The following is a 71,942-nucleotide window of genomic DNA, read 5'->3' on the forward strand; positions in this document are numbered from 1 at the left end:
AATAAAACCACATTGCTGAGCTAGCACAAAAGGAAGAGAATCTACAAAGGCCAAAATGAAGTGAAAGCAAGAACTCGAAGTAAGCAGGCACCAAAGCCACCTTTTGCCCTGGGTTTCTGTTTTGACTGCTGCAACGGCTTGGGATTTGTGAAGTAAAGCCTCAAATGCCATTAATATAGACAGTGTATTAGAAGACCCCACCCAAACCTGGTACCTCCTCCCAAAGGATACACCCTCAAGGGAAGAGTAGACAAGAAATAAACCCATCATGCAAAAGAGGAAAAAGAAATGTATATGTTTTGGACTTGGTGTTGGAGTGGGGAAAATCTCCCCTGAGACCTTGTAACCACAAGCCAGCCTTCAAATGGATTTTGAAGTCTGAATCAACACTGTGGTACTGCCTTGAGATGATTTGCAGAAGGCAAAGAAAATCCTCTCTGGAGGAATAAAGTCTCAACTAAGGACTCAAAGAATTCCCACAAATTTCCAAGGAAAATAAGCAGTTTACAGCTTTAAAAAAAAAAAACACACATAATACACAAGGAACAAGACACTAAAATCAGTACATAGAAAAGTCCACAGGCAGCAAAGTCTGATCACAGAGAGTTCAGATACTAGGGTTATGAGACATATAATACAAAATGGTACTACAACTCCACCCTTGCTTATTTTCCCTGTTTCCAAATGCAAGCCCCCATCAGTGTCTGGTTCTCAGTCCCATTCTATTTCTTCAGAAACACTGCTCTCGCTTTTCTTCTCCTTCAACCTCTCTCTCCCCAGGCACCTTCCCCCAGGACTATGAACACATTTAAATCTTCCCCATTAAGAAAGGAAGGAACAAAAGGAAAAAGAAAAGAAGCTTGCTCCCACTCATCTTGCTGCACCACTCACAACTAAGACTCTTGAAAGAGCAATTGTTCAGAATGGTATTGCCTAGGTTGTCTTCCAGGGTTTCTATAGTTTGGGGTTTTACATTTAAGTATTTAATCCATCTTGAGTTGATTTTTGTATATGTTGTAAGGAAGGGATCCAGTTTTAATCTTCTGCATATGGCTAGCCAGTTCTCCCAGCATCATTTATTGAATAGGGAGTCTTTTCCCTATGGCTTGTTTTTGTCAGGTTTGTCAAAGATCAGATAATTGCAGGTGTACAGCCTTATTTCTGGGTTCTCTATTCTGTTCCATTTGTCTATGTGTCTACTTTTGTACCAATACTGTGCTGCTTTGGTTACTGTAGCCCTATAGTATAGTTGGAAGTCCAGTAATGTGATGCCTCCAGCTTTGTTATTTTTGCTTAGGATTGTCTTGACTATTTGGGCTCTTTTTTGATTCCATACGAATTTTAAAATAATTTTTATAGTCCTGTGGAGAATGTCAATGGTAGTTTAATAGGAATAGCATTGAACCTATAAATTGTTTTGGGCAGTATGGCCATTTTAACAATGTTGACTCTTCCCGTCCATGAGCACGGAATGTTTTTTATTCGTTTGTGTCATCTCTGATTTCTTTGAGCAGTGTTTTACAGTTCTCCTTGTAGAGCTCTTTCACCTCCTTTGTTAGCTGTATTCCTAGGTATTTTATTTTTTGTGTGTGGCAATTGTGAACAGGATTGCATTTCTGATTTGGCTCTCAGCTTGACTGTTGTCAGTTTATAGAAAAGTTAGTGATTTTTGCCCGGATGTGGTGGCTCATGCCTGTAGTCCCAGCACTTTGGGAAGCCAAGGTGGGCGAATCACGAGGTCAGGAGTGTGAGACCAGCCTGACCAACATGGCGAAACCCCATCTCTACTAAAAATACAAACAAACAAAAAAAAATTAGCCATGTGTGGTGGTGCGTGCCTGTAATCCCAGCTGCTTGGGATCCTGAGGGAGGAGAATTGCTTGAATCTGGGAGGTGGAGGTTGCAGTGAGCCGAGGTCCTGCCATTGCACTCCAGCCTGGGTGACAGAGTGAGACTCCATCTAAAAAATAATAATAATAAGGAAAAGAAAAGTCAGTGATTTCTGCATATTGATTTTGTATCCTGAGACTTGGCTGAAGTTGTTTATCAGCTTAAGGAGCTTTTGGGCCGAGACAATGGGATTTTGTATATATAGGATAATGTTGTCTGCAAACAGGAATAGTTTGACTTCCTCTCTTCCTATCTAGATGCCCTTTATTTTTTTCCTCTTGCCTGATTGCTCTGGCCAGGCCTTCCAATATTATGTTGAATAGAAGTGGTGAGAGAGGGCATCCTTGTCTTGTACTAGTTTTCAAGAGGAATGCTTCCAGCTTTTCCCCATTCAGTATGATGTTGGCTGTGGGTCTGTCATAGATGGCTCTTATTATTTGGAGGTATGTTCCTACAAAACCCAGTTTCAATACCTACAGAGTGGGAGAAAATGTTTGCAAACTATGTATCTGACAAAGGTCTCATATCCAGCATCTATAAAGAACTTAAACAAATTTACAAGAAAAAAACAAACAACCCCATTAAAAAGTGAGTAAAGGACACGAACAGACAGTTTTCAAAAGAAGACATACATGCAGCCAACAAGCATATGAAAAAATACTTAACATCACTGATCATGAGAGAAGTGCAAATCAAAACCGCAATGACATATCATCTCACACCAGTCAGAATGGTTATTATTAAGAAGTCAAAAAATAACACATGCTGGCAAGGCTGCAGAGAAAAAAGAACATTTATATACTGTCGGTGGGAGTGTAAATTAGTTCAACCATTGTGGAAGGCAATGTGGTGACTCTTCAAAGAACTAAAAACAGAAATATCATTTGACCCAGCAATCTCATTACTGAGTATACCCCGAGGGAATATAAATCATTCTATTATAAAGACACAAGCAAGCGTATGTTCACTGTAGCACTCTTCACAATAGCAAAGACATGGAATCAACCTAAATGTCCATCAATGGTGGAATGGATAAAGAAAATGTGGTACATACACACCATTGAATACTATGCAGCCATAAAAAAGAACAAGATTATGTCCTTTGCAGGGACATGGGTGGAGCTGGAGGGCATTATCCTTAGCAAACTAACGCAGGAACAGGAAACCAAATACCGCATGTTCTCAATTATAAGCTAAATGATGAGAACACACGGACACATAGGGGAGAACAACACACTCTGGGGCCTGTAGGAAGGTGGAAGGTGGGAGGAGGGAGAGGATCAGGAAAAATAACTAATGGATACTGGGCTTAATACCTGGGTGACAAAACAATCTGCACAAATAAACCCAAGGCACAAGTTTACCTGTATCACAAACCTGCACATGTACCCCTGAACTTAAAATAAAAGTTAAAAAAAGCACATTTCTCACTTTAAAAAGAGAGCAATTGTTATGACTTCCTCACCGCTCATTGCCTCCTAAGTGGCCCAGCTTACCCAGTCCACCCCCACTCTTCTGCAGCGGCTGTTACTGAGGTTGTCAGTGTCCTAAGGTACCAGGTCACCACATGCAATGCTCTCTTCTCTCACCTCCCACTGCTGAGGCATTTTGCACTGTGGACACTGTCTCCATCGAGAAACTCCTCACTCAGCTTCTGTGACGCCACTTCTTTCTGATTTTTCTCCTATGTCTCTGGTCATTTCTTACCAGTCTCCTTTAAGTGTCACATCTCTTCTACCCACATCTTAAAATGTTGTTGCTCTAAAGTTTCTGTTCTCAACCCTTTTCACACTCTTCCCGGGCATATCATCCATTCTCATGGCTTAAGACAGCCATATATCTCTGAGGCATGCATGTCCTGGGGATACAAGAACTCTTTCCAGAGGTGCTCCAACATGAACAGTGTTAAGAGAATCAGTTTCCCACTCATTAATTTCCAGGTATATTCCTCCTTAGAATCAATCTGCCTGGGAATATGCCTACAATCAAGATATCTTTCACAAGCTACCGCTCACCCATTCTGAATCGGGTATATTTCCCCAGGTTGTAGAAATCTCTTGGGCACCAATTTGCAAACTTGCTGTAGGTGCTGAGAAAGTAGATAACTATAATATGGGTAATAAATGCCTTTGTAAGTTAGAAGGGTTCCAACTCTATGCTTTCAATAAAATCGAAGAACGGGCCAGATGAGGTGGCTCATACCTGTAATCTCAGCACTTTGGGAGGCCAAGGTAGGGGGATCACTTGAAACCAGCCTAGGACAACATGGTGAGACCCCATCTCTACCAAAAAAATACAAAAATTAGCCGGGTGTGGTGGTACATGGCTCCCAGCTACTTGGGAGGCTGAGGTGGGAGGAACACTTAAGCCTGGGAGGCAGAGAGGTTGCAGTGAGTTTTGTCATGCCACTGCACTCCAGCCTGGGTAACAGAGTGAGACTCTTTCTCAAAAAAAAAAATAATAATAATAATTAAAAAAACATAACATTGGAGAAAGGCCAAATGGAATTTTCAGCTGATTTAATCATTAAAAATAGTTTAATAGCAAGAGTGGGAGCAAGGGCGGGAGGTGCCATGTTCTTTTAAACAACCGGATCTCACACATGAACTCAGAGCAAGAACTCACTCATTATAGGGAGAATGCCATCCAGCCATTCATGAGGGATCCACTCCCATGATCCAATACCTCCCACTAGGTCCCTCCTCCAACACTGGGAATTACCATATCAGCATGTATCAGTGTGTGAATTGGGGCACATAATTCAGAAGGGTTTAAAGAATTGATTGGCATTGCTATAAAAACATCTTCCATCTTTATCTACTTATTTGTCTAAACAGAGTTTTTCAACATTAATATCAAAACAATGAAAAATATTAAGGGAATTTATGGTCAGCTTTGTGTTTCTAGCAATAATATTCATTCACGGATATATGAACTAGTAGAAAAAAAAATACCAACCCCATCAATGTCATTAAGAGATGCATTTCCAGCAATATTTTACCTTTAAGTTTAGTGATTATTTATTTAAAACTATATTTTAAATTTAGTATACAATTTTAACCACTTGTATACCAAAAATAATTTTAACAGTAACTTAATCTAGAACAAGTTTGTCCAACCCATGGCCCACGGGCTGCACACGGCCCAGGATGGTTTTGAATGCTGCCCAACTCAAATGCATAAACTTTCTTAAAATATTATGAGTATTTTGTGATTTTTTAATCTCATCAGCTATCATTACTGTTAGTGTATTTTATGTGTGTCCCAAGACAATTATTCTTCTTCTAATGTGGCCCAAGGAAGCCAAAAGATTGGACACCCCTGATCTAGAAGAAATTAGTTAACATTTACAGCCTTACGGTCTCAGGGGAAGAGTTTAATTTCTTTTAATAAACACAGTAAATTTTGTTCAGACAAGTATAAAAGGACATTCAAGAAAAATCTTTCAAGCATAGACATGCATTAATTTAGGATGACATTTTGTAAAATGGAAATACAAGTTCAAGCAGCAAAAGGAAAGATTAAAATTTTCACCCTATTAAAGAGGAGCTTGCTCATGTATTTTTTTTTTTATTTTTTTAAGACATGATCTCATTCTGCCACCTAGGATGGAGTACAATGGTGCAATCTCAGCTCACAGCAGCCTAGACCTCCCAAGCTCAAGTGATCCTCCCACTTCAGCCTCTGGAGTAGCTGGGACTACAGCGAGCACCACCACACCCGGCTAATTATTTTCATTTGTTTTGTAGAGATAGAGTCTCACTGTGTTGCTCAGGCTGGTCTCAAACTCCTGGACTCAAGTGATCCTCCTGCCTTAGCCTCTCAAAGTGCTGAGATTACAGGCATGAGCCACCATTCCTGGCCTTGTTCATGTATTTTTTTAATGGATGATAACAGGTAGCAGATCATACTGGCATTCAGTTTCTATTGGATGTATTAAAATGAGTAATGTGGCCATTTGATTTGAAAGGTCAATATTTAAGACACACCAGAAATGACATCTCTGAAAATATTCAAACTTATAATAAATAATTTTATCTGTAACTTAAAAATATGTGAGGGTAATACTATACAATGCCATTTATATGAAGGTTTAAAACAGGCAAATTTAACCTATAGTGAAAGAAAATCAGAACAGTGTTTGCCTTTAGGAGGGATGTGGGCATAGATTGACTGGGAAGGGTTATCTGAAAGCTTCCTGGGGTGACAGTAATATTCTATATCTTAATAGGATTTGGGGTTAGAAAGGCAAAAGCATTTGTCAAGAATTATTAAATAATATACTTAAAATGTGTACATTTCATTGAGGTAAATTTTAGAAAAACAGTAAATAGATATTTGAACTCTAGGTAATGTTATGCGTGCTCAAGAGTTTAGGGGTGAAACATATTGCCTACAATTTATTTGGAAATGAATAAAAAAAAGATAGATTGAGAAATGGACAGATGTGTAGATAAGTAATGCAACCAAAGCAAAATATTTATTGTAGAATCTAGATGGTGAGTATATGGTGCTCCTTGCCCAACTATTTCAAATTTTTTGTATGTTTGAAAATATTCATAATAAAATATTGGGAAGAAAATGCAAAAGAAAATATTTTTGTAACTATTTTAGGGCATGTGTGGGCAAAAATTTAAAGACCACTGGCTTCTATTTATCACCATTTGCTGAAGAATCTTTACCCTAAACTTACCATCCAAACCTTTCTCCAGAATCCAATCATATTTCCACATCATCTGGATTTCCCACCATATCTAAAACTCCGCAGATCCAAAAACGAATGTATTGTCTTCCCTCTACCAATCAGGAATATCTTTAGCTACATGTAACAACAGAAAGTCAAACAAAAAGAGGGTTATTTCTCCTATATAATAAGAAATCTGGAGTTAGGTGGCTGCTGGTATTGGTTCAGCAGTTCCACAATGTCCTAGCTGGAAGGTCTGCAATTGTCTTGCCCTTTCTTCATAGTCACAAAATGTTCTAGCACTTCAAGCATCATGTCTGAGTTCAAGACAGGAAAAAAAGAAAAGGGAGCAATGCCAGTGACAGTTTAAAGGCTAACTTTCTTATTATGTCATTTAATGTAGCCCTGTACTTTCTTATAGTAATACACCCTTGAAAATGTATGGGATGCCTTTCAGGCACAATACATACATATATGTCGATAGTGGCAATTCCTAATGTTGGAAGTGGGACCTAGTGTGAAGTATTGGATTGGAGTGGATCCCTTATGAATGGCTGGATGCCATCCTCCCTATAATGAGTGAGTTCTTGCTCTGAGTTCACATGTGATATCTAGTTGTTTAAAGAGTGTGGAACTCCCCACTTCTTTTGCTCCCACTCTCGCTATGTACACACTGGCTCCCTGTGACCTTCCACCACAACCGAAAGCTTCCTGAGGCCTCACCAGAAGCAGATGTCAGCACTATGCTTCCTGTACAGCCTGCATAACTGTGAGCCAATTAAATCTCTTTTCTTTAGAGATGACCCAGTCTCAGGTACTTCTTTATAGCAACACAAGAATGGACTAACACACATGCGTCCACACACATACACATACATGTACACAAAAACCTAAACCTCAATTGGCTTCAGTAATGGCCAACTCAGTTATGGGGTAATATCACCTATGACTCTGGTTTTTTCAACTTCCTGCTTTGCTGTTTTCAATGTTGGATCTGTCCTCAGGCTGGTATGAAGATGGATATAGCAACTCTATGTATACCATCCAGATCCAACAGCTTCAAGAGGAAGAAGACCATCTGGCCCCTCAGTAGACACCACTCCCATCCCATTAGTCAGAATGCTTGTCAGTTTGTTTCCTGAACTAACTACAAGGGAAATGGGATTACCTTAGCCTACTCCTGTCAAGGGTCAGCTTCCCTTAAGACATACAACTTTGTGAAAGGGCGACTGGGCAAGTCTATACTAAAGATCTGAAACTGTTATGTTGGACAGGCAGCCACCATCTGTCTCTAATACACGTGTGCTAAAATCGTAGCATGAAAAAAACAAACAATAGATGTATATGTTACAATAGGGGTTCTCTTCCCTCTATATAATCTTTAGACATATTTTGTCTTAGAGATGTAAAATTCAACGATATATTTAAAGTATAATATCATTGTTCATTCAGTTGATTTATTGAACGCCTTCTATGTACCAGATACTACTCTTTAACTTAGTTCTTTTCCTTTATACTAAAACAGAGGTGACAGATATAGAACTATAAGTGTTTGATGGAAGCTAATGATTCACTTCTCTCTGCATACCTAATGACTTCCATCTTTGTCTTTATTTCATTGTTGGAGACATGTTTATTACTAGAATCAGCACTTTCATTTTTCTGTCTTTGACTCGTTTTTATAAATGAGTCGATATTCGAACAAATGTCCAAAGACACAGAGGTAGGCAAAGATGGCAACATGGTAGAAACTGAATGGTTGACTGATAAGAGTGTGATACAATAATACTAAGCCCTTATGCAGTACTTAATCTGTGCCAGGCACTGTTCTAGGCACTTCACAAATACTAACTTATTTATCTTCACAACTCTATGAGGGGAGTACTGTTATCTCCATGTTGCACGTGGGGACACTCGGGGCCAAGGACAGTTTGGCACATTGGTCAGCCGACTGAAAGCTGTGATTTGGCCTCCTGCCTTCCTGACTCACTCCGCCCCCACCAGGCTTCACTCGGGCTAACTGCGGTTCTCAGAACTCCCTTGGAGGCCTTGTTCTCTCCAGCCCTGTGCTTTTGCACATGTTGTCTTCCTGGACTGATCTTTTCCGCCTGGGCTCCCTCTTCTAGACCGGATCAGGCCCCTCTCCTTAGCAACGCCTTCTCTGGTTAAGGCAGTCCGGCCAGGCACACCTGTCTAGCACCCAGCACTTCTCTCCTCACCTTATTTGCTTACAGATCTGTCTCCACCACCAGAGACTGTGGTTCTGGGCCTCGCTGTCTCCTCATTGTTGAGTCCCTGGGGCTTGCTACTATGTCTGGCCTTTAATAGGCACTCAAAATTTTGCTGAATTTATGCATAAGCTCTCCGAATTTTACTTTCTTGTCTCCCCCATACTGTCTGACACCACATATTGTAGACACTTAGTCAATGGAAGTGGGAGTCTGATTTTCCTGCCAACAGCCTAACTTAATAAAAACAAAGCAAAACAAAAACCGCCCCCTTCCCCTTTCTCCCATCTCCACATTATAATTAAGATCCCGAAAATTTGGGATCCTTCCAAGCCGTCCGATCAGTGGAACCCGGCAGGACGTGAGAAGTCAGACTCCCTCCACTGGCCGGCCGGGTTGAGGGCAGCCCTCAGGACTCAGGGCGCCGCCTCCCGCACCCTCTCCCAGTTCTTGCCTATTAAGGTAAGAGTCCCCCGAGGAGGGGGGAGGGGCCGGAGGGAGGGTCCCCTAGAAGCGGCCTGTGCGCTTGCTCCCCGCCACGGAGCCTCAGCCCTGGACACTCAGCCGGGTGCCCCGCGACGGGTCCTGCCAGCTTCGGAGCAACCTCGGACCCCACTTAGCTCTTCTACCCGAGGTCACCTTCCTAGATTTCCATAGCCACGAGACCAAGTGCTTATCCCTCAAGCATAGCCCGGGCCTCAAACCGGTCTCCGCACAGGGCGCTGATTAAATGGGTCCCCAGTCCCCGGTGGGCGCTCCCACCCTGCAGGTGCTCGGATATCCGCTGGCGGCGGTGCGCCCACCGGAGGGAAGGAAGGTGGTCCCTGGGTCCGGGAGAAGAGCGAACGTGCTCCCTCGGGCCGCTCGATCTCCACCCCCTGGCACCCCCACCCGTCGCCAGCCACGCCGCTTGGGGTCCACGCGCCCCTCCCCGCCGCGCCCCGCCCCGCCCCCCGGAGGCCCCGCCCCGGTCCTCCCCGCTCCGCCCCCTCCCCGCCGGAGCCTGCCGCTCCCCGCGCTCGCAGCGCGGGCCTGGGGACTGGGGATCCCGCCGCCGGGCCGCAGCATGGGGCGCTTCCGCGGGGGCCTGCGGTGCATCAAGTACCTGCTGCTTGGCTTCAACCTGCTCTTCTGGGTGAGACCAGGAGCCGGGAGGGCCGGGCAGGGCAGGGGGCCGGGTGGCGGACGCGGGGCCGGGGTCCCCGGGCTGCTGACTGCGGCGTCCGAGTCGCGCTTGTGGGGAGGGCAGGGTGCTCAAACGCGGAGGCGAGGAGAAGGCAAACAAAGAGGGAGGGGAGGGATGGAAGGGAGAGAACGGGAAGGCAGAAGGTTGATCAATGAGAAATGGTGAGAAGGGGAGAGACACTGTGTGGCTCTTTCCTGGAAGGAACCCCCACCTGCCTTGGTTTTTATCTCCCAGCTGGTGACCCCAGGTGCGGGGACCCAGCCTCTCCTCACCTCCGGAGGACTTGGGGCCCTGGCGGTCCCTGTTCCCCTCCAGCCTCCCGTGCACACACCCCCTTTTCACTCTGCCTACCAGCTGGAACCAGGGCCTGGCCAAGGTGTTGGGAGAGAAACCCCTGCCCTGGGGCTGCCTGGAGTGGTGCTCCATTCGAGTGTGTGGACAGTGTACCTGGCTGTGATGGTTTTGTTTAGGAAATTGGAGATAGAAGTGAAAATTGTGGTGGGGGGGGGGTCGTCCTTTTTCTGGGCATCAGGATAAGGGTACCCCTGGGTGAAAGGAGGTGATGGGTTCTCTTCTGAGAAGGGGATGGGGAATGGAAGGGCTTCTAAAGGGCAGCAGCATCTCTCCACAACCCCCAGCCGCAGCCTCTGCTAAATACTAATTCTCCCAGAGATGATCTCATTCAACTTTGCAGGGTTTGATTGAACTGACAGCATTCCCAGGATTCATGGGTCACAGAGAGATAGGATCTTGACCCTTGTCTCCTATATTATCGAGACAGGGTTACAGCTAGACCAAACCTACATCCCTGGATACCCTGTCCCAGGCCCTGGAGGACTGTGAGACAAGGTCTGAAAATTGTCTTTTCTGCACATTTCCTCTTGGGCTTTCTTAAGAGAATGTCAGCCAGTGTAACTGCTCAGCTAGACCCTGAGGGAAAACATTGGATAAAGAGGTTTGAGAGCAGCCAGGGCCTGGGTGCTTTGAAACTACCAGGCTGGAGGAGGTGGCTGTCCTATCTGCTCTGGGGGAAGTTGTCTTCCCATGATTGCAACTAATTAATTATTGAATGATGGGCTCCTCTTTTGTCTGTCAATCCATTAGCCCAGATGCCTGGGTGACTTCAGCAACTCCAAGCTCTTCAGTATCCTTCAGCAGTGGAAGGTGTGAAGGAGGTACCTCCCCGACATCTCCTGAACTTTAAAGATACACACGGCCTTTGTACACATGGGGATTTACATCAAGCATACTATAGGGAGAGGCCTTTCTGAAGACCCTTTATGTTGTATTTTTTAGGAATCTGGCTTAATTTCAGAAGCTGTTAATTACAGATGTCACGCCTCAGTGACAACCTTCATTCTCACTGCTTATGAATTCAAAAGAAGTTTTAAGCCTGAGGAGGAATTCTTAAGCTGGGTTCAGTGCTTATTTAGTGCCTGATATTGTACCAGCCTTTCCAGTGATAGTTGGAAGGATTCACTGAATGTTTTCAATGCGTCAGGGACAGTACTAAGCATATTACATTCATTATTACACGTAATCCTCACAAGAGTCCTGATGTACATATACTATTATTATCCCCATTTTTTACAGATGAGGAAACAGAGGCTCAAATTGGTTAAGTCACCTAAGATCACACAGCTAGTGAGTGGCAGGGATGGTACTCAAACTCAGCCTACCTTCTCTTTTTTATTTATTTATTTTTTTGAGACGGAGTCTCACTCTGTGGCCCAGGCTGGAGTGCAGTGGCCAGATCTTCGCTCACTGCAAGCTCCACCTCCCAGATTCACACCATTCTCCTGCCTCAGCCTCCCAAATAGCTGGGACTACAAGCACCTTCTACCACGCCCGGCTAATTTTTTTGTATCTTTAGTACAGACGGGGTTTTACCGTGTTAGCCAGGATGGTCTCGATCTTCTGACCTCGTGATCTGCCCACCTCAGCCTCCCAAAGTGCTGAGATTACAGACGTAAGCCACCGCGCCCGGCCGCCCACCTTCTCTTAAGCACTGTGGTACATTCAATTAACCAGTGGTTCTCAAAAGTGGTTCCTGGGCCAGCAGCATCAGCATATCCTGGGAATTTGTCAGAAATACACATTCTCAGGCTGGGCACAGTGGCTCATGCCTGTAATCCCAGCACTATAGGAGGCCAAGGCAGGCGGATCACCTGAGGTCAGGAGTTCAAGACCAGCCTGGCCAACATGATGAAACCTCATCTCTACTAAAGTACAAAAATTAGCCGGGCATGGTGGTGGGTGCCTGTAATCCCAGCTACTTGTGAGGCTGAAGCAGAAGAATCTCTTGAACCTGGGAGGCAGAGGTTGCAGTGAGCTGAGATGGTGCCACATTGCACTCCAGCCTGGGCAGCAAGAGCGAAACTCCATCTCAAAAACAAACAAACAAACAAACAAAATTCTCAGCTCATCCCAGACTTGCTGAATCAGAAACTCTGGGGGAAGGACCCAGCAATCTAATTTAACAAGCCATTCACATAATTCTGATCCATGCTCAAATTTGAGACCCATTCTGTTAAACAATGATTAAACAAATAATAATTTATAAATATAAACACAGTTCCCTAAACTGCTCATCTCATTGAGGAAACGAGACCAGTGGATATGGAACAACACAAAAATAAGACAGTGTGGAATCAAGTGACAAGTTTCACACTGTTGACCATAAGCACAGTAAGGAAAGGAAGTAGGAGCAGTGCAGTTTTGAGTGCCTCAATGTGTTAACCAGTGAGGTTAGATCTGACCTTCTCTATATGTGATCTAAGTAAGGAGTTTGGAGAAAGGATCACAGTCATGATGAGGAGCCAGAAAAGTTCTCCTTAAGAAGGAGCTATTTAAGCTAAACCTGGAAGGACTGGTAGAATAGAGCTGGGCAAAGCGAGGGGGTGACGCACCATCCACCAGCAGAGGAGCAGAGCAAGGGGGAGTGTGCGCCACCATCTGACTGTGGAAGCCATCAGTCTGGAGTGCAGAGATCCCAAGCAGGGCGTGCCTGCACAAACAGGGTGTACTTGAGCAAGTTATTGTTACTTCTAGGCTTGTTTTCTCATCTGTACAATTGGAGTAACAGAAATATTGAGAGGATTAAGAGGGAATATATAAAGTATGTGACCTCAACTTCCTATTAGCCTAGGACATAGTAAATGCTCAAAAATGTTAATTATTATTTTTGTTATCGGCACATAGGAAGCATTCAATAAATGTTAGCTCTCTTTCTCCTGATTCCTTTCTTGGTGGGGAATAGTATATAAGTTTGCCCAGTGACTTGCAATTTGTCTTCATTTGAGGATAACTACACCTTATCTTGTCAATTTGTGCTTGTGGATTTTCCCCACTAGAACTTAAAACACTCTGAGAGCAGGAATTTTGTTTTTTCTGATTTGCTCATAGCTGTATCCCCAGTGCTAGAATAGTGCTTAGCATATAGAAGGCATGCAGTAGGACATGAAGGACCTTCCTCTCCCCCACTTTCATGGGGGTGGGGTGGAGGCAGCAGCTAGAGCAAAGAGACAACTGAAACAGGCACCTCATGACTTAAGGGAAGGTGTGGGATAAAGTATCTAGATATCTTCCTTCACTGTAACTGAGGGAACCTGATTCCAGAAAAGCCCCACTCAAGTTTCTGAAGTTTTTTTTGTGGTTGGAGGGCTTTGTGAGAAGTTTGGGAAAGGGGTGGGGGATAGTTTTCCTAGAAGGCCAGACTTTAGCTGTGACTAAAGTATAAATTTACACACACCCTTAGAAGCTCACATGCCTGCCCCTCGGAGTTACAGGGTTCCCTGGGTGACAGCACTTCCTTCCAGTCAGAACCTCGCCAGAGGTAAGCATAGAGGCGGGGCAGGGTCTGTTTGGTGATCTGCGATTTAACAGATAAATTTGCAGTCTCCTCTGGCAGCTTGCTTTAAGTTTCCCTAGGCTGTGCTCCTGGTTTCATAAATATACAACCAGACCCTGCCAGAGCCAGCACAGTATTCCCTGGCCCAGGGCCGCTGACTGTACTCACCACTGAATTTTTAAAAACAAAGTAAAGCCTAGCCATTAACCCCACTACGTTAATTTCTCTTATCGTGGTTGATGTCAAATGTGAAACCCCTCCCAACATCTGTCATGTCTATATTCAGACCTGCGATCAGATAGCACAGCATATTCCTGTGCCTTTCATTGAAATCACCTTTATTTTTTTCCTACGTTGCATAGCAATATAAATAAAACACTACACCCCCACCAAGCCGCATATGTTGGCTTAAAGGAAAACCTGGGCGCTGTTTATTCCTTGGTTTATTGTTGTATGGTCAGCGTTTTCCTATCATTGTGCTGCACTAGCTGCTCAGCGTTACTGACCCACAGGAAGCAGAGCTGTTCATTGTTGAAAAGCAGATTCCATATATGGCAAGTCTGAAGTTGCCCTCCTTTCCTTCTCACCATTATTAATACAGCTTTGGGTTTTCACTTGGGGATGCCTAACAGGTACATTTAACAAAGACAGTGTCTTGCAGGCTTGGGAGTCAAAGAAGTTTGACTCACATGAATCTTATAGAGGTCACCTTCCACTCTTTCCCAAACTTATTTCAAACAGTAACTTCAGAGCAATCACCTGTCAGAGACATTGGTTTAGGAAAAAATACCTAAAGAAAGTATTCTTTGGAGACCAGCCCATAAGGCAGATAGGAATGTTCTCAGCCTCGCTGGAGGAGAATCTTCATTTCTGATTTTTGTCAAGGCGGAAGGAGAGTAACAGGGGCCAGTGTCCCCTAGTGTGGACCTAGAATTGCTAGGAGGAACAGAGAGCTTACCAGAGAGGACAGTCTGAAGAAGTCACAGCTATGGTCCCAGGGTTCCGGTAGACCTTGGACAGACCTATGCAGTGTGGCAGTTCAAATCCAGGAATCCAAAACCTGGGCAGTGGATACTGACATCACACTGCCTGACTTTATTCCTGCCTCCACTCTTTACTACCTAGGGGACTTTGGGCAAGTTGTTTAACCTCTTTGAGCCTCCATTTTCTCATCGGTATAATGGACATAATAAACTACTAATATCTATGAACTTTGTGCAGATAAAATGAGTTAATATATGTAAGGTTATAAGTATGGTTCATGCATACAGTAAATAATAACATATTAGTAATAGTTGTTTTTAAATACTAGAAGTACAAATGGGAAAGTAGAATCTATAATCCAAGAAGTTCATAAAGGCACAACAAAGCAGGCAGGTATTTTACATCCAGCTAAGCAAGCAAGGTGGCAAGAGGCTTGGAGTTTATCAAGGGCATGGAGTCAAAAGGAGAGATCACTTCCTCTACCGTTCCCTGCCAAGTGCTGGGAATTCAAAGATGATTAAGACACAGCCCTTGATCTTGAGGCACTCATGCCTTTATTTAGCCTCCATTTTGCCTTTGATTAGAATTTATTCCCTGTTTAGTCTTTGCTCCTTGAGGGCAGGGACTGTGTCCTTTTGGCATCCCCTTTCTCCCAATCCCTCAGCACCTAATAGAGTTAAGCATGGCTCCAGCTAAGGGAGTTGTGTGCACTGACCCTGGAGCAGGATCTGTTTATTTCCTTTCCCACTTCTGTGCTACTAAGTGGAGGCCAAGGAAAAGCAACGGGAAAACCTTTGGTGATCAGTGCCTCTCAAACTTTAACGTGCGTACAGATCACATAGGGAGCTTATTCAGCTCTATTCGGATTCAGTGGGTCTGCATTTCTAACAAGCTCCCAGGTGATGCTCGTATTGCTGGTCTGGGAACATGCTTTAAGAACCCCTGTTTTAGATGTGGCCTGAAGAGGTCAGAGATTCAGCAGTGGCACTGTTTCTGACTGAAGCAGGGTGTGCCCTGCTTCTTGGCTTACTCACTTGGCTTGTTTTTGGCAGTTCTTTTAATTTCAGTTACCACTTTACCTTTATTAAGTCTCTTTTTTACGCTAATACTTGATGCTTTCTGGAATTATCGGGAGGCCACCTGTCCATTGTTCATTGAATTTCACCATGTTGTTCTAGAACATCAGCCATGAAGTGTCTTTGGGTCTCCAACCATGTGTGACAAAAGAGAACGTAACCTCTATCCCCCAACCTTGACAGTTAATATCGCGAAGCTGCTCCCTTAAAACAAGTGATGCTATACTGAGCACTGAAACAAATCATGTCATGGTTGCTAAGGAATTAAAGAGAGAATGCTGCCAGTAAGATGGAAATACCAGATGGGCTGGGAGCACATCTTACAGATGAATTACCTCGGGTTACCTTGGCCTGCCTTTTTCATCCCCTTTGAATTTGATTGGGAACAAAAATAACAATGCTGATTAACATCCATACGATGTTTCAGTTTACAAAGTGCTTTCATATGCATTATCCCACCTGATCATGAATCACAACAATCTCATGAAATAGTGTAATTATTTCCATTTTACAGTTGTGAAAGCTGAAAGTCAGGCACAGTAGGTGGTATGTCCCAGGTCTTCTGACTTTAAACCCCATGCTCTTTTCATTGTTTTAATTTATTGGAACATGTAGAATATAAGGTATAAGAAATGCTACTAACTTGGAAAATCTGAAGCCTGTGATCAGGGAGATTATATTCAGCGTCAGATTTAGTCTTGATGCATTCCAGAAACAGGTACAAAGAGATGCCTAAAAATACTAAGGCATATGGGAGAAGAAGCAGGAGAGAGGTTGGGAACACTGCTGATCAGTTTCAGGCAGAGGAAAAGTAACATGGAAATTGAGAAAGGGTATATATCAAGAGACAATTTAAAAAATTAATTTCAGGAGCAAAAACTTGAAGAATAGTAAGCACTATATAAATGTACACTATGTGCCAGCTGCTTTCCTAAGCACATTTATTAACTAATTTAATCCTCACAACAACCCTATGAAATAGTAGCAGTTATCATCCCCGGTTTACATATGAGAAAACAGAGGTCTGAAGCATTGAAGAGACTTGCCCAGGTCTCAGAGCTGGCCAGTGGCAGAGCTGTGTCTCTATGTGTGTCCCCAGAGTCTGTACTCATAACCACTCCAAGTCTACAGACTATCGGAGAGGAAGATTGAAACTCTGACAAGCTTGTGAATTCTAGACCTGTACTGTCCAATGTGGGGACTATGCTACTGATCACATGTAGCTATTTAAATTAATTAAAACTAAATGAAATGTAACCTTCATTTTCTCAGTCCTACTAGCTACATTTCAGAGCTCCATAGCCATAGGTGCCTAGTGGCCACAATGCTGGACAGCACAGATATAGGACATTTACATCATTGGGAAAGGTCTTCTTGACAGCCCTAGCCTAAATATAGTTATTCTTTCACCCATAAATACATCTATTCATATTTTTCTCTTATGGAGTCTTAAATACATTAAAGAGAGGAGACATAGTTTCCACAAAAGGCCACTGACTTTCTAGTATAGAAGATTTAGAAAACCGAAAGGAATTCCAGCTGTCATGGAAAAAGGGAGTGTGGATCTAAAATAAAAATTAGTAGAGGACGGCTACAGCAAACCACATTATTGGAACCATGGGAGCAATGTTTCCTATCTTGAAGATTAAGCTTTCGGTTTGAAGGTAACATTAGCAAGTCTACCAACATAATAGCACAAAGTGTGAGGCACTCACTGTTCTCAGTGTGTAACATGAACTCATTTAGTCTCTTCAGGAGGCACTATTATTACCTTCACTTTGCAGATGAGGAAGCTGGGGTTAGAGAGGTTAAGTGGCTTGCCCAAGATTATAGGACCAGTAAGTGCCAGAGTCTGATTCAAACCCAAATGCCTAGAAACCCCATTTTTATCCACTACAACTCCTTTACACCTATGTACTGTAGGCACGCATGTGTTTATTACCCTAAGGGCATCATTATGTATTCTGAACACCCAGAAGAGGTGAATTTCTAGAAGAACAGTTGGCAGATATTCCAGGATGTGTACCAAGCTCTGTCCTCCACATCATAATGGTGATTGGGAAAGAGTCAGCTTATTAACAGGGGTGGCAGAGCAAGGCTGAGCAGTGCCAGGGGTGCATTGGAAGCTGCTGTCACTCATCCAGGAAGCCGACTTTGTCTCCCTGCTCATGCCAGAGTCTATCTAACCTTCTGTAAACAGACCAGTGCTGCACCTTCCTGACCTCAAATAGGTCCTGGTAAAATGGCTTTTAAGAAAAATCTCTATAGAGCACCAAGCTAGACTTTCACAATTTCTGCTAGATTCCACCCATGCTAACTTCTTTCTAAACAAATTGTTTTGGCTTTTCTAATCTAGCCTTAGTTCCATTTGAAATTTTTTTTAACCACTGTCATGCTGTAACAACTAAAACTGGATGAAGGTCATTATTGATTGATCAATAATTAAGAATTGTTTATCTGCTCCAAAGTAGTTGTCCCAACCACTATAAATAAATATTGTTTAATGTGTTGTCTTTGCTTATGTAAAGCTCTGTATAGATGAGATGTCACAGTAGTCATTGAGGCCTCCAGGATAAGTGATTATATATGCAGAGGGAAGACCTAGGATGAGAGCCAGCTGGGTGTTCCAAGGAGGAGGTCCACTGAACCTAGAAAAGACCACTTTTTTCCTCTCTGGGCTTATCCCCTTGATGAGGTAAGTAAGGCAGACATTGAGTTCAGTTCACTTCTGTGACTTGGTAGACTGGATTTTAGTTCTGTACATATTTGATCTTCATTTAAGAAAGCCATCTGCTCCCTGGAATCCTTAGCCAGTAGTCTATGACATTCATTTTGCTGTATAAAGGAGACTACATAGGCTGGGCATGGTGGCTCACACCTGTAATCCCAGCACTTTGGGAGGCTGAGGCAAGAGGATCACTTGTGCCTGGGAGTTCAAGACCAGTCTGGACAACAAAGTAAGGCCCCATCTCTACAAAAAAATAGAAAAAATTATCTGGGTATGGTTGCACATGCCTGTAGCGGGAGGAGGAGGTGGGAGGATCGCTTGAGCCTGGGAGGTCAAGACTGCAGTGAGCTGTGATCAGGCCACTGCACTCCAGCCTGGGCAACAGAGTAAGACCCTGTCTCAAAGAAATAAAAAGCAAGAAAACTACACAGCCATCGTCTTTCTCCTAATTCTTGATGTTCCTTAATCTCCTTCTCCTCCCTATATTTTTAAGAGAAAAGACATTATGTATAATCGCTGAATAAACAACACACTTTCCACTGTCTATATGTAAATTATCTGCTCTATCATTTGCAGCAAGCTTTTCATCCCAAGTTAGTTTCCTTCCCCTGAGCTCATATTTCTCCAGCACTTCTAAACTGCCCCCAGCAATGTTGGTTGACCCATGCAAGTTAACTTTATAACAATTTAAACAAACTGAAGGTGCATCTGGCGCAAATGTATAGCCCAGTGTTCTTTGCAGAGATGAATGGAACACTCCTGATTTTATTGTGGCCTGAATCGCAGCACCCTTCCATCAGTGCAGAGAATTAAGCATTGGTTGATTATAAAATATACTCTTACCTGAAGGAAGTCTTTCTTACTGTGAGCTTTTTCTTAGGAAATGGTATGAGGAAAATAATGGGGAGATCAGAAACACTGGTAACTAAAGGAGCTGCCATGCATTTCCAGACTAACACAGCCTTCTCATCTCCACATGCTGCCACAGTCCTGCCTCTCAGTTCCCACTCACCTGGTCCTGATGAAGGCCAAGGTAGCGAGGTCCCTCAGAGACCATTTGACATGGATGTCGTATGGCATTCAATTCTTGTTTTTTTTTCTGATAAAACCCTTGATTTTGAAGAAATGCCATCTGAATACTTGCCTTGCTTTTACTGCATAACAGAATCAAAATCTTGGGAGCTGGCTTTCCTCTTTGAGAAAATTCAGATCATCTTCCAGAGCAAATGTGCTTCTGACTTTTGCCTGCTAAGAGGGTGAGACTCCATTACCCTTATGGTATCACAATGGGGTTTACAATCAGATCAAGAATCATAAGTGCTCATTATGTGATTCCAACGGGGATGAGAATTGCCACCAAGAGCAAGTATTAGCTTAAAAGCATTTAATGAAAATTCTAGGGTTGAAGCATCATTTCCGATTTTGTGACTTCATCCCAAAGAAGAGAATTGCAAATGAGTTGGTATTCACCCTGGAGAAGCAAGAATACAGAATTGATTTTGTTCATTCTTTCATGTAAGTGCAGCATGCACGTGTGTGTGTGTGTGTGTGTGTGTGTGTGTGTGTGTGTGTGTGGTGCTATAATTGTATTGTGTTCATATGCCCCTGCCAGTGGAAGGCATGTATACATTGTGTAGGTTTACTTTGTGTAGATTTATTCTTTGTATCCGTGGATGGTGCACAACACACATTCCTGCAGGCTTAGGAAAACACAGAACTGATACTATGTGCTCTAGTTTTGTTTTCTGTTTCTGGGGCATGTGTTTTGCTGAGCATATGCAACAGTGTGTTCACACAGTGCCTTCCAAGGTATCTGCAGTGTCCCCAGGTGCAGATGAGTTTGAAAATAGCACTTTGTGAACTATTCCCTTGGAGGCTTGTGAAGGAGGTTTTTCACAATTGCTCCTGTCAGCCTGTCTTAATCAGCTCAAGCTGACATTTTAAAAAAATAATACCACAGAATGAGGTGGCTGAAGCAGAAATTTATTTTTCACAGTTCTGGAGACTAGAAGTCAGAGGGCAGGTGCTAGAAGTTGGAGGTCAGGTTGGATTCTGGTGAGGGCTCCCTGGTGAGGGCTTGTGGACAGCTACCTTCTTGCCATGTCCTCATATGGTGGACAGACAGAAAGCAAGCTCTCTGGTGTCTCTTCTTATAAGGGCACTAGTCCCTCATGATGGCCCCACCCTCATGACCTCATTTAAACCTAGTTACCTCCCAAAGCCCCAACCCCACATATCCTCACACTGGAGATTAGGCCTCAACCTATGAATTTTGCAGGTTGGAGGGATACAATTCAGTCTATAGCATCTTTGTGAAGGTCCTCCATTCACTCATTTAGCAAATGTCTATTGGGAGCCCACTCTGCAGGGCAGAGGGTATTATGTTTGGGAAACAGCAATATAGACCCTGTCCCTGCCCTCACAGAGCTTAGGCCTTAATTTACAAAATATGGACATATTTAAGTAGAAAACATTATGTGAGATATAAAAGAAGGTACCTATCTAGGTCATGGTAGGCTTCCCTGAGGAATTAATGTTAGAGCTGTGAATGGGTGTCAGCTAGGGGGAGGGGGAGGAGGGAACAGCAAGAACAGAGACCTCCACAGGGGCAGGAAGGATCTGAAACTGTAGCTGGAGCATCTGAGGGCCAGGACCTGTGGTTCCCACTTAGGTATAAGTGCACATGCTGTCTAGAACTTCCCTAAATGATGCTTTTTACCCCAAAAGGGGGCTTTTTTGCTGGACTTAGTCACTAGAAAGTGGATAGCAGGTATTTGCTCTTGGTGATCTGGTTGGCTAACCTCCAGGAAAAGGAAGACAGCTGGGCAAACTGGGGAGGCCAGAATGGGGAATGATCTCTGCATTCTTGCATCTCAGCACCACCCCACTCCAACCGCAGCACCTGCCTAGGAACCATGTTTGCAATTTGTGAAACCTGTCTTTTTTTAAAATGAAAAAATATGTCCTCAAGATAGGACATCTCATCAGCAATCCCAGGAAAATGGAAGTAAGTACAGTAAAATAAAATTGAAATCTATTAGCAAGCTCTTCTTCATGCACGATGACTTGTTTTTGGCAGATAGCCATCATTAAAGAAAACTTTTTGTCCATCCACTTTGCTTTAAATGCTTTCTAATCAAGTTTTCAGCCCTTCTTCTGTTTCTTGAGTTTTAGAACACACATTGTTTTCACTAAAGACATATGCTTACAATTTGCAATTTCATGTCCTCCAAACTCTCTGGAATATGGTTAGCTACTGAAAGAACTTACCCATGACAATACATACTATAACCATATGTCATGATCCCCTATTTAATGACTTGGAATTATTGTCACTATCTATTCCTTTCCCTGCATTCCTATCTCTTTTTTTTTTTTAAGTATTTTTCTTGTCCTCTTTTTAACGGTTGGTACACTCTTGCCCTTAAATACTATTTTATCACATTCTCTGAGTACCTCACATACAACCGGTACTCAGAAAATGAATGATGAGGCTGGGCATGGTGGCTCATACCTGTAATCCTAGTACTTTGAGAGGCTGAGGTGGGCAGATCACTTGAGTCCAGGAGTTCGAGACTAGCTTAGGCAACATGGTGAAACCCCATCTCTACAAAAAATACAAAAATTAGCTGGTGTGATGGTGTGTGCCTGTATTCCCAGCTACTTGGAGGGCTGAGGTGGTGGATCACTAGACCCCAGGAAGTTGACGCTGCAGTGAGCTGTGATGGCACCACTGTACTCCAGCCTAGGTGACACAGTGAGACCTTGTCAAAAAAAAAAAAGGGAGGGAGGACTCAAAAAAATGGTGCTTTCTGGCAATTTCTCACATGCATTCTGGTGGGCTGCCTCTGGATTGACTTCCCACCTGCAGGATTGGATTCCCTCCTGGGCCACCCAGTGGGGATTAGCGTCTCCTTGAGCCCCAGAAGAAGGACTGGACTTTCCTCATCTCTGAAACCTTGGCTTCTGACTCATAATAGTTGCTCAATAAGTGTATTTTAAAGGATTCACATCAAAGTCCAACTTTTGCTTCTGTATGAAAAAGTCCATTTCCGGAAAAACAACAACGTTTCTAGTTGTAATTGTTCCAAAGGCACGGGGATTGGCGCTGGTCCTGGAAGCAGGGCAGCCCTCAGCAAAGTTCTTCAATGAGTACAGTGACTTCGTAGTTCTCATAGCTCTCCACGTCCACTCCCCTGGTGTCCTGTCTCCGGTCCTCAGCCATTCAAGCCTTTCCCTTTGGCTCCTTGCTATGTCTGACCTCCAGGTGACATTCATGCTCCTGATGGTTTCCATCAAAGTGTGGGCTGCTGTCCCTCCTCCCCTCAGACAGACCTTGCTATGGGCTTTCCAAGATGGTAGCAAGCAAAGTAGAAGCCGAGTCATAGTCTGTCCCACACCCTCTCAAGCCCCAACCTCCGACCTCCCCCAGACTCTCCTTAACAAACACCGCATCGAGGTAAGGAAATGAACCTCTGTACTGCCATTTCTGCCTGGAATTCGCCTCTGCTGCCAGTCCTTCCTTGCCCAGTGACTTCTCACTCATTCTTCAAGATGTAAATCAAAATTTAATGATTCTTCCTGCATGCCAGTGGCTACAGTTTGCTCCAATCCCTTGGCAGTGTGCACGCTGTTCCTCTGCAGCACACTTCCTGCATTATAGTGCACTTAGTACTTTATGTGACTATCTACCACATTAGACTATGAACCATGCCTTTTTCATCATCGTTTCCCTGACACTGAGCACACAGTACCTGGCCTGGACCGTAGTTTATTCTTAATAAACATGCAAGGAAGAAAGACAGGGAAGGGAGATGTGGCTGGGGGCAGAAGAAGGAAAGGTTAAAAAAAAATGGTAGCCTCCCATTTCTTATTTGTTTTAACATTGGCTGAGGTGCAATGTTATATCTGAATGCAAAAGATGGGTTGAGATTAAAGGGAGAAGAGAGAATGTGGGCATGAGGCAGTTTTGGCCTCATTGGGTTAACATTTAGGATTAGAGAGTTTGAAGACTTCCTTCAGGTCTTTGGGGAGACCATTTCCTCCAGCTCTATGGAATACAGGGAATGTTGAGAACTTAGTGACACTGACATGCTCACTTTGTTCCTGACTGGACTGGAACTGGTGTGAATTTTTTTCAAGCAATTTCTAGTGTGTGATAGACCAACCAAAGCTCAGTGAACACAGAGCATTCCATGAATCTTACAGGAATGGTGAGTTAAAAAGGACCAAAGTGCTGTGTGGTCTGTGCCGATGCCACTTTCCAAAGCAGTGATCACCCTGTCTCTTGTCACAAGCAGCATCAGTCCTGGCCAGGTCCTTACCCACAGCATCCCTGACACAGCCGGCAGCAGCCTGCTGGGAGGATTCCCTTCCACACAGTGATGACATTCAGCTAAGCCACAGTTTCCTTGACCCAGGAGGAAACCCATGTGGTTTGGGGTTAGGGGCATGGATGAGCAAGCGCAGATTTTTTCCCATTGCCCAGTGGCTTTAAATTGCAACCTCTCTTTTAATTTTCCATTATGCATCAAACACATCTGTGCCAGAACTGGACAAATGTATTCTGTCTGGGAGGATAATCCCAGACAGCTATAAATTAGAGTTTGTGTACAGAGATTCCAAAAATGTGGCCTCGTGGTGGGGTGTCCCTGGGACCAGTCACCTCCTCCACAGTCTGCTCGGTGGCTGCTGGCTTTGGCCTGATGCCTCTGTCAATAGGTCTTGCTTTGTATTTGGAAACTGTCTTTCCATTGAGTGGCCACAGAGATGAGGGCATGCAGGGTTGCCTGTGAGGCTTTGCTGGGCAGACTTGTCCCAGGCAGCCTCCAAATGCTCCTAGGAGGAACCTAGGTGATTGACCAAGGGCATTGCTCTCTTTCCTACACAGGAACAGCAAGGACCTCAAAGCTGGTGTCCTCCCAAGTTAAAGCATGGCCCAAGAAGACTCTCCCCACTTTTTCTGGATTGCACATAGAAACTACCGTGTAACACTTTAAAAATATATTTTTAAAGTTACAAAAGAAATACACGCTTAATGCAGAGAACTTAGAAAATATACTGAGAAGGAAAAAAGTCACCTGGAATCCTGCCCTCCATAGATAATGTTTTAGCAAGACTCCTTTCAATATGTTTCCATGCCATGCCACCCTTTTTTTAATGCAGACGTCTTTCAAAAGCTGATTGATCCCGGTTCCTTTAGCTGCCCCTCACATTATCCAATTAGTGCTTTCCTCTAAGTACTGGAAACTTTTAGTTACTCCACAAGGGAGAGTCCAGCTAGTAGAATTCTGCCCCTCTGACTCCTCCTCACTGAGGTCACACCTCTTTTCTGAAGAAGCTGGCCACAAAGGGGATTGGCCTTGGGAGATAGAAGGAGAAGAGGGATAAAGTCCTCATAGAAATCCAGCCAAATCGTCCAGAAGGCTAGTTCCGGGTCCTTTATAAGCTGCCTGGCAAGATAGAAGTCTCCTGTATAAAAAGGACTATGCTGTCTCTGGTGCGATTTTTCCTTTTAGACCTCTGCTCCTCTGATTTCCATCCTCCATGCTCCTGTTCCCAGCATCTGTGTGTGCTCTGCTCTCTTTGGGCAGGGGAAGCCTCTAAATTGTTCATTTAGTGGTAGGCTAGGGCAGCCCAACAGCAACTAGATGGGCCAGCAGAATTAGGAGGCTATTTTTATATCTCTGCTTACTTTCCCATGGTGCTCTGGGCCCAGAAGGTGCCCAGTAAATATCAGTTGATGGATTGATACAGTGAAATTCGAGAGTGGTGTTTGTAGAGAGAAAACACCGTGGCTAGAGCCTGCTGGCACGCAGCAGTGACAGTCCTGAGATGGCAGAAAGGGCTTCCAACTTCCATGCTGAGCCTCACAAAAGCCTTCAGAGTAGGGAAGAAAAGGAAGCCGGGTGATGACTCTACCAGCTGCCAGCCTGCCCAGCCACTGCCTGCGCCAGCCACTCAGCCTCTCCATGAGCCACACGGCACACAGACCACGCTTTTTCAGAAAATTATTTTTTCCTTTCTCACTTTCCATGGAAACTCAAAATAGCAACCAAAAAAAAAAAAAAAAAAAAAAAAAAAAGACTAGGCTATCTCCCTACCAGCAAAACCATCCCCAGTCAGGGCAGTGACCATATAGGATGGGGGGAGAGGGTTACAGATGCCCCTAAAACCACTTTCTATTTGGGGACTGTGCACTCATGAGGTGTGGGTGGGTTCTGAGGTTGAGGTTGCTATATTTTCTTCCCATTTAGAAAAGTGGGTTTCCCCCAGGTCTTGGAGTTCATCTTGCTCTTGGTGACCTGGCAGCTGAGACGTAGTCACCTCTCGTTGTGGTGTGGGTGAAGAGATCCGACGTGCCCAGCAAGGGACAAAAAGGCAGGGGGCAGATGCCTTCCAGAGGGAATGTTATTGGAACATTGCTTTTGAGACACCTCCCTGGCTGTGCTGTGTGTGCCCCATAACCACAGGGCAGCCTGGCATCATGGAAAAACCCTGCTTTCAGAATCAGAAAAACCCAGTCCAATGTCACATCAGGGGCCTGAGGGGCTTTGTGCACATCACTTCACCTCTCTGAGCCTTCATTTTCTCCCCTATAAAATGGGAAGGGTGGTCTAAGTGATTTCTAAAGGGGTGACCTCGTCAGCATCCTGTGCCTAAAGCCTGCTCTCGGATCTGTGCATGCTCTTTCCCCTTCCACTGTAAACACAGTGTCATTTGCCTTCCAGCTGGCTGGATCGGCCGTCATTGCTTTTGGACTATGGTTTCGGTTCGGAGGTGCCATAAAGGAGTTACCATCAGAGGACAAGTCCCCAGAGTATTTCTATGTGGGTGAGTGACTCCAGCTTCCTAAGCTCCAGCTCAGAGTAGATGGGGCTGTGCAAAGGCTTAGAGTAGAAGCTGCACTTGAACTTTGGTGGGAGGGGGAGGGCAGAGAGGCAGGGAAAGAGGCTGAAAGGAGCCACCCCTGAGCCCCTGTGCACTGATGTAGCCCTCCGGGTTGTCTGCTGGAGACAGGTAGAGAGGCTGTTGCAACCCCATCCCCTTGCCCTCACACGGTCTGTTCCTCAGCTCTCCAAAATCAAGGGAGTCTGTGGCCAGTAAGAGCAGCCTGTTGTGCTTTGTTTCAAGGAAAGAAGTCTCAAGGAAATGCAGCTAAAATTTATTTCAAGGAATGAGAAAACTCCCTATTGCCCATGGAGTAAAGTGGGTACACCACAAGTGTGTCATTCACTAGTCCATCTGGGGTGACACAGGACCCCTGTAGGATTTTATTTTGTGATCTTATATTTTAAATTGTCTAGGAAAAAACATAACTAAAATACAGTTTGAAGGTGCTAATCTCAGTCTCTCCATGACTAGGAACTGCAGAGAGGAGGGGAGGAGAGAGACGAATGAGGGAAAGGAGGGATGGAGGGAGAGGAGATGAGAGGGCTGCCCCTGGGAAGAGGCTCCAGCGGGAAGGGGCAATAGCTCTGCCCCTGCCACAGTAAGAAGGGGTGAGGAGTGTGGGGTGGGGTGCAGCCTCCACCCCCAAGGCAGTGCTCTTAGTAGGGGCTGAGCATTGTTGCCCGGGGATTAGTTGACCTACTTCTAGCATTTCCTGTGGCCTTTCTCATTCCCCAGCTAAGTGGACTAAGACTCGAGATTTCAAAAAGCCCAAGACAATTGTCATTAGAGGTGGCACCCCCATATACTGGCTGTTTTAGGATCTGCACCAGCCATAGAGTAAGCTTCAGTTGCTGTGGTGACCTCTATGGCGGGGAGGAGGAGCATCCTGCACAGGTCATTTGCTCTAAATCACAAGAAGAGTAGAGTCTCTTCCAGGAGAGAGAGAGAGCAGGCCCTACTCAGAGCAGGGACATCCTCCCGAAGGGCCTGCCTGCAGCTGTGCTGCCTCTTGTTACAAACACTCTTCCCACACAGCATCCTCCTGCGAGGAAAAGAGCTTTGTCAGTTAGGATACTTTTAGAGGAGAGTAGCAGAAAACCTACTAAAGATGGATAACAATAAGGACATTCCACATTTCAGGAAATCTTAGATGTGGCTCTTTGTAAAACACTCAATTATTTTAGGTTCCACTAAGAAAGGAAAAAATGCTACCAGTTTAGCTATGACATACCGTAAAAGATGCATTCTAATTTCAGCATTGTTAAAATATACCAAAAAATAAATCATCTCAACAGTGATGAAATATAGTAAAAGAAGTCTGGAGATAGGGACTTTCCAGAATTCGTTCAGAGCTGAACAAAGTCATCAAGGGCCCAGGTTCTTTCCCCCTCTCTGCTGTCCTCAGTGTCCTTAGACATCTCCCCTTAAAAGATAGCTGCAGTGGCTTCAGGCATCATATTCTCCTACAGCAACATCCAAAAGAGAACAAAGCAAATTTCGCTTCATATGGTCCCTTTTTTGAATGAGTAAACCTTTTTCACAATCTCCCAACACATTTCCCCTGGCAGCTTATTAGTCAAAATTGCATTCTGTATTCATGCCTAAACCAATCATGGCCAAGAAGCGAATTGCTATGATTGGATCTCTGACTAATTGATATTCACACCCTCATACCCTCCCCTGGGCCTGGGGAGGGGCCTGGGGAGGGGCCTGGGCCCCCCACAGGACCTGTGACACTTTGACAAGATTAGGATTTTGTGACAAGGAAAAAGCAGAGGAATCTGCTGTAGACACAAAACTGAAATGCTCCTTTCTATCCACATGGTTTCCAGGAAGTATGCACAGGACAAGGGCATTTGAGACAAAAAAATACAACCTATCAGTATAACCTAAATATAATCCATTGGCCAGCATTCACAGTCCTGGGCTCTGCCATCACACAAAAATGTATAAGAATTCTGTAACTGCCCCCATGTAACTTTTAATATAAATGAAAAGACTCATAGACTTCACAATTTAAATTACAATAAAAATTAGCAAGTGACTAGATGCCAGCTAAGTGGTATTTGCAGTGGGTGCATTAGAGGTCATTCTAAACTGGTAAGGAAAGAAGGATTTAAGTTAGGTTTTAAAGACCAGGCTGTAATCAATGGAGAAGAGGAAAAATGGGGACTGGAAAGGCTGAGGGGAAGGCATGCACAAAGAATGGCTGTGGGGAGGGATTAGCAAGCTGGGCAGGGCCAGGGGCTCTCTTGGAGTCTGAGGACTGGGGCATAGTGGGCAGTAGGATTTGGAATGTTGGGGAGGGAGAGGGGACAAGTATAGAGGCCTTTGAATGTCATGGTTAAGTTGGTAAACAGTAGAAGGATGATTTGGGGCCGGGGTTAGGGTATGATCTGCACTGCATTTTAAAGAGATTATTATGGCAGAAGTAGAATGAAAGGGGAATCCCAGGACAGAAAAAAAAAGGCAGATTATTGATATAATCAGGCCTGACAAATTAGGGTATAACCCACAGTGATTGCAGAAGGAATTAAGAAGAAAGAAACAGAAAGATAAGAAACATTATTAAACATTTTTAAGCCTGCCTAATCAAACTCAGGGACAGAAGAAATTAAAATGGCAAAAGAGATGAGTGAGAGGCAGAGTCAAGCCTCTCAGTAATAATTCATGACTTTCTGATGGAAACCTGAGTTACAGGTCTAAGTAAGGGGCCCCTGCTCCATCAGAGGGAGGGGCCATTGCGTGGTGCTACAGATGGAAGACCTCCCTGGGAGCAGCCTCAGTCTGTGTTTCTCTAGAAACAAAAGGCTGATAACCATTTCACAGCTCTAGGTGTCAGTTCCACATAAAAACCTTTATGATTAGATACATCAAAAGGTTGAATAGACTTCCATAGATGAAAGTGAGCTCTCCTTCATGTCATATTTAACCACTATCGTGGCAAGAATCAGAATTGTGTGTTTCATTCAGGAGATTCCTGTGTTGAGCCAGAGGCTGAACTGGCTCTACACACACATTCCTGATTTTGTTTCTAATCTAAACCAAACAATACGCACACTGCCTGAGATATGAGGAATTCTTTATTATGTCATATCTTTATGGACATGTCTATCAGGACTCTTCGTATTGCAAATCACAGACACCTATTCAAATTGACTGAAGCAATACAGACCTTTATTGACTCACATACTTGAAAGGTCAAGGGTTAATACTGGTCTCAGGGACTCAGATGATGTGACCAGAGTCCAGCCTGGAGCCATCTCTTGGCCCTGCTTTCTTTTGGCTCCATTCTTAGGCAGGTTTCTTCTCCATGTGATAAAACGGCTGTCAGTGGCTCTAGGCTCCACTTCCAGAGTGACTCCAGAAGTAGAACATGCTTTTTTCATTCCCACAGGTCCATCTAACGTCCCAGGCCTAACTCTCCTTGGCAATGTTGGACCTTGTGCCCATCCTCGAACTTATCATTGTGGACAGCTGCTTGTGGGCATATGCCTGGGCTTCATGCCCACCGTGGAGCTGGAGGTGAGTCAGCCCTCTCAAACCACATGGGCTGAGAATGGAGGAGTTCCCTTTACCTAATAGAGAAAAAGAAGTGGATTCTGGGCAGCGAAAACAGCAGGCCACAGCAGGGCCTGAATCCTCCTGCTTGCTCTTGGTGTCACAGGGCATGATATGGGTTTACCCACCCTTCGTTCCTCATCCACCACACCTCCCTTCCCTAAGGCAGCGCAGAGTGGTTGGTGGTAAAGGCACTCACGATCCATGCTCAAAGTTCAGAGAAGTGGGTCATCATAGAAACTTAGCACCATGCAGAATAAGGAAACTACAGGCCGAGGATAAGCATCTGGGGCTGGCAGTCAGCCAGGGCTTCCCAGCTCCTCCTGGTAGGGCTCGGCCTGGAACCCAGGTTTGCCGACAGCCAGGTCCGTGCTTGCTCTGTCTCCCAGTGCTGCCTCTCTGGATAGTGGCAACAAGAAGTCCTTGTGAAGTCAGGTACCTTTTTTCCCCTTCAAGTATGTCTTATAATATAAATAGAAAGAGCAATAGACATGTTTGTAGAAATTGACATTTTTTCCTCAGTAAATAATTTTCCACATAAGATACCTGCTCTCCAGCAATAAAACAAGAAGAAAAATACACTAGGATACTGTTTATGGATTTGCACAACATACAGTGTGAGGTGATAGCACTTTAGCAAACAAGCAGGCCCAGTGTTTGGAAAATCCCACTCCATTGTCACAGGGCACCATTCACTGATCTGGGTATTTCCTTTTCAGAATAGGTTCCAGATAAATCAGCCCATTAAGCTCTTATCACCCCTTTGTTAAAGAGTGTCCTAAACAGGCATGGCACATTCAAATGGTTCTTAAAGAAATAAGCCCTTCCAGCCTTGACTCTCCTCTCTGAGAGGAACCCCAGGAAGACACACTGTCTAGGTCCCTGCTTCGGGGTAGATGACTGCCAGACTTTGTAAGGGAAATTGTCCCATCTTCTGGGGGAAGCTTTCCTTTCTGGCATCCTTGGTTCTCTTTCCTTGGGGATGGAGCGAGTTTCCTTCCTGTGATAAAGATCGGACATAACCTCCAAGCCAGAGGTGTGGTCAATCCCAGGGCAGGGCAGGAGGATCCAGCTGTAGGAAATGAGGACAGGGAGAGAGGATAGTCAGACTGACTGCCACCTGTGTCTCTTCTCAGGGCCCTCTGCATCCAGGCCAAGGCCTGGAGGCCCTTCCAAAGTCTCTGTGTCCACTGGTTGCTAAGGGTAGAAGAGAGGACCTGGCAGGAGTGAAGCTGGCAGAGGAGGGCTTGGGTTGCTCCGTGTTGCCTAGACCTTGTCCACGCTAGTCTCTTTCAGGGCACTCTTGGGAGAAGCCCCCGTGTCTTCCAAATTCCAGCAACCTGCCCATCTGACTTCCTGTTACAGTCCCTCTCTGGAGTGGGCAGACACCCCAGGGATCTTCTTTCTAGAGTTACAGAGTAGGGAGCAAGCCCCTCAGCCCTTGGAAAACTGGAGAGACTGTGTGCTTGGTGCATGAAGTCATGTCTGTGAGCAGAGGATATTAACAGGTTTTCTCCAAGAAGGGGTTGCCCACACACACAGGAACCACTCGGCTCTCCAGGATCGCAGCTTGACTGCAGCTGTCTCTCCCTGTGGAACTCAGAGTCTCCAAGCCTGGCTCTGATTGTGGCTGGATGTTATGTATAAGGAAAGCATTCCAGTGCCGAACACCAAGGGGGTGGCTTGGCTTGTTAAAAACTCTGACTCACGCTGATCATATTTTTTTACTTGGTTGTCACTTGTACCTGACATCCATGGTAGCTGTATACCAGAGAGGTGTTGTAGCTTACATTGTTGAGACAATTTCTCCAGAGCATTTTTATAAGAAGTTGGAATAGACAATCATTTCCATATTGCAGCTAACAAAACTGAAGAGTAGGAAGACTTACCTAAAGCCATAGTTGGCAGGCCTGGATTTCTGGCTCCCAGCCCTGTACTTTCAGAGGAAAAACCAGGAATCATCAATTCTAGACATCTCAAGTACTTTTCTCAAGGAAGAAGAAAAATGACTCTACTGCCATTTATAAATTGCAAAATGAACCAATTTCTAGCTAAGAGCATTATTGTTCTTCAGAGTTACTGCTAAAACGAAAGCATAGGGGTTCAGGGGGTTCACTTTGGAGTAGGCTCCCCTAGGTTCAGTTCCAATTTTTCGCCTCACTAGCTATGCAATCTTACATAAATTATTTAATTTCTTGGTGTCTCAGATTCTTCAGCTGTGAAATATGAACATATTTAAGCATAGTATCTCTTTTGTGGTGAGCCCTCAGTAAATATTGGCTATTGTTATTACAGATCAAGCATCCCTGATCTGAAAATCCAAAATCCAAAATTCCCCCACATCCAAAACCTTTTGAGCACTATCCTGACTCTCAAAGGAAATGCTCATTGGATAATTTCAGATTTTGGATTTTCAGATTAGGAATGCTCGACCAGTGTAATGCAAACATTCCAAAATGTGAAAACATCCTAAATCTGAAACACTTACCCTTCCCAAAAACTAAGTTGCATTCAATATTCTAGATATTTGCATTATTATATGCATTCAGGGGATACTGGAAGGGAGAGTGAAGGGGCATAAATGTAGGGACATAAAAAATTTTAGATAAAAAAAATGGTCATTAGCAGATTATGTAAAACCATCTGCTGCTAGAAAGCCATTAAAATTGATGACCACATCCAGTCCCTAAAAGGGGGGAGCCATTTTTAAATGAGTTTATCCCAGTAGGCCATTAGGAGGCTCTCTCTCATTTTTATGTTAACTAAAATGATATTTCTAGCTTAAAAGAAGACTCTGAAACCTAAGAAAAGAGTGATGGAATTGCCTGGGAACATATTCCAGATCTTACCCCAGCTAGAATGACTATTATCAAAGAGAGAAAGAATAACAAATGCTGGCGAGGATTTGGAGAAAGGGGAAGCCTTGTACACTATTGGTGGGAATATAAAGTAGTACAGCCACTATGGAGAACAGTATGGCAGTTCCTCAAAAAATAAATATAGAGCTATCATCCAGTATTCCCACCGCTGGGTATATATCCAAAAGAAAGGAAATCAGTAAATCAAAGAGACATCTGCACTCCCATGTTTATTGCAGCACTTTTCACAATAGCCAACATATGAAATCAACCTAAGTGTCCATCCGCAGATGGATGGATGAAGAAAATGTGGTACGTATACACAATGGAATATTACTCAGCCATAAAAAGAATGAAATCCTGTCATTTGTAGCAGCATGGATGGAACTAGAGGCCATTATGTTAAGTGAAACAAGCCAAGCACAGGAAGAACAGATATCACATGATCTCACTCAAGTGGGAACTGAAGAAATGGATCTCATGGAGGCCGAGGGTAGACTGATGGTTACTGGAGGCCGCACAGTGTATGGGATTGGGGAGATAAAGAGAAGCTGCTTAATGGGTACAAAAGTACAGTTAAATAGAAGGAAGAAATTCTTGTATTCTATAGAACAGTAGGGAAACTATATTTAATAATAATTTTTATATATTTCAAAGTAGCTAGATGAGAAGAATTGTAACTTCCCAACACAAAGATAAATGTTTGAGGTGATGGATATCTCAATGACACTGATTTGATCCTTACACATTGTATACATGCATTGAAATAGCATATGTACTCCCAAAATATGTACAACTATCATATATCAGTAAGATATTAATAAATAATTTTAAATACTTTTTAATTTTTTAAAAAAGAAGGTGTCCCAGGGAAAGTACTTGTGGTAGCATGTCACAGAGATCACTGGCATCCCAAAGCCCGGCTATTCATGATGAAAATGTAATTTCAAAGTGTTTTCTATTTTTCAAATCAAAGGCAATAGGACTCGGAAAGCACGAGGGATTTGGGAAGTAGGTCGTACGTTTGTCACACCTGCTCCTGTGGGAAGGAGAAGGCTCTACAGTAACCATCTTGGAATTTAAAATGTGGCTGTAAATTAATTAATTACATTCAGCAGCTATTTTTTGAGGGTCAGACCATAAGAAGGATAAAGTATCCTTGGAAGCCACAGGTGGCCTTATGGCATGCAGAGTATTAGAGCCAGATTTGGAACTGGATCCAGCATGCCCAGGGAACCTTTCCTCTTGTAGAATTTCTTCTGCTTTTCCCTTCAGCTCCAGCAAGCAATGTTCATTTGGAGCTGGGCTGAGCCACGGGCCCACACATACAAAACAGAGGCTGGCTGAGAAGAGGCCTAAAGTTGAAGCTGCTAGGGCAGCTTCAGGTTGTTATTGCCATGAGCTCTGGGATTCTGATAGCCTAAGAATGAAATGTTGTTCAAATAAGCACATTTTCCTGAAAAGCTCATTATTTCAGAAGGATAAGGATTGTTGCCTGAGGGAGCAGACAGTTTCATTTACAGTGGGGAGCAACTCTGGCCTCCTCAAACCTCTGCGCCCCTGTCCAGTGAGCCTCCCACCTCCTCAGGAGCCTCCCTCTTTCCTATATTCCAGGGTTTCTCGGGGCATGAAGCAACCATCCTAATGTGCTTGGCTTTGGAGAGCGCAGCTATGTAGTTGCTTTGTGAATGTTTGCTGAGACCTGTTTCCAGCATATATCTCTAAGCAAAGATGGGTGATGACAGCCAGCAAGCCTGGAACTGATTTGATTTTCTCTGTCTTATCTACTCATCCAATGCACACTGACTGAGAATTCTGCCTTGTGCAGGGCATGTTCTAGAGAGGATGAAAAAGGTTTGTCGACTTGAAATCTATAATGAGAGACTAATATGAAAACCTGCAAAAACACAAAATGGAAAAGAGCAGGGCACAGTCAGATCATGGTGAATTCCCAGGTGGCTGGAGCATAGGATGGATAAGGATTTTGGGGGAAACTGGTCTGTAGGCTGTGACTTCATGATGTAGGCTGCAAATGGCATCATGTAGCAATTGTGGCAGTAGCAATGGGAGGCAATGGGCATGTTCTGCAGCAAGGTGGTCCACCAGGAGACATTCCATGAAGGAACTGAATATGGTGTTGTTGCTGCCACCCTGCATTCAGCTCGCTTCTGTGGGGTGGTCAAATAGAAGTGTGGGATGGGAATTGGGGCTGCAGGCCAGGGCATCCTGCCCGCAGCCATCTTGCCTCTCAGACCTCCATTTGTAAAACAGAAATAATAGTCCTTGCTTACCTAACCAGGTTGTTTTGAGAAGCCAATAAGATGATGGAAGTGAGAGCTTTGAAAACATTGCAACACAGTGAATGACTTTTTTTTTTCTTTTTCAACTTTCATTTTAGAATCGGGGTACATGGGCAGGTTTGTTACAAAGGCATATTGAGTGATGCCGAGATTGAGGGTATGACTGAACCTGTCACCCAAGTAATGAATATAGTACCCAATAGTTAGTTTTTCAACCCCTGTGCCCCTCTAATAGTCCCCAGGATCTATCATTCCCATCTTTATGTCCATGTGTACCCAATATTCAGCTCCTACTTATAAGTGAGAACATGCGGTATTTGATGTTCTGTTCCTGTGATAGTTTGCTTAGGATAATGGCCTCCAGCTGCATTCATGTTGCTGCAAGGGGCAAGATTTTGTTCTTTTTTATGGCTGCATAGTATTCCATGGTGTATATGTACCACATTTTCTTTATCCAATCTACCATTGATGGGCACCTGGGTTGATTCCGTACCTTTGCCGTTGTGAATAGTGCTGCAGTGAACATGTACCCTTTTGGTAGAATGATTTATTTTCCTTTAGGTATTTACCCAGCAATGGGATTGGTGGGTCGAGTGGTAGTTCGACTCAGTTGTTTGAATCGTCTCCAAACTGCCCTCCGCAGTGGCTGTACTGCTTTACATTCGCAACAGTGTATAAAGTGTCCCCTTTACTCCTAGCCTTGCCAACATCTGTTATTTTTGACTTTTTAACAAAAGCCATTCTGACGGGTATGAGATGGTATCTCACTGTGGTTTTGATTTGCACTTCTCTGATGATTAGAGATGATGAGCATTATTTCATGTTTGTTGCTCGCTTGCATGTCTTCTTTGGAGAATTGTCTGTTTATGTCTTTTGCCCACTTTTTAATGGAGTTATTTGCCTTTTGCTTGTTGATTTGTTTAAATTCCTTACAGATTCTGGATATTAGACCTTTGGTGAAAGACATTTTTAAAAACAATAAAGTGTTTAGGTAGTGGGGCCAACAACACTATTATTTTTAATATGATATCATTTCTCACATTACCATATCCATTCCCTCATGAAATTATTCTTTTAGAGAAAAGGGAAAGGGAGGAGGTTGTAGAGCTGGAACAGCAGGAAATAAATACCCACCTCAGGACTGCAGAGCAGCAAGGCCTCAGGGCCTTGAAAAGAACGCTGAGGCCAGGTCCGGGTGGGGCAGGAAGCAGAGCAGCCTCGCCTGTGGCTCCTCCTAGGTCTGTAAACTGCCAGATCTGCCCGCAAACCACCAACAGCAACCCAGAGGAGCCCCAGGAAGCACCCTGAATGCCAGGCCCAGGGGTTCCCCACAGAGGCAGGGCACCAGCCCCCACCCTCCCTATTAATGGGAGTGGTTTCCAGGTGACTCATATGAGTAAAATGCAAAAAATGAAATAGAGACCATTAACATGATTCCAAGTAAGGCAAGTGCCAAGTCCCATATTGTATTCTAACTTATCTCAGGATCAGAGAAGGAAATACAAAAAGGCTTGGCTTTAGTTCTCTCAGAACCAGAGCATTTCTGCCCTTTTCTTTCTCTCTAAGAACTGTACTTGGGGCTTGCCTAAGCAGTAAGTGAAATCCCCACCTGAATGATGGCTGCCTCCGTTACTAGAGATGCAGGACAGAGTTGGGGTGTTGGGCAGGCTTTTGAGGCTCACGGCTATTTTTCTCCCGGCTCTGCCCAACACCAGCTCTATGACCTTAAGCAAATCGCTTTACCTTTTTGGGGCCCAGTTCCTCCGTGTCAAACATGGCAGTAAGAATAGCACCTCCTTGTGGTACTATTAGAATGCTCTGCAGTGCCCAGAGTCTTAAGCCTAGTTGGTCGTGGAGGCACTCAGTTGGCTCTCAATGGTCTCCTCTGACCTCTTCCCCACAGGGCTCTATGTTCTGGTTGGAGCCGGGGCCCTGATGATGGCCGTGGGGTTCTTCGGGTGCTGCGGAGCCATGCGGGAGTCGCAGTGTGTGCTTGGATCAGTAAGTGGGGCGTCGGGGTAGATGGTGGGGTGGGGGTGAGGGAGCGGCCTGCATCTGAAGGGAGTCAGTGCCTCTGGCCCCTGGCTCCAGCTCCTCCATGGACTCTCTGAGCCCTTGGGCACGCACTTTTCCTCCCTCAGTCTTGGTTTCTCCATCTTATATGAATAATATTACCTAGGGCCGGATGCCGTGACTCACACCTGTAATCCCAGCACTTTGGGAGGCTGAGGCAGGAGATCTCTGGAGCCTAGGAGTTCAAGACTAGCTTGGGCAACATAGGGAGACCTAGTCTCTACCGGGTGTGATGGCACACACCTGTGGTCCCAGCTACTCAGGAGGCTGAGGCGGGAGGATCACTTAAGACCAGGAGTTGGGAGGCTGCAGTGAGCCATGACTGTACCACTGCACTCCAACCTGGGCGACAGAGCAAAACCTTGTCTTGAAAAAAGAAAAAATAAAAAAAAAAATATTATCTTTGTTCCTGCCTCATATGGGAAGTGTGAAAAGAAATGAGGTCATTGGTGTAAAGATGTTTTGGGAGTAAAAGTACTTAATTGTAAGGGGTGACTATGATTGTTCTTTAAAAAAAAATATTTCACAGTGGGTGAGGCAGCTAAAAGGTTTCTATAGCCAGGGAAGTGCTGTAATCTACAAGGAAAACATTTTTGTTTGAGATCAATAACTTAACCAAAATCCCTCTTGTGGCTTATTTTAACAAGCAACCTCTGTTTAAAATAAAATCAAATAATTTCAATTAACTGCTGTATATTCAACGTCAGTGTAGCCTGAGAGAAACAGAAAGGAAGAAGAGGGGCAGGAGGAGAGAAAGTGTTGATATTTCTCCACAGGGAGTCAGAAACAGCAGTTTTAATAGGCAGTCTCTCATCTCTCATAACTCATTGTGATCTTTGGATTTTTAACTCTGGCCGTAGCCTCTGATCTCTTGCTATGTGAAATGTCTAACTTGTTTCTTTGCCATTCATTCCTTCTCTTTCTCCCACTGCTGAGCACATTTCTGTCTTGTTTATCACTGAACTTAGTTTGATCAGAGCAAATCCATAGACCAGAACAGAAATCCATCCAGAAGGACACCCCCTCACCTCATCTCCCCAAAGAAGCCTTTCCAGACCACAGAGTCTCAAGTCACCCCCTTCCCCATGCCCAGGCTGCATCAGTGATTCTCCCTCTCCTGACCTTATTTTATATCTTTCTAGGTCTTTTATGTTCATCAAGTATTTACTGAGCACGTAGGTGCCAGCTGGTGTTCTAGGTGGTGAGATTTTTACATCACTACCTGAACTTATCTTATTCACTTTTTAACTTCTTTACACAGTTATCATATATTCCCCTGTCCAATCCAAGGTCCGTGATAGCAGAGACAATGGGATATTATCTTGTTCACCACTGAATACTCAGCACCAAGGACAGTACCTGGTGCAGAATAAATGCCTAATAAACAATTGCTGAATGAATGAATGAATGAATGAATGAATGAATGAACAAACCACATGAAAGCGATTCAGCCATTACATAAGGAAACTAAGGTGCAAAATGTATAAATTGAAAAGGTATTAAATTAATGAAATTAGTATTTTCTCTCCTCTACAGTTTTTTACCTGCCTCCTGGTGATATTTGCTGCTGAAGTAACCACTGGAGTATTTGCTTTTATAGGCAAGGGGGTAGTAAGTAAAATTACTTATAATGTTTTTCTATGATGGTTAAAAGTGTTAGAATATTGATACCCACATTACACTGTTGGTGGGACTGTAAACTAGTTCAACCCTTGTGGAAGTCAGTGTGGCGATTCCTCAGGGATCTAGAACTAGAAATTCCATTTGACCCAGCCATCCCATTACTGGGTATATACCCAAAGGACTATAAATCATGCTGCTATAAAGACACATGCACACGTATGTTTATTGCGGCATTATTCACAATAGCAAAGACTTGGAACCAACCCAAAAGTCCAACAATGATAGACTGGATTAAGAAAATGTGGCACATATACACCATGGAATACTATGCAGCCATAAAAAATGATGAGTTCACGTCCTTTGTAGGGACATGGATGAAATTGGAAATCATCATTCTCAGTAAACTATCGCAAGAACAAAAAACCAAACACCGCATATTCTCACTCATAGGTGGGAATTGAACAATGAGAACACATGGACACAGGAAGGGGAACATCACACTCTGGGGACTGTTGTGGGGTTGGGGGAGGGGGAGGGATAGCATTGGGAGATATACCTAATGCTATATGACGAGTTGGTGGGTGCAGCGCACCAGCATGGCACATGTATACATATGTAACTTACCTGCACATTGCGCACATGTACCATAAAACCTAAAGTATAATAATAATAATAATAATAATAATAATAAAAGAAAAAAAAAAAAAAAAGAAAGAAAAATAAAACTACCATTTGATCTAGAAATTCCACTACTGGGTATCTATCCAAAGGAAAATAAATTATTATGTCAAAAAGATAAAAAAAAAAAAAAAAAAAAAAATCATCATTCTCAGTAAACTATCGCAAGAACAAAAAACCAAACACCGCATATTCTCACTCATAGGTGGGAATTGAACAATGAGAACACATGGACACAGGAAGGGGAACATCACACTTCGGGGACTGTTGTGGGGTGGGGGGAGGGGGGAGGGATAGCATTGGGAGATATACCTAATGCTAGATGACGAGTTGGTGGGTGCAGCGCACCAGCATGGCACATGTATACATATGTAACTTACCTGCACGTTGCGCACATGTACCATAGAGCCTAAAGTATAATAATAATAATAATAATAATAATAAAAAGAAAAAAAAAAGAAACCAAATAATCCCCATTATTATAGTTTAAACAGAACTTTTTAACATAGAAGTGGTGTGCAGAACTGAGCATATATGTATATGAGTGTGCAGGCATATATACATGCTCACATTTTTCTGTGGAAATAGTTCATATCTTCCATTAGACTTATGAAGTGGTCTATAACAAAACCAAAAAAAAATAAAAGGATCTGTAGTTTAAGATTCTTTCCCATTGTGAAATGGGGTAAGAGTTAGAGTACAGACTTTTGAGAAAGAATCTAGATTCTCATCCCCTGTCAGACTGCCATTTGTCCTTAAGGATTGGCCTGGACGGGTCCATTTCATTCTCAAAGAGCAAAGCCTGCCCTGCTGTGGGCTAGTGAAGCCAGTTTATATTTGCTGTCCAACTCTAGGTGTCCAGAATAGCTTATCAGGAGGACACACAGAGGAAGTAGCCTTTCTTCCTCTGTAAAACACACTGTGGGGTAGAAGAGAATGGAATGGAAAAGGAGGAAGAATGGAAACTTAAGTTTGCTGTATTTCACATTAACTCCTGTGTCATTAATATTATGTTTCTGAACTTACTTTAGACTATAAAACAGTAAACATGTAGAATAGTAAATGTCATCTCCTTTTGAATTGTTCTAAAGTAACTGGCTGTGTTCATAGGTTAGTTTAAATTCAGCTACATACAGAAGTAGAATGGGATCTTAGGACCTGTTGAGATATCTGTGGATTTGAAATCACAAGCTTTTATACTAGAAAAAGCATTCTCTAAGCTTTATATGATATTTGAATGTAGTAAGTTTTCCTTGGTGATGAATATCTTTTAAACCACGTCATAAAAAGATTTGAATGCTTTTAACCAATGGGATAACAGGAATGTATAAGTCCAGATCCTAGCTATGCATCCGAATCACCTGGGTGGAGCCCAGGAATCTGGGGCCCAGTTGATGCTGAAGCCCAGTTGGGTTTGGGAACTGTCAAAGATCTTTCTAGTCCATGAGAACTGTTCTGGTTAGTCTGTCCTTCCATCCTCAAAAGCATCTTAGAAACTCCAGAAACTATAATCTTCTCCATTTGTTGCAGAATTATCCTAAAATACCTATGGAAAGCCAGCATTTTTTTTTATTTCAACAGGTTTTGTGGGGAACAGGTGGTGGTTGGTTACATGAGTAAGTTCTCTAGTGGGGATTTCTGAGATTTTGGTGCACCCATCAACTGAGCAGTGTACACTGTACCCAGTGTGCAGTCTTTCATCCCTTACCTCACTCCTACCCTTTCCCCCGAGTCCCCAAAGTCCATTGTAACATTCTTATGAGAAAGGCAGTATTTTTGAAAGGTGTGGAAGAGGGGATTTTCCTTGATGAAAGGAGAATGTTTGAAACTTCCCATCCAGAAGTCTCTCATTTTTCCTTGTATTTCTTCAGGCTATCCGACATGTTCAGACCATGTATGAAGAGGCTTACAATGATTACCTTAAAGACAGGGGAAAAGGCAATGGGACGCTCGTCACCTTCCACTCAACAGTGAGTAACTTCACTTCTTCCTTAAAATCACAGCTTCTAAAGATTATGTGTGAGCCAGGTTCTCACCAATCACCAGGATTAAAAATAAAAATAAATTCAGTAAAGCCAAGTAGCACCACCTATTTTAGCCCTTTCAAGGGCCATAGTTTGCATTGTGTGTGGAACCCTAGAAGGGAAAGATGTCTATCACACAGGGTTCACAAGAGAAACAGAAGAGCATGAACCCAAAAGACACATGCCCCAAACAGACAAAAGAGCACAAACAAGATTACGGAGAAAGGAGACCAAATTAAATAGGAGGCTCTGTCAGAGGGTAGCATTGTGGTATAACAGAAACAAGTGTGACCTTTAAGTCAGAAAAGCTAATTTCTAGCTGCAGCTCTGCCACTTAACAGCCTTGTGACCTTGAGCAAGTTACTTGGCCTCCCTGATACCCACGCAGCTCCCTCATTTGTAGAATGAAGGGTCACAGGAGATGGCTACACTCCCTTCTGGAACATTCGGTGGGACTGTGCTGTCTGTGGAGTGCTCGGAGCTACATGCAGTTAATCATGGAAGGCTTACAGAGGAGATAGATGGGCCAGGCCAGAGTTATTCTGATTTTTTAGACACTGTGATATGAAGAAATAGCTGTGAATTCCTGGGCCAGGTGTTTTCAGGTACCTAGTTCTTGTCTAGGACAAGTATGTCTTAGAAAGTGGCCACCATTTATACATTTATACGGTTTCACCTCAGCTGCCCCCAGGACCTGAAGCAGCACACAGGTTCTTTTGTCTTAAAGGGCCAGCTAGCCTAAGGCAGGACACCTGTTTGCTGGCCAATCTTCAAATCTGGTCTTTTGGACCCTGGAATTTCCTGCAGCCACTTCTCCCCTCTTTCCCAGACTATTCCCAGCTAATGAGTCCTTCTGCAGCTCATAAAACTTGAGCTCCTCAGCAGGTTAAATGACTCCCAGTCTGAAAGAAGGAATCTAAAGCCCCAACCCCTTTCTAAATAGTAGCAATTTACACAGACACTGTCAATTAGCTTCTTGCCTTGTTTGGGTTGCCTTGAGTCACTTCCCATCATAAACTCAGATGGCTTTAGCAAAGTCACTTTCTTGTTTTGCCAGCATGATTATGTGATTCTTCGCTCTCCTTCCAGAAATAGCAGTCTGGGTTGCAGTGACTGGGCCTCGGAGCTGCTTTGCCACCTCAGCACCCCAGTCCTTAGCAGGGTGCCCAGACTTGTAGCTGCCATTCCTCCCGCCTGGTCCTGAAGTCTCTTTTCTGACTCTCTAGTTTCAGTGCTGTGGAAAAGAAAGCTCCGAACAGGTCCAACCTACATGCCCAAAGGAGCTTCTAGGACACAAGGTAAGCTTCTACCAAGGTTCCTACTCTACCTGTAGTACAAGGGGGTTTTGCCTTCAGGGTAGGGCCAGGGGCTCAGTTCCTACCTCAGGGATTCTGGGAGGCCCTCTCCCAGTGGCTTCTGTGGCTTGGCCTTATTCTACGTGAAATAAGTGAAGCAATGCGGGGTCACAGTCCCCTGATGCCCTGGGGAAAGATGGTACGCCAACTTCCAGTAGTGATGCCACCTGCTTATGGTATTAATGAAGGACACCAGGGCTGAAGTTTGTGCCCAAGAATGTTACCCCACACCTCTCCGTGGGAGTCACAGCACTGATAAATGCATCTTTTATTCAGTGCTGTGTATCAGACACTATGCCAGTTTCTGGGAACTCTGAGATGAAAAAGACATGGTCCCTGTGCTCAGCGGCCTCACAGACTTAGTCAAGGGCAATAGTGCGGTGTAAGAAGTCTGAACAGGGTGCCCTAAAGCAGCAGATTTAGGAAAGGTTCATAAAGGAGCGGGTCCCCAAGCTGAGTTCTAACAAAGGAAGGTCATTCCAGGCCCAGGAAACACCAGGAACACAGACACGGCACGTGAAAAACTCCAGGACTGCAGGAGAACAGGGAGCCCACAGAGAGAACTGGGCAACATGTTGAGAGAAGCAGGCAAAAGCAGGATTTTACACCTGGAAGTTTGAGGAAGCCATTGATTTTAGCAGAGAATGAGCAAAATCCGCTTTGAGTTGTAGAAAGTATTTTCAGGCCGCTGGGGTATGAAGGGTAGGATAGAGTTGGAGAGTAATGGAGGAAGACCACTTAGGTGGCACTTGTGGTCACCCTGATAAGAGAGGATGAGCGGCCACAGCAAGTCACAAACAGTAGGGATGGAAAGGACGTGACAGTTGAAGAGACATTCAGGAGGCAAAATCAACAGGCCTGGCTGACTTAGTGGGTATAAATGGTGAGTGAGTGGAAGGAAGGGGGCTAAGATTTTCAGACTTTTGCTTGGGTGGCTGAGTGGGTAGAGGCTCCACTCCCTGAATATAGGGAAAGGGGCAGATCCTGGAGACAGATGACAACTTTGGTTTTGGTCAAGTTGGTACTTTAGGTGCCTGTCCACTTACAGGTAGGCTGAGATGAAGACACGGTGTGGGAAACTGAGCAGTTTGGCCTTAGCCGAAGCCTCAGAGTGAATGGGAGCACCAGGGAGAGTGAACAGAACAAAGAAGGAGGAGGGGCTCCCTCATTTCAGGGGCAGGCTGAGGCCAAGAAGCCAGCGCAAGAGACTGTGAAGGAGGAGTCAGAGTCTACTTGGGAAGCCAAGGTGGAGATGGTTCGCCCATAAAGTCAAATGCTGGGAAAAGACAAGTAAATGAAGACCAAAAATAGTTGGTTGGATTTGTTGGTTAGAATATCATTAATGACTTTTGTCATACAGTTTCAGCGAAGTAATTGGGGAAAAATGCAATGTGGGAATGAGAGAGGGAACTATGAGACTTTGGAGAAAATAATATAGATGTTCTTAGACCCTCAGCTGTGAATGGGGTAGATGAGATTTTAGCTCCAGCTTGCATCCCAAATTGCCCATTGAACACTGGTTGGATCCTTCTGAGTTGGATGAAATGAAAAAGACAGCACTGCCCTTAAAGTGCTCATGTCTAGCAGGGGAGACCCGCACAGGAGCCATGGACAGCACGTGGGCTGAGTTAAGGCTACACAGGACAGAGCGCAGCAGATGAACCTGGCATAGGATTCCAGGGTCCGCAAGAGGCTTCCCCGATGCAAACAAAAAAGAGTAGGATATTTTAGGCAGAAACACAGAGCAAAGGCATGGAGGAGAGAAAAGGTAGCTGTCTTCAGGCAAGTGCCAGCAGCGGAAGTGGCTGAAAGCCCAGGTTGCCTGTGAGAGATGAGTACGTCAGAAAGGAGGGACCCATACTCAAAGGGCCATGGACATCTTGTGAGGCCAAAAGTCTAGGCTTCATGCTGCTAGCTTAGGAAGCCATTGAAGGTAGAATCTGGGATGGGATCTGCATTTTACTGAATTTGCTCTAGTGGCAGCATAGAGGATTGATGGAAAATGAATAGCGTTGAGCTGAGAGACCCATTGGGAAGGCTGCTGTCCTTGTTGTTAGCAAGAGATGTTAAAGAGGGCCCTTTAGAAAGTGACATCTACAGGAGTGGTGACCAGAGAAGAGAGGAGAATCCACTACTGGGTTTTTGGCTTCACCACCTACATAGATGATTGTGTCATTTATGGAGCTGAGGGAGAGAGGAAAAGGAGCCAATTGTGGAGAAAAGAAAATGAGCTTTGTGTTTAACATGGTGATTTTGAGGAGCCAGTGGCACTTCCAAATGGAAATATCCAGTAGGCAGTTGGAAAATCTGGTTTGTGGCTCAGGAGAGAGGTCTGAGTGTCAGCACTTGATGGGAAACTTAAAGCTATAAATACGGATTGATCCATTAGACTTGGAAGAAAAGAAGGATGAGGCTAGACCCCTGGGGAACAATTTAAGGGTGGGCAAAAGAAGAGGTGCCAAAGAAGGAAACTGGGAGGGGCGGCCAGACACAAGTGAGGAGACACCACGGGAAGGGGAGGGAATGGTCACCAGGCCCAGGTGCTGCTGTTGAGGGCAATTCAGTATTGATCAGCTGCCTACCTTATGTTCAGCACTGTGGATGCAAAGGGGAAGGAGAAAAAGTTCCTGCTCACAAGGAGCTTGCATTGCAGTCTAATAGGAAGGATGAACTTGAAGTCCATACGGTCCAGTGATTAGGAATGCATGGAATGTGCATCGTGCTCCGAAAGCACAGAGGGAAACGCACTTAGGAGAGGCCAGAGGCTGGGGGATGGGGAAGGCTGACTGGAGGTAATGATGTCTCAGCTAAATCTTCAAGAATGGAAAGTAATTATGCAAGCATTGGGCAGGAAGCAGGAGGGGGAGGCCTGCCTGCAGAGAGACCAGCGTAAGCAACAACACAGAGGCAGAAATGCCATGGTTTGTGTGGGGAACTGAAAACCTGAGAAGGTCTACTAATAACTGCTGAAAAGCTGGCAGGATTTAGCATGTAAGGAACCAACTGGTGACTTGCTGTGAGGGATGGAGTGAGGACAGAGCCCAGGTTTCAGAGAGTGAGATGTGAGGAGAGAGAGAGAGCATCCTTCCAAGAAGTTTCTATTTGAGCCAAGGACACAAAAAGAAAGTTTACAAAACTCAAAGTCCAAATTACCATTAAACATATAGAAAATATAGGAAATTAAAAGTAATATTTAAAATTAATAACAAATTAAATGAAGAGATGCTGTTGTTTAACCTATGAAATTGACCAAGTGTTTTTCCTTTCCCTTAACAATAATACACAGTTTTGGTAAACGTGATGTGATGAGCATTTTCAGAGAAATTAGTACATAGTTTTAAAGGTCAGTATGACTATGTAAGACTAGAGGATTAAGTATGTTTATGGCCTTCTATCCAGAAATTCCACTTCTCGGAGTTTATTCTAAGGAAAAGGAATCAGAAATGCAGACAGACGTTTTTGTGCAAACCATGTTCATTACATGTTATTCATAAGAACAAAACACTGGACAGACCCTTAATATGTGGCAATAGGGGATTGTTTAGATAAATTGTAGTACATTCATATGATGAAATGTTTTACCACCATTAAGAATCATGATTTCACCTGTAATCCTAGCACTTAGGGAGGCAGAGGCAGGCGGATTGCCTGAGCTCAGGAGTTCAAGACCACCCTGGGCAACATGGTGAAATCCCGTCTCTACTAAAAATACAAAAATTAGCCAGGCATAGTGGCATGTGCCTGTAATCCCAGCTACTCAGAAAGCTGAGGCAGGAGAATCACTTGAACCCGGGAGGCAGAGGTTGCAGTGAGCCGAGATCGCACCACTGCACTACAGCCTGGGTGACAGAGCGAGACTCTTGTCTCCAAAAAAAAATAATAATAATAATAATAATCATGATTTCAAAGAAATTTTTAGTGAAACAAGGCATTTTTAAAGTTGTAATATTAAATTTAAAAAGCTCACTGTTGAATATAAAGAATGACCTAAGGGTGTAGGTGTGTTTGTGTGTGTAAGTATCACCAACAAATTTATTACCTTTTGTGGTGAGAATACAGACTTTTTTTTTTTTTCAAAAATCTCTATTCCAGATTTTTACAACAAGCATGTATTCCTTTTGTGACTAAAGCCAATATACCTTTTGTACATTTGTTTTTTATAAAAAGAAGCTGGCAATGAAGGGAAGGAGGGACTAATAGCAGAACTAGAGGAGGACAGTCTCGAGTGTTGTTTTGTTTGTTTTGATTGAAGAACCTGAGCATGGTGATAGGATAAGTAGAAATGTCAATGGATTAGGAGAGGCTGAATGTATAGGAAGGAAAAAAAGTAACTGGCAGTGCAGGCTCCCTGAGGAGCTGAGAGAAAGACCCAAAGCAGGATATGAAGTTAACTTTCTTTATTATTATTTATTTATTTATTTTGAGACAGAGTCTCACTCTGTTGCCCAGGCTGGAGTGTAGTGGCATGATCTCGGCTCACTGCAACCTCCGCCTCCCAGGTTCAAGTGATCCTCCTGCCTCAGCCCCGCTAGTAGCTGGGATTACAGGTAGGTGCCATCATGCCCGGCTAATTTTTTTATTTTTAGTAGAGACGGGGTTTCGCCATGTTGGCCAAGCTGGTCTCGATCTCCTAACCTCAGGTGATTCACCCACCTCGGCCTCCCAAAGTGCTGGGATTACAGGCGTGAGCCACCATGCCTGGCCACGAGGTTAACTTTCAACAGAGAAGAGCACCTCTTTGGCTCTGATTAGAGAAAAAGGAGTCAGGAGTGTGCTTGCTACCTACAGCAATGCCTGGCACTGAAGGAAGGGAGCATCTAAGTGTATAGGAGAAGGAGAGGAAGAGTGAAAGAATTGCTATAGGTTGACTCTCATTTTTTCCACTAAGTAAGGGAGCCACTCCATACAACAGTAGTTTTCAAACTTTTGTCAGAATGCATTATGGGTGTCTCTTGTGGATCTGTGTCCTTCTCTAAACTGTGAATTCCCAGAAAGCCGGAGAAACCATATCCTATTGTCTCTGCATCTACCACCCCTCTTCCTGTGACTAATGCAAGGTAGATGCTCAAGAAATGTTTGTTGAGTGAATTAAGTGTGATAGGAAATACAAAGAGAGAAGTTGAGGGTTTTATATAGCTCAGATGTTATCAAAGGAACCTACCAGTGACAAGTGAACAGATCTGAACAACCTGAGGATACAGTTGGATTGAGAGCATCCCTCTACTTAAGATCACTCCAAATAGGAGTGTTTGAAGTTGGGGAAACTAATAATAGTTACAGGTGATCTATTTGGCTTTCTGTCTAAGTTTCCCCACATCCATGAAGGCCCTTTAAATCTATGCTGCACAGGTGTCTTATGGGCACAGATGAAAGGATAGGAACTCACCCAGCCCACCCCAGCCTCCACAGAAGAGAATGGTCCTCTAGCTCCCAAGACTTGGCTTTTCCAATTCTTGGCTTTCCTTTGTTTAACTTGAACCTGTTAAGACTTTTTAGTTTCTTAATAGGTCATGCCTACTTGCATAGTAAATTGGATCAAAGACATAGAAAGTATTTTAAACTCTAAATGACAATATGAAAACAAAGAGTTATTGTTTTAAGGGTATTTTACTTATTTGCTACAAGTAAGAAGTGGCTCCAAATTTTTAGATTCCTCGGAACCAGACAAATAGCTTCCTCCAGTTATATTTCAGGGCTCCGAAGAAGCCACTGGCCTAAACACGAAAATCTCACCCGAAGGAGAGGCTTCTATTTTTTTCCCCAAACTGCATTTTTGCGTTAAGCTTATTAGGATGATGTTATCAAAGATGAATTGTTGAAACATGAGTAGAAGCTGGCATGGATTAACTGTCACAGAATGAACTGTAGCGATGGAAAGGATTGGATCAGGGTAACGACTGACACATGCAATCAGTTTTTATTCCCGACTTTTTTTCCTCAAAACAGAATTGCATCGATGAAATTGAGACCATAATCAGTGTTAAGCTCCAGCTCATTGGAATTGTCGGTATTGGAATTGCAGGTCTGACGGTGAGAAAGTTCTAGAACTTACCTTTTTTGCCCTCTAAAAAGCCTTGAAACTTTGCATCTTATTTCTCTTCAAGTGTGATAGTATCTTAAGAGAGAATTCTCATAAAGGAAAAAGACCTTTGTTCATAATGTATTATAACTTCTAAGAACAAAGCTCATAAATATATTAATAGTTTGTCCTCTAAAATATAATAGAAATTGCAACTTTAACTCGTTATGACCTTGAGTGTATCATTGTTATTAACTTCCCGTTTTAAGGCTACTATCCATAACCTAGATAAATGATTTTCAGTTGTGGGTCTCTTTCTACTGTTACAAATTCAATGCAACATATCAGGTTAATCTCTCTCACCTACGATTTGAAGAGGCAGCAGAGCATAGAGATTAATAGGGCGAGCTCTGGCATCACATGGTTTGGATTTAACTCTAGGCTCCACCATTTGCAAGCTCTGAGATCATAGGAAAGTTTCTTAATTTCTCTATACCTCAATTTCCTCATCTGTTAATATATAAACCTTATAAGATTGCTGTGAAAATTAAATGGGATTCTACATATAAAGTAGTATTACAAATTAATACAGATAAAGTGTCTGGGACATATAGCACTCAACAAATGCCAGCTCTCTGCATAATATACCAGGCAAAGGCAATGGCATAGAAGGTATTAAGCGTAGTGCATGCAGACCACCACCAGGTGGCTCTGTACTTCTAAAGTACAAAAGAAGAGTGTGGGAAGAATGGATAGCAGCGGACAGGTATGGCAGGAGTTGCGAGAGGTGGTAATGGAGAGAGTATTGGGTCTACATCATTGAGATCTTTGTATGCCCCTTTGAAAGGGTGGGCTTCATCCTTAAGGAAAGAGGAGTCACCAAGAGTTGGAAGAACCTGTGGTAGAGGATAGAGGAAATGTTGGAGGGAGGCAAGATTGGATTTGGGAGGCGGGTTAAAGGATGATTTCCATTGTCCAGGGGTTGGATGATAATAGCTAATGCTAAGATGGCACTTAGTCTCTAGCCGTCTATGTAGATTAATTCATGGCCTAAACTGAGGCAAGGGCTGTGGGAATTGTGAGGAAATCAATGAATTTGCAGTTATCAGGGGACACACAAGCGCCTTCCCCTTTTCTGTATTTAGAGCACAGAGGGGTGGGGAAGTGGCTGGAAATACTCCGCTGAGGCCCTCCAAATCAAGGGACATTTCTCAGGTCCTCCCCACCTGCTCTGGGGATAGCCTGGCTGCAGTTCTGCAGCTCCCCAAAGGACAGTCCTGAGGCAGGTCTGAGCGTGTGCTGCATAATGGAGAGTTTCACAATCTCAGCAAATGAGCAGCCTAGAAGCATTCACCCCTGACTCGTGTCAGCAGAAGGCTGAGACTGAAGAAGTCTCACTGAAACCAGGATGGGTAGGGATTACATCCAACCTTATGGCTATGGTAAAGGGGAAATGCCCATAGTGAGCCTATCTTGAGTTGGCACCCCCAGGTTTCTTCGTTAGTTCTTTTCTCTGTAAATTGAGAGTTGCATAATGTAATCAGTTAACTAAATGTCCATTGGGTGTCGCCCGTGCTACACACTGGTACTGAGTCCTGTCATCCAGAAGCTTGAAATCCTGTTCCTGGCCATGCCCTTACCTGCTTCTGCCCCTCCCTTTTCAAAACAACTGATCATTCATATCTTATTGAATTCAGCACTTACAGATCCTAGTCTGACTTAGGATGGAATTGAGGAGAGAACCAGAAAGTCATAGTACCCATTTTTTAAAATAAACATTGACAGTAGTTTATAGAATGGTGCCCACAGATAGGGTTCCATGGGCTCTACAAAATTGTAGGGGAAATAGTTGCATACAAGAAGAATCTTTGGCATTCTTCTATTCAAACCATGGAAGTGGATGTTGATTTCGCTCAAGTATTTAACTTCTCAGAGAACTATCCAAAAGGTAAAAGTCAATAATACCATAGTATAAACCCTTTAGTTTATGCTTTGCTAAAACTGTTGAATTAAACAGTGAAGCATCGTTTGCCCTTAAAAATGGACAGAGAATGAAGTGATGCTCCACTTTTTTTTTCTTTTTTTGTGAGACAGGGTGTCTGTCACCAGGGAGTGAAGTGGTGCAATCACAGCTCACTGCAACCTCGACCTCCTGGGCTCAAGCAATCCTCCCGCCTCAGCTTGCCAAGCACCTGGGACTGCAGGGACACACCACCATACTCAGCTAATTTTTGTATTTTTTGTAGTGACAGGGTTTCACCATGTTTCCCAGGCTGGTCTAGAACTCCTGAGCTCAAGCGATCCTCCCACCACAGCCTCCCAAAGTGCTGGGATTGCAGGCATGAGCCACTGCACCCAGCTGATACTCCATTTTTTGATATATGCACACTGTTGTAAAAAATCAGAGCTTTTCCAGCAATAGAAAATTATTTAGACCACAAACATATCTAAACAACAAGTGGTTATGGACACAATTTTCAAAATAAACATATAAAAGAGATCTGGGATTAACCTGAAATATAAAATTCCAAAGCCAGTATTGTATCTGTCTCTCGCAAGTATTCAGAACGGTTCTATAATTCTGAAGCTGGGTAAGTTCTTTTAAAGCAGAGCCTTGTTACTTGTTAACAATAATAATACACATTTAAACAGTTAATCTAGAATTATTTACCCCATAGCCAACCTTAAGTAACATACTAAAATGTCATTTGTGACTGGTAATTATTGGTTATAATTATTTGTTAACTTGAGTTAGACACCCAGGAAATCTGCTGAACTTTTTACCAATTAGTACCCATTTCAAAGTCACTGATGAGTGTTTCCTTCTGTTTCAGATCTTTGGCATGATATTCAGCATGGTCCTCTGCTGTGCGATACGAAACTCACGAGATGTGATATGAAGCTACTTCTACATGAAAATTGCAATCTAAAGCTTTCATACCAAATGTCACAGGAGCTGTCTCCCAGCTCATTTTTAATACTGAAATGACACTAGGATCTAAAATAATTTGCTGTCAATTGTACATTTGCATGAGTACATATGTTTGGCTCATTACTGGTTTACCCCTTGAGTGAACGCCTGTTTATGATGACTGAGAGCATATTCATGTGTGATCTGCGTGTTTCTGGAATATGCTTTATACATAATGAAATCTGTTTGCTGGGAATTCCTGATTCTTGTTATATAAGAGGAACAACCTATTTCGCTCCCAGAAAAAAAAAGATCAAAGAGCTTTCAGAAACTTTGAGAACTTGGCTATTTAAAAAAAGTGATAATGGGTCAGTTTCTCAGACTGTAGCCATTGAAAATTAGATGCAGAGAATTCAGAGATTTCTTCTTAATGGAAGCAATAATCTGGAAGAATTGAGAGATCACAGTGGAGTGTTAAAACTGACTGTATCTAAGTTGGGTGTAAGGGTTTCCTGGGTTTTTTTATATACATGCTCTCCCCAGAATACAGTAAACCACAGTTTTAGAACTAAACACATCTGTAAAACTAAATATAGCATGGAAAATCTAATTTGAATAAGTCATGCTTTCCTAGAATTTAAAAATAAAAAAGTCTTCCTCTGGAAAGAGAAGTCACACAGACAATCATGTGCCCTACAAAAGTGAGTGTTTATAGGACTAAAAAACTTTTAACAACTTTTTAAGGAAATATTTTTGTTCTTATACAAAAACATGTAAATATTGCTTTATTGCTTTCATTTTCTGACCCTGCTGTAAACTACTGCAACCCTCACATCCTTAAAGGGACTTTTATCTCAAACTCTTCCGTTTCTCCAAATATAAGGAAAAAAGACTAAAGCAAGAGATCTGGCAGTTGAAAATTGTGGGAAAGAGAATTTTTACGGGCACTCTATCTATGAAATACCTCATAACTTACGTTTACATGTTTTCCTAACTTTTTGTATTTTTCTTGTATATCCACCTAGAGAATTCTTCATAGATTAAGAACTACAGTTTTCACCACTTAACATAAGTAAAACAAAGTCCTTCATAATTTAACCATTAGCAACTTTGGCCAAACCAAAATAAAGAAAAGCATCTTCTCCTAGTTGTGTGTGGGCAACAGAAACAAGTTAAGGAAACAAAAATACTTATATATACACAGAACAAAAATAATGTTCTTTTTATGCAAATCCCCTGTGAAAATAAAATTTTCAATGTTTTTTTGGTCTTAATGCTTCATTTTAAGTTAGTAAACCCAAATTTAGGATTTACATTGGCATATTTTTCAGTGATTTTTAACGTGTTACATTTAGTAAACCATAGATTTTTTAAAAACTACATTTTATAAGGCCACACATAAGTGAAAATACGGAAGGCGTTGGAAACCCCTAGGTGAACTTCTATACATGCGAAAACACAAGTCTTTGAGTGTGCACTAAAAGTGTCACACTCCCAAAAAACTCACAAAACATTTTGCTAAAAAGATATAACTGCTTGAAATAATCTCTCTCCCATAGAGAACCACATTTCTCTTTCTGCCATACTTGCTACTGCTACTGATTTTGGAGGAAACTCTTCTAGAAGAACAAAGGTCATATTTGAAGCAAGCTAAAAACTTAATTATACATGGCTACTTTACTGTGTCTATAGCTAAAGAAAAATTATTTTACAAAAATTACTTCATGAAATATAGTTTGTACCCCAGTAGTTGAGAAATGTGACCTCTTAGGAAAAGAACAGGCAGTCCATCTCTCCTAGCTTTAGTTTATCTCTCTGCCTGAAGACAGGAAACAGGCCCAAGTGCATACTCAGGTTCTTTCCAACTCAGAATCATCTCTGATTCCACAAAAGTGAGTTTAGTTTCCTATCTGAATTAACAACTTTAAAGGAGACTACAATAGTTCAAAGTGGAAGAATAGAAATAAATAAATTTTAAAAGAAATTAATTGAAGTAAAAGAGAAGGGTTCTGTTCCATGTACGATTAATGTGCCCCTTTTGGGAATAAGTTTCCAAAATATGTGCATGAGTAAAATTAGAGAATTCCACCACTAAGCAACAATAGATTTTATATGTGTGTGTGGATATATATACACACACACACAGAAAGATGAATATATATATATATCTATATAAATAGACACACATATAGTATATATAGATATATAATCCCTATATATCTTGAATCTACAAATATCTTTATATGTATATAATTTGAATATATACATGTATGTATATACAGATGTGTGTGTGTATATATATATACATACACATATACATAAATTTTCAGTTATTTCTGTTCCCCTGAACTAATTTGAGATTAGACCCAAACATGCTTTTAAATGTCTTATGCCAAGGCACTGAATTAAAACTTCTTAATGTTGAAATATTTTAAGTTATTTCATATTAAATTTTCTATATACTGAAATTGCTTGTTTGATTTATCTTAAAGTCCTATTATATCTTTCTACAAACCTTCATGCAACTTATCTAAATGTCTAACTACCAATCAAATAATATGATTAAAAAAAAAACAGAGTGGTAACCCTTCTATAATTTACTGTTGGTAGTTGACTTAAAAGCAACACCCTAAGGACTCTTACTGCATATACAGTCATCTCTTCTGTATTCATAGGAGAATGGTTCCAGGACCCCCTGTGGATACCAAAATCCACAGATGTCCAAGTCCCTTGTATAAAATTGTGTAGTATTTGCATATAACCTATGCATATCCTCTCATATACTTTATTTTTTTAATTTTTTTTTTATTGTTACATAATAGTTGTACATACTTACGGGATATATGTGATATTTTGATATTAGCATACAATGTGTAATAATCACATCAGGGTAATTGGGATATCTATTACCTGAAACATTTATCATTTCTTTGTGTTGGGAACATTCCAGATCTTCTAGGCCTTTTAAAATATATAATAAATTGTTGTTAACTATAGTCACCTTATTGTGCTACCAAATATTAGAACTTATTCATTTTATCTAACTGTATTTTTATACCCAGTAATCAATCCCTCTTCATCCCTTCCTGCCTGCTACCCTTTCCAGCCTCTGGTAACCACCATTGTATTTACTACCTCCATGAGATCAATTTTTATAGCTCCCACATATGACTGAGAACATGATTTATCTTGATGATATTTGTCTTTCTGTGCCTGGCTCATCTCACTTAATATCCTTCAATTCTATCCATGTTGCTGCAATTGACAGGATTTTATTCATTATTCAGCCATTGTCATGGCTGAATAATATTTCATCGTGTATATATGGCACATTTTCTTTATCCATCTGTTGATGGACTCTTGGGTTAATTCTGTATCTTGGCTATTGTGAATAGTGCTGCAATAAATATGAACATGCAGACATCTCTTTGATATACTGATTTTCTTTCTTTTGGATATATACCCAGCAGTAGGATTGCTGAGTCATATGGTAGATTTCTGAGGAACCTCCAAACTGTTTTGCATAGTGGCTGTTGATTGTTTCCTTTGTTGTGCAGAAACTTTTTAGCTTGATGTAATCCCATTTGTCAATTTTTACTTTGGTTGCCTGTGCTTTTGAGGTTTTACCCCAAAAATATTTGCCCACACCAGTTTCCTGAAGCAGTTTCCCAGTGTTTTCTTCTAGTAGTTTCATAATTTCAGGTCTTACATTTAAGTCTTTAATACATTTGAATTTTGTGTAGAGTGAGAAATAGGGGTCTGGTCTCATTCTTCTGCATGTAGATAACCAGTTTTCTCAGCACTATTTGTAGAAGAGACTGTTCTTTCCCCAGTGGAGGTTCTTGGTGACTTTGTCAAAAGTGAGTTAGCTGTAAATGCATGGATTTATTTCTGGGTTCTCTATTCTGTTCCATTGGTCTATGTGTTTGTTTTTATGCCAATACCATGCTGTTTTGGTTACTGTAGCTTTGCGGTATATTTTGAAGATAGGTAGTGTGATGCCTCCAGCTTTTATTCTTTTTGCCAAGGATTGCTTTGACTATTCAGGGGTTTGTGTGTGTGTGTGGTTCCACGCGAATTTTGCATTTTTTTTCTATTTTTGTGAAAAAATGTCATTGGTATTTCAATAAGGATTGCATTGAATCTGTGGAACACTTTGCATAGTATGGTCATTTTAACAATATCAAGTCTTCCAACCCATGAACATGGAATATTTTTCCACTTTTTTCTGTCCTCTTCAATTTATTTCATTAACATTACATAGCTTTCATTGTAGAGACCTTTCGCTTCTTTGGTTAAATTTATTCCTAAATTTTTTTGTAGTTATTGTAAATGGGATTGCTTTCTTGATTTTTTTCAGATTGTTCACTGCTGGCATATAAAAATACTACTTTTTTATTTTGATTTTATATTCTGCAACTTTACTGAATTCATTTATCAGTTCTAACAATTTTTTTGGTGGAATCTTTAGGTTTTTCTAAATATAAAACATGTCTTCTGCAAACAAGGATGATTTGACTTCTTTCTTTCCAATTTGGATGCCCTTTTTTTTTCTCATTGAATTGCTCTGGATTGAGCTTCCAGTGGTGAAAGTGGGCATTGTTGTCTTTTTCCACATCTTTTAATTTTTGGCCCGGCGCAGTGGCTAATGCTGGTAATCCCAGCACTTCAGGAGGCCAAGGCAGGTGGACCACGAGGTCAGGAGTTTGAGACCACCCTGGCCAACATGGTGAAACCCTGTCTCTACTAAAAATACAAAAATTAGCTGGACATGGTGGCACATGCCTGTAATCCCAGCTACTTGGGAGGTTGAGGCACGAGAATTGCTTGAGCCTGGGAGGCAGAGGTTGCAGTGAGCCGAGATCATACCATTGCACTCCAGCTTGGGCGACAGAGTGAGACCCTGTCTCAAAAGGAAAAAAAAAAAAGAAAGACTTTCAATTTTTTACTTTTCCGTGTTCAATATGATGTTAGGTGTGGGTTTATCTTATATGGCTTTTAATGTTTTGAGTTATGTTCCTTCTATCACCAGTTTGTTGAGAGTTTTTATCATGAAGGATACTGAATTTTATCAAATATCTTTTTGGTATCTATTCAAGTGTTCATATGGTTTTTGTCCTTGTTACTATTAATGTTTATTGATTTGTGTATGTTGAACCATCCTTGTATCCCTGAGATGAATCCCAATTAATTGATCACGGTGAATGATCTTCTTAATGTGTTTTTGAATTCTGTTTGCTAGTATTTTGTTGAGTATTTTTGCATCTATGTTCATCGGGAATATCGGTCTGTCATTTTCTTTGTAGTTGTATTTTTGTTTGGTATGGCTATCAGGGTAATGCTGGACTCATTGAATTAGCTCTTCAATTTTGGAGAATAGTTTTAGTAGAATTGGTGTTCTTTAAATATTTGATAAAATTTGGCAGTGAAGCCATCAGGTCCTGGGCTTTTCTTTGATGAGTGACTTTTATTACTGCTTTTACCTTATTACTTGTTATCAATCTGCTCAGGTTTTCTACTTCTTCATGGTTCAATCATGGTAAAGTGTATGTATTTAGAAATTTATTCATCTTTTCTAGGTTTTTCAATTTATTGGCATATAGTTCAAAAGTCTCTAATGATCTTTTGTATTACTGTGGTATCAGTTTTAATGTCTCCTTTTTTGTCTCTTATTTACTTAGGTCTTTCTTTTTTCCTAATTAGTCTAGCTAAAAGTTTGTCATTTTTTTATCTTTTAAAAAATTTCATTTTTCATTTTGTTGCTCTTTTGCACTGTTTTTTAGTGTCCATTTTATCCCTACTTTGGTTTTTATTATTTCTTTTCTTCTACTAATTTGGGATTTGGTTTGTTCTTGCTTTTCTAGTTCTTTAAGGTACATCATTAATTTGTCTATTTGAAGTCTTTCTACTTTTTTTGATATGGGCATTTATTACTATAAATTTCCTTCTTAATACTACTTTTGCTGTACTCCATTGGTTTGGTATGCTGTATTTCTATTTTCATTTGTTTCAAGAATTTTTAAAATATTTTTAATTTCTTCATTGATCCATTGGTCATTGAGGAGCATGTTGTTTAATTTTCATGTATTTATTCAATTTTCAGTGTTCTTCTCGTTATTGATTTCTAGATTTTATTCCACTGCAGCCTGAATATTTGATATTATTTCAATTTTTGAGTTTGCTAAGACTTGTTTTGTGACCTTGCACGTTGTCTTTCCTGGAGAATGTTTTTATATGCTGGCAAGAAGAATGTGTATTCTGCAGCAGTAGGATGAGTGTTCTGAAAATGTCAGTTATGTCCATTTGGTCTAGAGTGTAGTTTACTTTTCATGTTTTTTTTTTTTAATTTTCTCTCTGTATGATCTATTTATTGGCAAAAGTTGGGTTTTGAGGTTCCCTACTATTATTGTACTGGAATCTAGCTCTCTTTTTGTGCTCTGATGTTGGGTACAGTTATATTTACAATTGTTATATCCTCTTGCAGAATGATCCCTTTACCATTATATAATGACCTTCTTTGTCTCTTTTTACAGTTTCTGACTTAAAAAGAGACAAAGTGTTGGGTCTTGTTTTTTCATTCATTCAGTCACCCTGTGTCTTTTAAATTGGAGAATTTGGTCCATGTTTACATTCAATGTAATTAATGATGGGTAAACACTACTGCCATTTCGTTGTTTGTTTTCTGGTTCTTAAGTCCTTCATTGTATTCTTACTGTCTTTCTCTGTGGTTATTTTCCCTGGTAATACATTTTAATTCATTGCTTTTTATTTTTACTGTATCTATTATAGGTTTTTGCTTTGTGGTTGTTATGAGACAAAAAAATCTTATAGATACAATAACTTGTTTTAAACTGGTAACTTTGATCACAAAGAAAAGAAGCAAACAAGCACGTTTTTTAGTTGTTTATAGAAAAAACTAAAAAACCCTACAATTTAACTCATCTTCCCCCACTTTTTGACTTTTTATTGTCTCCATTTATAACTTTTTATGTTGTTTATCTCTCTCTCCCTTTTTTTTTTTTTTGAGATGTAATCTCACTTTGTCGCACAAGCTGGAGTGCAGTAGCGTGATCTCAGCTCACTGCAACCTCTGCCTCCTAGGTTCAAGCTATTCTCCTGCCTCAGCCTCCCTAGTAGCTGGGATTACAGGCGCCTGCCGCCATGCCTGGATAACTTTTTTTATATTTTTAGTAGAGCCAGGGTTTCACCATGTTGGCCAGGCTGGTCTTGAACTCCTGACCTCGAGCAATCCACCTGCCTTGGCCTTCCAAAGTGCTGGGATCACAGGCGTGAGCCACCACACCCAGCCTTATGTTGCTTATCTCTTAACAAGTTGTTGTAGTTATTATTTTTGATAGATTTGTCTTTTAGTCTTCATACCAAAGAAATGAGTGGTTTACTCACCACAGTTAATGTATGAGAATATTCTGAATTTGTGTATTTACTTTTACCAATGAGATTTATACCTTCAGATGATTTCTTGTCACACTTTAGCATTCTATTCTTTCAGATTAAAGAACTGCTTTTAGCATCTTTTGTAAGTCAGATCTGGTGCTTAGGAACTCCTTCAGCTTTTGTTTGTCTAGCAAAGTCTTTATTTTTCCTTCATGTTTGAAGGATAGCTTTTTTGGGTACAATATTCTCAGTTGAAAGTTTTTTTCCTTCAGCACTTTGAATATGTCATCCCACTTCCTCCTGGCCTGTAAGGTTTCTGCTGAGAAGTCTGCTGCAAGACATAATTGGGGCTCCTCTATATGTTATTTGCTTCAAAAGAAAAGCAGCCTTTGCTGCTTTTAGAATCCTTTCTTTATCCTTTACCTTTGAGAGTATAATTATTATATACCTCAGGGTAGTCTCATTTGGGTTGAATGTGCTTGATGTTCTCTAAGCTTCTTGTGCCTGGATATTCATAACTTTCTTTAGGTTTAGAAAGTGATCTATTATTTCTTTGAATAAACTTTCTACCCTATCTTTTTCTCTACTTCCTCTTTAGGCCAGTAACTCTTAGATTTGTCCTTTTGAGGCTATTTTCCAGATCTTGTAATGTACTTCAATCTTTTTTCTTTTTTCTCCTCTGACTTTGTATTTTTAAATAGCCTGTCTTTGAAATCACTCATTCTTTCTTCTGCTTGATCAGTTCTGCTGTTGAGACACTCTGATTATGCATTTTTCAGTTAATCAGTTGTACTTTTCAGCTGCAGGATTTCTATTTCTTTTTTATTATTACTATTTCAATGTCTTTGTTAAATGTCTTTAATAAATTTCTGAATTTTTTCTGTCTGTTTTCTTAAAGTTCATTGAGCTTCCTCAAAACATCTATTTTGAATTTCCTATCTGAGATATCACATATTTCCACCACTCCAATGTTGGCCATTGGCCCCTTATTTAGTCTGTTTGGTGAGGTCATATTTTCCTGAAGTTTTATGCTAGATGCTTTTGGATGCTCACTGATGTCTTGACATTGAAGAGTTAGGTTTTTATTCCAGTCTTCATAGTCTGGCTTTGTTTATCCTCATCCTTCTTCAGAAGGCCTTCCAAGAGTTCAAAGGCAGCTGAGTCTTGAGTTCAGTAAGCCTGTGTCATTACAGCTATTTCAGCACTAGAGGGTGTCCAAAGCCCAGGTACACTAAGATTCTTTGCAGATTCCTGGATACCCATCCCTGATGGACTTGGGGAAAATAAGGGAATTCCCTGCATACCCAGGGAAAGTCCCTCACTCTCTTCCCTCTCTTTCCCCCAAGCAGGAGTCCCTCTCTGGGGTTGGCCACCTGGTGTTGTGGGAGGGGTGACTCAAGCACTCTGTGGCCATTGCAGCTGGCGGTGCACTAAGTTGCATCTGATACCCATGACCTCCCAAACCAGCATAGGACTGGGACACTCAAGGCCCATGGCTGCTATTGTCTGACTGCACTGATGTTTATTCAAGGCCCAAGGCCACTTTTGTCAGCAGGTAGTAAAGCCAGCCAAGAATTGGGTCTGCCCTGCCAGGGCAGTGGATTCCCTCCTGGTCTGGAGTGGGTTTAGAAGTGTGGTCAAGGAGCAGTGGCCTAGAAATAGGGGCTTCAAGATTCTTCTAGGTGCTTTGTTTTACTGTGGCTGGGCTGGTATCCAGTTGCAAGACAAAGAGTAACATCTTGTTCCCCCAAGCAGAAGGAGTCTCCCTCCTTGCTGCACTGCCTGGAGTTGGGGTGAGGTGACACCAGCACTCTCGCAGCTGCTGCAGCTGGTGTTGCACCAGGTCACATCCCAATCACACTGCCTCCAAGACCAATGCAACACCAGGGTTTGCCCAAAGATGAAAGTCACTGTGGCCTGACTGCCACTTGAATTTATTTGGAGCCCCAGACCACTTTAGTCAGCCTGTAGTGAAGTCAGCTGTGACTTGTGTTCCTCCTCCTGCTGCAAAAGATTCCCCTCTGTCCCAGGACTGGTTGAAATGCTCCCTTCTTGAGCATCAGAGAAATTCTGCCTGGTGTTGTGTTCTGTGTCAGAACAGCTCTGAGTACCAATGCAAAATCCCTCATATTTTGCTTTCCCTCCACTAAGCACGCAGATTCTCTCTCTGCGCTGCACTGCCTGGGGTTGGGAATGGGGTGGTGTAGGCAATGCAATACTGTCCTTCCTACCCTCTTTAATGCATCTTTCCTTGTTATTTTATTAAAACCAAGTGCTAAGATCTCTCACCTGATTTTTTAGTTCTTTTGAAAGGCTTTATTTTGTAGATAGTTGTTCAATTTGATGTTCCTGCAGGTGCGGGCACTATCACTGCAGGGTTCTATTCCAGCATCTTGCCCCACTTCCTAGCTCCTCCTGTAAACTGTAAATCATTTCTAGATTACTTATTTACTTAATTCAAAGTAAATGCTGTGTAAATACTTGTTATGCTGTATTGTTTAGGGAATAATGGCAAGAAAAATTTTATACATGTTCAGTACAGATGCAACCATTCTTTTTTTTTTTTTTTTTTTGGTCCAAATTGTTTTAATCTATAGTTGGTTAAATCCACAGATGCAGAACACACAGATACTGAGGATCGACTATAGTTGTGTTTTAATTAATATTTTTTATGTAAATTATACCTCTTTTCTGCAGAATTGCTCCTTTGTTATCCATGGTTCAAGCTATAAAATTGCATACTGATGCAGGGTCCAGTGTGGTTCCCCATGCAGTCAGCAACTGTAATTATTCTCCTTACCCTGTGAGCGGTGTTTATAGATTTGGCTGACTGAAAATGAGGCTGATGGGAAGATGGCAGTGAAGGAGATAGCATGTTTTCCCTTTTGAAACAAGTTTATTGAAGATGAAAAGGAAGAGGTACCCTTCTGTCACGGGTAAAATGCAGTTTCCACGGCCACTGGGAAAGCCACTGGACCTTTAGTAGGTGCACCACACCCCAGCTTTCCTGGTTCATGGCCCCTTTGACATCCTCTTTGACCACCAGCTCCTCAATTTCAACAACTTCATTTTCGCCATCCCTGGGAGAGAACACTCATGGGCCTTCAAAGCTAGTAGATTAACTGCATCATCTTAGTTTGGGCTCATCCAAATCAAATTTATGTTAATTTATATTTTAAGAGAGACAAAAGGTTTCTCCTTTTTTTCAGCATGATCCTTCATTTTTTACTATAACATGTACCTGTAAGGTATTATATGTAAATTTCTTTTGAAAGGTAAAAAGACTTCACCAATGCAAAATGATTTTTAAAAATATCCTCATTATAACAGCAAAGGTTAAATACATTCCAGGAATTCACTGTTCATATAGTTTATCTTCTGGGGATAGGGGAACCACGAAGAACAGGAGTAACATGTCCTGAATGTTGCAAAGCATAATCTATGCTGATTTCATAAAGTTTTTAGCTAATGTATCAGAAATCCTTTCAAAGCTTTGGTAGTTGTTTGTGGTGGGAGGCAGCGTGGTCTGTATAATTTATGATGTTCTTATATTAAATGGAAAAAATTTAAAAGAAATTACCAACATAAAATGCCTAGCATACCTGGCAACTAATGAATATTATCTGTTGTAATTATGTTAATACTCTGATGAGGAGAGGTCTTGGTTTTTTGCTTTTTTTTTTTTTTTTTTTTTTTTGAGATGGAGTCTCGCTCTGTTGCTCAGGCTGGAGTGTAGTGGCACAATCTCGGCTCACTGCAACCTCTGCCTCCTGGGTTCAAGTGATCCTCCTGCCTCAGCCTCCCTAGTAGCTGGGATTACAGGCATGCGCCACCACGCCTGGCTAATTTTTGTATTTTTAGTAGAGATGGGGTTTCACTATGTTGGCCATGCTGGTCTCGAACTCCTGACCTCAGGTGGTCCGCCCACCTTGGCCTCCCAAAGTGTTGGGATTACAGGTGTGAGCCGAGGAGAGTTTTTTGCTAATTACAAGTCAAACAGTTTTCTAGAAATGATGCATAACTGAACATATTTCATTATGATACCAATCATCCATTTGAACACATTTATTTGTAGAATTAATGAACAGCTTTTGATATCTTTCCCAATTCTATTTTAATTCAAAGACTTGAGATCAGTAGCCATAGCTAGAGTCCTTATGCTTTTCTCTGGGCCTACTCTACCTTATAAGATGAAACCCACACTAATATTGGATTGGTTTTTTACTTTGGGGGTTACTATTTTGTACATTTGGAAAAACTATAAGAATATTGATATGCTAAGATGGGCAAGACAAGTCTCTGCTGTCAAGCAGCTTATTATGGAAAAAAGCAAGCAAGCATATTACTATAGATAAGTGTTATGATACTCATTCACACAGAATGGGCCCACTCACCTTTGGGGAGAGTGGTCAGGAGAGAGGCTTCCTTTATGTTGGAGTCTCTAAACTGAGTCCTAAAGAACCCACACTAATTAGCCAAGTCAAAAGTAGTAGAAGAAGACGAGGGGATTGCTGGGGAACAGCATGCAAGAAGAGCCTGAAACATTAAAGGCATGGAAACATTCAAAGAAAATGAGTCAAGTGCTAAGGAGATAAATAGCCCTATTAAAGTATGCTTGAGTGCTATCTTTGTCCTGAGGCCATGGGGAAAATTTTACATGGTGAGTTACAAAATTAGACTTGAACCTTTTAAAAATCACTCAGTCTTTATATGAAGAATTACTGGATGGCGAACACCAGAGTCAGGAAGATTTGTAACTAATGTACTGGAAAGCCTACTAAGAAGTAGACAGACTTAAGAGAAATTGGATGTGAGGGATGAGAGAAAAAGAGGAATCTGGAGTAATTCCCAGGTTTCTGACTTGGCAGGTGGAAGATAGTGGTACACAGGAGGAAAAGCAGATTGTGATGATGACATGGAGTGGAGATGATTATAGAATACGCAAGAGGAAATATAAACAGGCACTAGATATATGGCCCTGGCCCTGAAGCTCAGGAAAATAAGTCTGAACTAAAACTATAGGAATCAATATAAGCGTGGTAATGCCCATATTTGAAAAAGATAAGCCACCTCTTATGATTAAATCCCCAGCAAGAAAGTTTTAAACTTACTGTAGTAAGTTAAAAGCCCACAGTAATTCTTTGCTCCCCACCTATTTCTTATCCTAAACTTGGAGAGTCTTTCTTAGCTGCCTGTGTTTCTTTAACAACTGCCATCAAAACTGTCTTTAATGAGTATAAATCCTTAGGATATCCAAGGCTGAATTAATACAAACCCAAGTTTTTCATATGCTGTACATTTAACAATGTCCAAAGAGTCAATACGACACATAAAGTTATCACCACACTGGCCCTCCTTTCACAAAGTTTAGAATCTTCATCGCTACAGAATCAAGCAAAATCACCAAGCAAAAGTACAGTCCAGACCTACATTACTGTTGCCTGCTAAAGACAATGGCATAGATTTTGAGTCATCTTGGAGAAGGAGTGTAGAAAGAAAACATGAAAAAAGGAGAAAATGTGGATTTCATCTTGATTAAGACTGGTTATAAATGCCATAATGAAGAAAAAGAAAGAAAGGAACCAGTTAGGCAGATAGCTAGGATAAGTTCTCTGTAGGATTCCTTTTGTCTAAAAAAGGAACAGCCTGAAAGATCAGACTGCAAGCATAGATAAGGAGGCAAGGTCCACCATGAAGATGCCTTCTGTGTAATTAGCAGGGTCACTTATACACAGTAGGCTTCAGTAAGCACATTCCTTTCCTTTTTTGAACATACTGAGATAAGGGAGTTTGCACAGGGGAGGGAGGAGGGGGCTTGCTTGAAACATGCCCAAGAGCAGTAACACAGAACCCGGCATGTCCACAATGGAGAATTCCGCCCCCTTACACATGCACAGTAAGGGAAACTAAGTAATATGGAGTAACTTAGGCTAAGAGTCCACATGCACACTGAAAGGACAGGGAGGAGCTGTCAGGAATTTGAGTCTTATGCAAATGAAACACCTAGTCCTAACCATTTTTTCACACCTCATGTAAATGAAATATCTTGCCCTACTAGCCTGTTTATAAAAGCCCTTGTATTCCACTGTAGAATGGCAACCCTCTTTCAGGTCCCCGCTCCTCGAAAGGAGAGCTTTCTCCTTTCACTTATTAAACTTTTGCTTCATCCTCACCCTAGTGTTCATGCTCCTTAATTTTCTTGGTGGTAAGACAAAGAACTCTGGGTCCTACTTAAAAACAACAAAACTAAAACATTGTGGTGCATTGGCAAGGCTGCTACAATAAGATGTATTGCATTGTGAATCCAGACATGTGAGGACCACTGGGCCCTCTAGGGAAGAAGGGAGGTCAGGGCAGATTGGGACTAACAGTTGTCCTGTATATTGGCCCATTAGTAAGTCATTGTTGATCTTACTGAAAACAATTTCAAGAGGGGACAATAGTGGAAGCCAAATTGTAATGACTGTGAAGAGAATGAGAAGTGAGGAAGTAGTTGGTTAGTGTAGTGGGCTCTTTCACACACACACACACAAAAAAAAACTTGAAATAAGAACTCAAGGAGAGAGGGGGCAAATAACTAGATGGTTGCAGAAGATCAAGAGAGAGTGGTTTTTTTGCTTTTGCTTTTTTTACGATGGGAAGAGATTTAAGGATTCTTCATACTGAAAAGAAGGAATCAAGAAAAAGGAAGCAAGAGAAAATACGAGAGCAAACAACAAAGTCCTAGGGGAGATGAGGAGTGGAACTAGGAGCATCTTCTGAAACTAGTGGGAAAGAGCTGAATCTATCAGAACTTCCCAGTTGCAAGTGTCAGAAACCTAGCTCTAACTGGGCAGAAAAGGGAAGTTATGGTTTCTTTTAAGGGGTGAAGCCAGCTTCAGGTTAGGCTCAAATGATATCAATAGGCCTCTCTCTCCTCAGTCTCTCTTGCTCTCCACTGGGTTGGACAGCTAGCTGTTTCCAAGGGATGCCACAGATGGCCAGCAGCAACTCCAGGCTCACATTTTATCAGTTTAGGAACCCCAACAGGCCAACCACTTCTCTTTCTAATAGTCCAGGTTTGGTTGAGCCTAGTAGCATACCCACCCTCATTATCCTCACTGAAACCACTTGAACTCAAACTGGAGGTGAAGAGAACCCCAGAGGGAAATCAAGGTGCAGCTACCAGAAGAAGAGACATGGATGCTAAGCAGGCAGAAAGAGCAGGTAGAAGGAGGGTAGCAGAAGTAGAGAAAGTGAGATAGAGTTGTCTTATAAGTGGGGATTAACCAGGAGAGATGAGCAAGTACAGAAGAACCCAACAGTGAACAGTAGACTGGAAGTTACCTTTATAAAAGAATTTTTATTGCACTTAGACTCAGACAGTTCAAATCCTTGAGAAAACTTTTTCAGAATCCATGAAGGCATTTGTGACTAGTGCCAGTTAGATTTGAACATTAGACTTTTTATTTATTAATCAAAGATCTATATTTGACACACAGTTTAAGTGGTATGCAGCTTTAAATGTCCATGTTATCAGCTGATATGAGAACCCAAAACCCTAGATTAATATGTGGAGACCACACAAATATCAATTTCAGATATTAAAGTAAAATAATGTGGGTTCTGACTTTTGTATGTAAATACACATCTATTCCCTCCCCATTGTACTAATCCATCTACAGGACCCCACCACTACCACCACCACCCTCCTCAGCCCACCCCGTGCACTATCAGCATACAGACATTTACAGTATGCCTAGCTGAATTTAACTGGTGGCTATAGAATACAGCAAAGGCAACTGGCCCTGCTGACAACTGTTTTTCGCCTTGGTGGGGGCAGTGTGAATGAAAAGGAATGGACAAATAGAGGATATATCAACTTTTTTAGATCAAGTCTACAGGGCACTAGGTCTGTCTCACGTCAATCATCTGTTGAAACCAAATTCTCATGACAGAGTATCTAAGGAAGGAAAAGAAAAGTAAACAGCTGCTTACCAAGCACATTTACCAGAAAACAGTGTTTCAATATTGATGGAGGTTTAGATTAGAATTTAGGATAATTCCACTCTCTCAAATCCCTTTGTACTCTCCCCCATCCCTAAAACATTTTATTGTCATACCAGTTTTTCATTACATTAAAAGCCAAAACAGCACCAGTTGCTTTTGGTATAAATGCTGAAAAGCATCTCCTATTACTTGAAGGCCTACGAAGGATTTAGACTTCCACATGTAAAATGATCATGGCCTCTTTTCTAGGCTTTGTAAACTGACTTTTTGGGGTATAACTTTCATAGGTCACTTGGCGCACCAGAGTAATTAATTAAAGAAAATAGTTCCTAGACTCTTCCGAGTTTGGGTGGAGTTTTATCCAGTGCATTTGAATGACCAGGAATAAAGCACTCCACTGTAGATTCCACATGCTCCTTACTCCCCACCTCCATGCCAGCCCTGCTTCTAGCCTTTGGAAGTAGATGTCTCAGTATCTTGACACCATGTGTTCCTTCAGCTTTTGATCACATTACTCTCTCTTCGTAACTCTGCAGTCATCCCACATTCACTTTCTATATCATAGAAACCTCCTGGCCCTCTGTTAGGAGAGACTGCTCAAGGTGAGCTTTTTGGCATTTCATATCCCTGTTCTCCATTTTACCTCCACTCTGCTCTTTCATGTGAAAACCAACCTTCAACTGAGCCCAAAAGGCCCATTCATTCACCTTTTCTTCTAAAACCGCTTAAGCTCTCTAATGCCTATGTAGGTATGGATATGGATTAAATAATACTCAAAATGAACAGAAGATATTGTGAAACACAGTATTTTTATTAGCTTTATTTCAGGCAAGCACGTTTAACCAAATTGCAAATTATATCACTATTAGACAGAAAATCCTACCAGATAAGACTTCTGAGGTTTGGTACAGTAGTTTGTCTTGATGGCCTCATGTATGCAGTCACTATAGTCAGTATTGCACTTGCCACACTTACAGCTTAAAGCAACAGGATAGGAAAAATAGGGAGCAACATGGAGTGGGCATCCTGGTATTTCTACAGTCCTGTAGATGAAGTCTCTATATGTGCAAACATCCTGGGACAGAGCATATTTGGGAAGAAACAGTTTGCCATTGATATCCTGGGGAAAGAACAGAAAAGAGAGTATAATGTGACAGGACTTTAGGAAACATATAGATAATAGAAACATAAAAATAAATTCACTTATATTCCTTCATCACAAATACAACTGGGAAAGAATTCCTTAGCCCCATTCTCCAATACCAACTTAACCACGTTGAATTCTACAGAGACAAAAGTGACACCCTCCTCTCTTTTATCGTTGATCATGGGAACAGATAAGGTTTAAGTAAAGCTGGGACATAAAACTGTTATAAAATTATCTGTATCCATTGTGCTGAGTAGATTCACATAATATTGTAACCTGTGTACTCTGCTTCTAAGGAGCCAATAACGATTAGATTTGGAAAATGAGGTTGTGATTTATTTCATTTCCTTTCCATATAGGAATGGACTTCTTCAGGGCTTATATAATTTACAGCCAAAAGAAGTGACATGAACTACATACCCGTGTCATACAATATCCAGCACAGATGGTGGTGTTGATGGTTAGGCAATAAGCACACTCTCTCCTTTCGATGTGCATTGTATACTCAGTTGGAATACAAAAAGACATCGCTTGCCCACATGCAAGGCCAAAAAGCATGGACATCAGAAAGACAGCAGTCATGCTAAATCAAAGATAAAATTAAAGAACCTATTGGTTAAAATCAGAAAGGGCAAAGAAACCAAGAAAAAGCATAACCAAACTTCAGTACCATCCCAATGCATGTGACCATGCTTATAATTCTACCATTTGGTCAAGGAAGACACCAGAAAGATAAAGTCCAAAAAAGGTCAACTGAAATTACAACTGGTGTTAAGGGGCTAACTCAGAAATCTAGGAACCCCCTGATCCCACTTCCAAACCCTTAGGATATCCCTTTAAGGTTGAAATATGTACAGTTGGAACAAATTAAAGATTATTTTACACAGAACAGGTATGTAATTTGTTCTCAAAAAGATTAACAGGCAAAAAAAAAAAAGGTTGACACAATTAGAAGAATACAATCAAGGATGACAGCTCCATTATGGGTTAACCATGAATATTAAATAATTTTTGGATGCATGGAAGAAAATAGAGGATCCACAGTGCCTTAGGCAGAAACAGAACATTCTTCTCAATAGAGCCTGCATGATGAAGAACTTGTTCAATATCAATTGGATATCATTATCAATATGTATTGATTGGATATAGTTATCATATTGGATATGATATCATATTGGATATATCATATCAATATCATATTGATATGATATTGATATCATTATCCCTCTGGATAATGTTATGACATAATTATTTTAGTTCTACTACTGAGGAAGGGTAATTAAATTTCAGACTTTTGAATGTAAGTTGATCACCTTGAAGATTAAGAAGATTTTTTTTAATCTTACAAATATTGTACAGCTAGCTAGATGTGTTTGGATTTTTTTCCTTCTCAGTTATCATTGTCAGTAAAGAAAATATATACCTTAATGGAGTAGTATTGTTGTCTATGAACATAAACTTGTTTGCTTGTTCTATTAAATAAATTATAATTTACTAAATATTTTGTTCAATAATCAGAAGTACCAAGATTTCCCCAAATCTGTCAGTTATATCCCAACAGCATCTTTAAGCTATATACACTGAAACCTCTGTAAACTGAAATCTCATAGGTTCAGCCTTGGTTAACCAGGATTTTTTTTCAATCAACTTATAAGAAACCATGAAAACACATTACACAGGTTACCAGGGATTTATTTTAAATGTCAAATTCCAGAGATCAGTGGTCATTTCAATCAACTTTCTATTCCTAGAATGAGAATTGCAGATAAATTAGATAAACATATATTGAGCATCTGAACCAGGCACTGACAGACACAAACGGAAAAGATACAGTCCTTTACCTAAAGGGCTGACTGTCCAGTGGAGGAGCTAATATGAACACAAATAATAAAAAAGCAGATTGTTCTTGTGCTCTGAAAGAGTCCAAATTAAGACTTTAAGACCTACAATTATCAAAGATTTATGTTTACTACACTTCTTATTACACAAGAAAGTAAACTAACCCATTTTAGGAAGACTTAACTTTTAAAGGTTAAAATAACCGGGGTTTTTCTCACAAATTCTTTTAAATGAAATGTTGCATATTCAAACATTCCTTGGAAGGTTTTTTTGGTATTTGAGTTAAGGAGCAAAAACATACAAATTCCTTACTCATGGAATCTGGCTTTCTCAAGCGCTTCTCAAATGTGAGCTCCCTCTATGGTACAGAGTTGGTTCCAGTATTTTAGAGATACAGATCTTGATGATCCTCTGTAGGATCTTAAAATTACTAACTGGTAAATTATGTAAAATGCTTACCCATCATGGTCATTATAGTTCTTGCTTGTTTAGACAGCCAGCTACTGAGTTTTTTCTATAAGAAACAATTAACTTCACATATTTTAACTTTTAGCTCTATGATTCTGTATAAAATCAATGTGGTGACCTGGTGATGAAAATATTGGTCTAAAAATTAAGAAACAGAATTCTTCCATAAATCTATGAGAACTTGACTAAAATGTATAATCTGTTTGCGTGTTATTTCCCCATCTACAAAATAGAAAGTGACAAGTACACCTGACCCTTTTTAAAATGTAGAATGAAAATTTGTTTTGGTTTTCCTGTTGTCATACTAACTATGGATACTCTATATTTTTTTGAAGTTTCTCCTATAAATGTAGAACTCTAAACTAACAAAAATAGAAAATGAAAGTGCTGAATTACCAGCCACAGTAGCTGTACAACTTTGTGGGCATAAAGAAAGCAAGAACTTTTCTTTTTCCTTTACTTCTTTATTGCGAATAGTAAAACTTCACCCACAGAATCTTTCTGGGCCTCAACTTTCTCGCCTATAAAAGGAAGGCTTAGAACCAGAAGATGATCATGAAAATCTTCTCAGCACAAATAGTCTGTAATTCTATATGATAAATTAGTGTCAGATCTGATTGACTGATTGATTGATTGATAAGAGTTAGTGATCTAAATTCTACTTCAGGACTTAATTGCAGTTGCGTGCAACTGAGCAATTTAATATCTTTGTGTCTTCATTTTTCCATATGTCCCTTCCTAAAATCATAAAAAGAATAAAACAATACATGTGAAACACTTGGCACTCTATATAAGAAAGATCATATAGCTATATAACACTGTACAAATCAGCGTTAGTTAATCCCGTCCTCTGTTATATGCCACAATTTCTTCCTTATTGTCATCTGAGTTCTCATCTTTGCCACTTAATTACTTATTCTGAAATCATCATAAATAATTTGTTGGGTACCTAAACATAGAAGGCATGGTTTCAGGCAGGGCCTAAATAATGAGATGCCTTCTTCGGATGCATGACCATATATGTCCCTACTTTCAACATATTTTCTTATTCCAAGATATGTTCTTTTCTTTGCCCCTTTCCTCTCTTTTTTTCTCTTATTTTTGCTCCCAATGCTTCATTCTTAATAAACACTTTCCTCTCTGCTCTGCTAATTTCCTTCATTAATTTTTACTCTCCAAATCC

At 41.7% G+C, this 71,942-nt stretch overlaps 2 protein-coding genes across 5 annotated transcripts; one reads left to right on the top strand and one right to left on the bottom strand.

The window, feature by feature from the left end:
* Positions 1-9,746: 9,746 nt before the first annotated feature.
* TSPAN2 (tetraspanin 2) lies at positions 9,747-53,638 on the top strand. 4 transcript variants are annotated; one of them, XM_063651627.1, is made up of 8 exons: positions 9,747-9,937; positions 26,357-26,459; positions 37,142-37,239; positions 38,848-38,922; positions 41,484-41,582; positions 42,863-42,934; positions 48,938-49,021; positions 51,105-53,638. In XM_063651627.1, the coding sequence occupies exons 1-8, from the start codon at positions 9,869-9,871 to the stop codon at positions 51,405-51,407; spliced, it is 903 nt and encodes a 300-aa protein (XP_063507697.1). In that variant the 5' UTR covers positions 9,747-9,868; the 3' UTR covers positions 51,408-53,638. The 4 variants fall into 4 exon arrangements, with proteins under 4 accessions (XP_063507697.1, XP_063507708.1, XP_054313473.1 ...); XM_054457498.2 differs by having other exon boundaries at positions 9,777-9,937; positions 51,845-53,638; XM_063651638.1 differs by lacking the exon at positions 48,938-49,021 and having other exon boundaries at positions 9,772-9,937; positions 51,845-53,638.
* Positions 53,639-68,088: 14,450 nt separating this feature from the next.
* TSHB (thyroid stimulating hormone subunit beta) lies at positions 68,089-69,035 on the bottom strand. The gene is made up of 2 exons (XM_054463050.1): positions 68,873-69,035; positions 68,089-68,425 (listed from the first exon to the last, which is right to left on the bottom strand). Exons 1-2 carry the CDS (start codon positions 69,032-69,034, stop codon positions 68,171-68,173), a joined length of 417 nt encoding a protein of 138 aa, XP_054319025.1. The 5' UTR covers position 69,035; the 3' UTR covers positions 68,089-68,170.
* Between the last annotated feature and the right edge of the window lie 2,907 nt (positions 69,036-71,942).

Source organism: Pongo pygmaeus, chromosome 1 (assembly GCF_028885625.2).
Source record: "Pongo pygmaeus isolate AG05252 chromosome 1, NHGRI_mPonPyg2-v2.0_pri, whole genome shotgun sequence".
NCBI classification, from domain to species: Eukaryota; Metazoa; Chordata; class Mammalia; order Primates; family Hominidae; genus Pongo; species Pongo pygmaeus.

What these genes read in the sequence shown, in the direction of transcription:
- TSHB (XM_054463050.1), bottom strand. Translation starts at nt 69,034, where the DNA reads ATGACTGCTGTCTTTCTGATGTCCATGCTTTTTGGCCTTGCATGTGGG. An exon ending in CTGGATATTGTATGACACGG is followed by an intron (nt 68,426 to 68,872) that starts GTATGTAGTTCA and finishes TTCTTTCCCCAG; the next exon opens with GATATCAATGGCAAACTGTT.
- TSPAN2 (XM_063651627.1), top strand. Translation starts at nt 9,869, where the DNA reads ATGGGGCGCTTCCGCGGGGGCCTGCGGTGCATCAAGTACCTGCTGCTT. An exon ending in GCTTCAACCTGCTCTTCTGG is followed by an intron (nt 9,938 to 26,356) that starts GTGAGACCAGGA and finishes TTTGCCTTCCAG; the next exon opens with CTGGCTGGATCGGCCGTCAT. An exon ending in TTGGAATTGCAGGTCTGACG is followed by an intron (nt 49,022 to 51,104) that starts GTGAGAAAGTTC and finishes TTTGTGAGACAG; the next exon opens with GGTGTCTGTCACCAGGGAGT.